Source organism: Homo sapiens, chromosome 1 (genome assembly GCF_000001405.40).
Source record: "Homo sapiens chromosome 1, GRCh38.p14 Primary Assembly".
NCBI classification, from domain to species: Eukaryota; Metazoa; Chordata; class Mammalia; order Primates; family Hominidae; genus Homo; species Homo sapiens.
Window position 1 is genome coordinate 61,676,748 of NC_000001.11, and position 60,948 is coordinate 61,737,695.

General features: G+C 40.3%; 1 protein-coding gene across 8 annotated transcripts, besides 6 other annotated features; it reads right to left on the reverse strand.

Annotated features, from left to right (window-relative positions):
* Window positions 1–4,298: 4,298 nt before the first annotated feature.
* Window positions 4,299–48,394, reverse strand: TM2D1 (TM2 domain containing 1). Of its 8 annotated transcripts, XR_007064044.1 has the most exons (9): window positions 48,173–48,394; window positions 47,541–47,682; window positions 46,966–47,025; window positions 32,582–32,690; window positions 24,187–24,278; window positions 17,950–18,023; window positions 10,045–10,174; window positions 6,670–6,799; window positions 4,299–4,603 (listed from the first exon to the last, which is right to left on the reverse strand). XR_007064044.1 is itself a non-coding variant. In XM_047431744.1 (8 exons), the coding sequence occupies exons 1-7, from the start codon at window positions 48,371–48,373 to the stop codon at window positions 6,689–6,691; spliced, it is 789 nt and encodes a 262-aa protein (XP_047287700.1). In that variant the 5' UTR covers window positions 48,374–48,394; the 3' UTR covers window positions 4,299–4,603; window positions 6,670–6,688. The 8 variants fall into 8 exon arrangements, 4 of the variants coding, with proteins under 4 accessions (XP_047287700.1, NP_114416.1, XP_047287699.1 ...); NR_135160.2 differs by lacking the exon at window positions 47,541–47,682 and having other exon boundaries at window positions 46,966–47,039; window positions 48,210–48,394; NR_135162.2 differs by lacking the exon at window positions 47,541–47,682 and having other exon boundaries at window positions 10,045–10,148.
* Window positions 34,587–34,787: a silencer, noted in NCBI's record as "peak264 fragment used in MPRA reporter construct". NCBI's record gives its function as "represses an SCP1 promoter by STARR-seq MPRAs in K562 erythroleukemia cells {active_cell/tissue: K562}" and the evidence as "EXISTENCE:reporter gene assay evidence [ECO:0000049][PMID:32103011]".
* Window positions 47,696–48,383: an enhancer, noted in NCBI's record as "H3K27ac hESC enhancer chr1:62190115-62190802 (GRCh37/hg19 assembly coordinates)". NCBI's record gives its function as "activates a minimal SCP1, AML or CMV promoter by ChIP-STARR-seq in naive H9 embryonic stem cells {active_cell/tissue: H9 hESC(naive)}" and the evidence as "EXISTENCE:reporter gene assay evidence [ECO:0000049][PMID:30033119]".
* Window positions 47,696–49,069: a biological region, named in NCBI's record as "MED14-independent group 3 enhancer GRCh37_chr1:62190259-62191458".
* Window positions 47,840–49,039: an enhancer, noted in NCBI's record as "MED14-independent group 3 enhancer chr1:62190259-62191458 (GRCh37/hg19 assembly coordinates)". NCBI's record gives its function as "activates an origin of replication core promoter dependent on BRD2, BRD4, P300/CBP and CDK7 cofactors, and independent of MED14, by STARR-seq in HCT116 cells {active_cell/tissue: HCT116}" and the evidence as "EXISTENCE:reporter gene assay evidence [ECO:0000049][PMID:35650434]".
* Window positions 48,076–48,735: an enhancer, noted in NCBI's record as "active region_1114". NCBI's record gives its function as "activates an Ori minimal core promoter by ATAC-STARR-seq in GM12878 lymphoblastoid cells {active_cell/tissue: GM12878}" and the evidence as "EXISTENCE:reporter gene assay evidence [ECO:0000049][PMID:35858748]".
* Window positions 48,384–49,069: an enhancer, noted in NCBI's record as "H3K27ac hESC enhancer chr1:62190803-62191488 (GRCh37/hg19 assembly coordinates)". NCBI's record gives its function as "activates a minimal SCP1, AML or CMV promoter by ChIP-STARR-seq in naive and primed H9 embryonic stem cells {active_cell/tissue: H9 hESC(naive and primed)}" and the evidence as "EXISTENCE:reporter gene assay evidence [ECO:0000049][PMID:30033119]".

Sequence of the window (60,948 nt, forward strand, 5' to 3'; positions counted from 1 at the left end):
GGCCAAGGCAAGTGGATCACTTGAGGTCAGGAGTTCTAGACCAGCTTGGCCAATATGGTGAAACCCCAATCTCTACTAAAAATACAAAAATTAGTCAGGCATGGTGGCATGTGCCTGTAATCCCAGCTACTTGGGAGGCTGAGATAGGAGAATTACTTGAACCCAGGAGGTGGAGGTTGCAGTGAGCCGAGACCATGCCACTGCACTCCAGCCTGGGCAACAGAGCAAGGCTCTGTCTCAAAAAAAAAAAAAAAAAAAAACACTTCAGGTAGAAATTGGTCTGGGTGCAGTGGCTCATGCCTGTAATTCCAGCACTTTGGGAGGCGGAGGCAGGAGGAATGCTTGAGGCCAAGAGTGCAAGACCAACCTGGCCAACATAGTGAAGCACTGTCTCTATGAAAAAAAAAACAAAAAGGAATCAATATGGCATATTTGAAGCATGACAGAAGCCACTGGAGAATAGGCAGAACAGTAGCATTTTCTCATTTATTTTTATCTCTTTGGCTGCTGTGTGGAGAATATAGTGTAGGAGGACAAGAGCAGAAGAGGTGCATAGTAGGTCAATAAATAGTTGAGAATTAATAAACAATAAATTTGCTTCTTTTGAATACCTTTTAAAAGGTTCAAAACACTTTTTTTGTGTGTGTGTGTGAGACGGAGTCTCACTCGGTCGCCCAGGCTGCAGTGCAGTGGCGCCGTCTCGGCTCACTGCAAGCTCCACCTCCTGGGTTCATGCCATTCTCCTGCCTCAGCCTCCCGAGTAGCTGGGACTACAGGCACCCACCACCATGCCCAGCTAATTTTTGGTATTTTTAATAGAGACGGGGTTTCACCGTGTTAGCCAGGATGGTCTCGATCTCCTGACCTCATGATCCGCCCGCCTCAGCCTCCCAAAATGCTGGGATTACAGCCGTGAGCCACCGGGCCCAGCCTTCAAAACACTTATTAAAAACAACTTTTGTTATGTCTTGAACCATTTCATTCCAATAGTTTGCCTCAGTGACAAATCACACAGAGAAGTCATGCCATTCTCCTTAATGTTTCTCATATTGCAATAATAGGTGAATTTCATAATCTATTCAGAATTAGTCGAATCTTGAGGTTTTTCTAAAAATCAAAGATAGGATCTTGAGCCTTCATAATCATACCTTCTTAAACACAAAATTAGCTCACATGATAAAAAGTTCCAAACACCACACTTGCTAGAGTATTCTGGTAAAACGTTTTTCTTTGGCATATGCAGCCCAAATAGCTCTATCCTTAATCATTTTTCAAGTTTTAATCTCCACATGCTTGGCATATTCTGATAACATTGACAGGTTAAAAGCAACACTGTTGTATGCATAGTGATTGCTTGCAATTAACCATAATTTAGGCTGAAAGTAGGCTGATCAGCTGCCTCACAGCAACATTTTAAAACTTATTAACTATCTCCAGCGAACTTTAGATGAAAAAGCAACAAAAACAAAATCTGTAACATTTCGGCTTTTTCTTACATAGAGTCTTAAAAGAGTGAAGGTGCCAATAAGACTAATTCTTCATAAAAAAAAAGACACTTTTGGCCCATATTACATCCAGTAACTACAGATACGGATAAAGATAATAAGAAAAACAGGTAAACAATGTCCAAACGAAGTGTCTTACCCTCCTTTTGTAAAAGAGACTTTTGAGCCCACTGGCATTTTATTTAAGAAATAACCATGCTATAGCCCAGTTGTGCAGAACCTCTTGCAAGTTCCAGACAGACCTCACCAGTACTTGATGCCATTATCCCATTATTTTAAAATGTGTTCAATACATAATTAGTATCTGCCACTTAATCTTTCAACATTACCTGACACGTGTCACTACCTCTATTTATATGAAGACAGAGGGATTAAGAATGGTTACGTGCTCAGTCACAAATTAAGGGATGAGAAACAGAATGCACTCAGGACTCAGAATAAGTCTATACTTTTATCATCCCATGCTGCTTGGATGCCAGACCTCTAATATGGCATCCTACCTTTTCCTTTTAAATGTATCTATCAGGTGGGGTGCGGTGGCTCATGCCTGTAATCCCAATACTTTGGGAGGCCACGGCAGGAGGATTGCTTCAGGCCAGGATTTCAAGACCAGCCTGGCCAACATGGTGAAATCCCGTCTCTACTAAAGATACAAAAACTAGTGGGGCGTGGTGGCACGTGCCTATAATCCCAGCTACTCAGGAGGCTGAGGCAGGAGAATCGTTTGAACCCGGAAAGTGGAGGTTGCAGTGAGCCAAGATTGTGCCATTGCACTCCAGCCTGGGCAACAAGAGTGAAATTCCATCTAAAAAAAAAATAAAATAACCCCCAACCAATATTTCTTTTATACTCTTGGCAGTTCCATGAACAAATGCTGGCCACAGACATAACAGAATCTTTGAAGTAAGGAATATTTCTGGGTAAATAGGTACTTCTGGAAATTATACCAATCCTTTAGGCAAAAGTAGTATCATTTGTACATCACTGCTACAAGGCACTAAACATCTCTATAGGATTGAAAGAATCCTTTCCATTCTGCCTTAAAAGGATTTAGCAGTAATAAGGAATGACTGAGCTAATGCATCTCACAATTTTGGTCACTCATATAAAAGCAGGTTTGACATATAAAACATCTGATAGAGAGGGTTTAACATATAATTCATATTCATACACACTACTAACAAATTGTCATAATAGTGCTCAGTGAAAGAAAAAAAGCTGACAAATAGAATTTAAATGCATTCACATGAGTTTATTAAAAAATCTGTTAAAGAATTACGTATTAGGCAACAGAATTAGGCAAACTAGAAGTGTTCTTGTCATGCAAATTCAGGAAACTAAAGTGAAAATAAAGTCTAAAGGCTTAATAATGTGTTGTGAAGGGACTTTGTTTCTATGCTTCATCAACAACCCTTTAAGAGTATAGCTTATTTGAACAAATACTTTTTAGCATCACCTGCTTTGAAACAGACTTACTACCTGGCCAAGTTAATGACTATAGCTATTATGCAAGGATCAAGATTACTTTCCAAAATTTGACTGCAGGTTCTTTTTTTTTTTTTTTTGAGACAGAGTCTCGCTCTGTCACCCAGGCTCGAGTGCAGTGGCACAATCTCGGCTCACTGCAACCTCCGCCTCCAGGGTTCAAGTGATTCTTCTGCTTCAGCCTCCCAAGTAGGTATTTCTTATATAGTTGAACTAACCTGACTGTGGAAACATGACTTACAATCTGGGCTTAGATGATACCGAAGTAAACTACAAAGCACTGTCTGCAACCTAAAGGAACCTCAGGGACACTAGAAAATGAGTATCTACCAACTAGTTTAACTGTGACCAAAAATATCACGGTGAAAAAGTAAGTTCCAAGAGAATATAAGCTTCTAAAGGGCAGGGATTTTGTTCACTCCTGCATCCCCCCATATAGATCAGGCCTCCCACTCAGTAGACAATCAAACTTGTTCAAACGTCTCTTTGAACAAATCAAAGAGATGTTCCTGGTGTACACTGGGGGTCAACCCAAATTCATTTCATATATTAATATTTAATAATCTCCCACCAACTTGAGAAGCTATTGAATGATTTACATGTTATGAAGCTAATTATACTATACTGTCCACTTTTGAGGAAAATGTGTGACAAAAAATTATGGTTTTTACTCTTGAGGAGTACCGACACTAGTAATTTTGAAATTGGTATGCCTGTTACTGAAGAAAAAGTGGGATAGTATTCTGGGGACATAACATTTCATGTATTTCCATCTTCTTAAAACCCCTCTAAACATGGTAAGAAAAATCAGTGCTAACATACAGGTGCTGCTTTTTTCAGACACTGGTACATCACTTAAGGCACCTGTGCCGGCATCTGCCTGGTGGTGCTCACAGATGGAAGACATTAATCATCTGTTTGGTGCTCCCACCTTGTCCATCCAGCTTCAAATATAACTGCGGTGAGCTAGATGAGTCAGCATCTGGTCTTCCAAAAGCTAGTGTAGCACTCCCAAAGCAAAAAAGGAAGAAGTTCACACCTCAGAGGCCTGAATCAATGCCAGAAGTGTACATGTTGCCTCAAAGTTTCACAGACTCCCTAATGATCTTTAGCTCCCTGGATACCAAGGCAAAGACAGATCTGAAAGCTGCAGAAAAACAGGTGGGTTGTCATACACAAGACTGAAGCCCCAGGCAATATAAATGGTATTTGTTCACACCATGGATTAACTGCTTTGAAGGATCAAAATGGGTAAGACAGCTACATTCAACATTTAAGAAGATTTTCTCAATAACAAAGCACTAAAAATGTGAATAAGTTATACTTTTATTTTTCAGAAACAAAAATGACAAGTGGCAACTTGCCTTTGTAAAAGATTAAAGAGTATCAGAGTAATAAGCTATCTCTCATAGAGACAGAAGCCCGAGAAACACTATTATACAGCTTTCAAAGGAAGTCCTATTAAATAAATCTCACAATAATATACTTTAACTCAACAAAACAAAAACCACAAAAAATTATACAGAACTCATAAAATGGTATATGAATGAAAAAGAGAAATCTTTAAATCCATACACTAGAAGTTCTCTATTAAAATCAAGGAGGCTCAAATCCTAAAACAGAAAGAAGAAATACGTTAAAACACAATATTTTTTAAGAGTCCAATGAGGTTATTGCAGATGTACATTTTAACATTTCATTTGCTCAATGTATTTTTTTCTCATTCTTGGAGCACTTCTGTATAATGTAGAGAGATTACATGAATGATAATGCAGATACTGGCCTTCTCAATGGGCCTTTCAGGTTTTAAGTTTCAAATCTGAATCTGGAATCCCACCTAAATGTTTACATAATAGGCTACCAAGAATGAGATTCCTCTTAAAATTACATTTGCTTAATTTTTACACACTATGGTTTAGAAACAATCTACTTTTGAAAGAGACACAATTTACAGTATGAATAATAAAAGTTACATGAAACTACACAATCCTTCTCATAAAATAGGAGAAACAATTTCCAAAACAAAAATGCCTAATACAAAATGATACAGTTGACTGGAGCTGGGGTAGGATGGGAGGAAGAGAACAACCATGTGACAGAATGTATGGAAGACCTAGATTCTAGTTTCAGTTTTGCACTAATTAGTTGCGTATCTTACTCTCAACTTCCTTAGGTCTTGATTTTTTTCCTGGTAAGAAGAGGTAGATGGATCTCTAAGCTTTATTCTAATTTTAAGGCTCAATGACTTACAGTTTATAAGATTTGGAAAACCTTTTGGACAATCAGTTGAATAAATTCCTTACATCTTGAGGGTGTGTCACTGTTCAATCCCATGACAATAACTACAAGGCATATCCATAATTTTACTGTTAGAAAAGAAAAAAATCCACCTAAAGGGCAAAAGTATACTTCATATCCTGTTTCTGTTCTACAAGACAGAAAACAAATGTCTATTCTCTTGCTGGCCTCTAGAAGCAGTCCTTTGAGATAGAGTTGACTGAAAACCCTAGAACAAGGATAATGGTTAAGACATCTACCCTGTCTTTCTCTCTACCTGTCTGTGTCTATGAAAGCTTCTAGACAGCTGCTAGACAGCTCAAAGTGAACTATTACATAAAAACTACCCTTCACCCTACATGATATATAGGATTTCTCTATTACAGAGAATCATTATACCAGGAAATGGTTTTCCTGATATTCTACCAAAATCCTGAGTAAAAGTTTGCATTATTGGAAGATTATTAGAATAGACTAATGTATGGTAATTGAAATTTAAAAAACCTTGTAGTAGCAGAGTCCTAGAAAACCAGAGAGTTGAACCAGGAAAAAGGATGGTATCTCTGACTTCAGCAGGTTTATCACTTATTTAAAGCTGAGGCCAGCCAGGCACAGTGGCTCACGCCTGTAATTCCAGCACTCTGGGAGGCCGAAGCAGGTGGATCACCTGAAGAGTTCAAGACTAGCCTGACTAAAATGGCGAAACCCCATCTCTACTAAAAATACAAGTTACCCGGGCATGGTGGTGTGTGCCTGTAGTCCCAGCTACTGGGGAGGCTGAGGCACGAGAATCGCTTGAACCTGGGAGGCAGACGTTGCAGTGAGCCAAGATTGAGCCACTGCACTCCAGCCTGGGCAACAGAGCAAGACTCTGTCTCAAAAAAAAAAAAAAAAAAGAAAAAGAAAAAGATAAAGCTGAGGCCAATAATTCTTACAGCCAGAGCCAAACTTTAGGTTAGAAGAAGCACTTACAGGGAATTCAGGCTTTGGACTCTTTCAGTATCTATTTTCAGTTTCAGGGAAGGAGAAGCAAAGAAGGAAGTTAAAGATTATACTGACCCTTAGAGGGATGGGCAGCAGAAATATCTGCTATATTGAGCTATTTACGGCACATACTTTCATCATAACCATCAAATAATAAATGCCTTTTTGCTTTGATGTTACTTTTTTCTTGTGAACTTTGTCCTTTAACCATATGCACTGCAAAGAGTCTGAAGTGGGAACCGAAGGAGCCATGAGCGTGGACTAAAATGCTTTTCAAAGGATTGGAGATGTTTCAGGCATAGGGGTACCTGAGAGGTTTATACGGTTTCTTAAAATTTTCTATGGTCCTAAAATTCTCATAATTTTATATGAATAATATACCACTATAAGATATTACATATATATATATATCACTTACTGTTTCTTTTAAAAAATATTTATGGATATAATTGCGTTTTTCTAAATGTTTCATTAGTAATACTCAGTCTTGTAAGTCTGGTTCCATAGTAATCTATAATGTAACTACTTCCATCTGAAGGTCCAACAATCTAGAAGAGACAAAATTTCAAAATTATTCATTTTACAAAAGATATTTCACAGCACTTTGTTTACTTTTCTCAGTTGTTAATAAAAGTATTTCAGAAGCAACAAAAATCCAGCTCTAACCTAAGCAAAAATAGGTAATTTAGTGGCTCATGTAGCTAAAAACAACTACTGGGATATACTGGGATAGCTCAAAGGATCAAAAGAAAAGCTACAGGAACCAAGGACTGAATTCTGTGCTCCCTGAGGCCCTTGGCTTCCCTGCCTCCTTGCTTAGCTCTGCTTGTCTTCATTCTGCAGAGTGGCACTCTAACTAATTGCCAACAGCTCTAGAGTCACATATTCCCAGCTCAGCAGCTCCTAATACAAAGAAAGTAAACTTTTCTTCCCCAATGTTTATATACCAATTCCAGGGAAAGACTTTTATCGATCTGCTTGGTTTTTATGCGTACTGTGGACAAACTACTATATCCATGGGAATAGATTTAATATGATTGGCCAGGCCAGGCTGCCTGTAGGAGATGAGGTTGTATCATTGACAGTCCTGCCAGAACCACCTGGAATGGAAAAGGAAGAGGTAGAAAAAAACAACACATGTTCGCTACAATCATCTTGTCCACTTAATCACATATGTGACAATCTAGTTAACATAATCTCTATAAATTACCCTCTAAGGTAGCAATCTTCAAACTGTAGCATTAAAGGTGGACAAAGATTTACCAAGGTGTATGTGGGCCCAGAGGAGAAATCAATCCTGAGAGCTTAATTCCCTAAATACTCTTTGTAAAACAAATTTGCCTGATACCATGCTACACTGGAAGCATCCTACCAGTTTCCCTTCCCACTTCTCCTCACTGTGGTCATTTCTCCCACTTGTTAACAGTAAAGCATACCTACCATCCAGGATACCCCGAGTCTTATGATGGCATATTTCCCTGAGGTGTGAAAGCCTCTGAAGTGCCAAACAAAGGGATAGCTCAAAATATTGGATTTAGGGAACTATCCTTTACTCAAAGGTCCAAAAATACATTCTACCGTATCTGTTCCAAAGATGCATTTCCAATAACATTTTACATCTTTTTGTTTAAAAATAATTTGCAACATGTTTATGCTGTTTTGATCAACTGTGTATCATTATTATAACAAGTTGATCCAAACAAAAAATCACAGAAAATTTTTAAATATTTTAATTTTAATGAATAAGATGATTCGCTAGAAGTTTTCTCTCTTTCATTTGTTTGTTTGTTTGTTTTTTGATATAGGGTCTCACTCTGTCATCCAGGCTGGAGTGCAATGGCATGATCTTGGCTCACTGCAACCTCCCCCCCGGGGCTCTAGCGATCCTCCCACCTCAGCCTCCCAAGTAGCTGGGACCACAGGTGGGCGCCATCACGCCCAGCTAATTTTGTTTTTGTATTTTTTTGTAGAGACAGGATTTCACTATGTTGAACAGGCTGGTCTCAAACTCCTAGTACTAGGATGATGGTTAAGAACATCAATTGATCTGCCTGCTTCGGCCTCCCAAAGAGCTGGAATTACAGGCGTGAGCCAATGTGCCCAGCCTAGTAGGAAGTTTTTAAACCTAAAAATATATTATATTAGGATAAAATTCTGTAGAAGAGGAATAAAAATAAAAATTCAAGGAAGAAGCAATGTAAAAATTATAATGGTTAGTGAAGAGTTCATGCACATCTTTTTTAAGTAGGTGATATTTAAAATCCTACGATATTTATATTCTGTTGGATACATTTCAAAATTGATGTAACACTTTTATTTAAATATGTAAATATTTGCAAACTAGAAGTTATATCCTTTGCAACTATTTAAACTTATGATAGAAAACTTAAATGTCAATTTAAAAATATGTGGAGAGTATGGACTTTGTTTTTGAAATTGAAGGACATTGCTATAAAGCATTCCTCATTTTAAAAATAAATTTGATCTTAAAACTATTCAACAAATACTTAATTCCTGTGATATTCCAGGTTCTATGCTAGACATTATACACTAACAGTGAATAAAATACCATCTCTGCCAACAGGGAACTTATTCCAGTGAACTACACATGTTAATATTCAAGTAGTACTTACAAAGCACATGTGTGCCACACACCATGTCAGGTGCTGTTATGCACATTGACTTACTTGTCAAAGATTAAATTGATTTGGCTTGACACTTATTTATGAGTTTACATAAAAATTAACTGTAATCCCACACTTTGGGAGGCCAAGGCAGGAAGACTGCTTGAAGCCAGAAGTTTGAGACCAGCATGGGCAAAAAAGCAAGAACTTTGCCTCTACCAAAAAAAATGAAAATAAAATATTAGCCAGGTGCCATGGTGTGCGCTTGTAGTCTCAGCTACTCGAGAGGCTGAGGTAGGAGGATTGCTTGAGCCCAGGAGTTCAAGGTTGCAGTGAGCTATGATCACACCACTGCGCTCCAGCCTGGGTGACAAAATGCAACCCTATTTAAATAACCAAATTAAGTCGGTGTGGTAAAGCACTAAACTGAAAGGAAAACTTGGAAGAGAAAGCTGTCTCTTTCTATAACTAGCTGTAGAATCAAATAATTTATTCCTTACTGGATCTCAATTTTTCTTATTGATTATAATGAAGAATAGAATAAGCTGATCTGTACAGTATTTTTAAAGTTTTAATGTCTTCTATAAGATTTAGATACAAACACCTCAGCTTAAGCCACTACAAAGTATCATCAACACACTTTTCTATGAACTATCTGGTCACAGAAGAAACTGTTTTATTTACTTTTTAAAAAAAAAAGATCAGCTATAAAGATGTCAACTATTTAGATCCACATTCCTTTGCCAAATTAAGACAGGGTGTGGTGGCTCATGCCTGTAATCCCAGCACTTTGGGAGGCCAAGGTGGGAGGATTGCTTGAGGCCAGGAGTTCGAGACCAGTCTGGCCAACATGGCAAAACCCAGTATCTACAAAAAAAAAAAATACAAGAATTAGTCAGGCACGGTGGTGCACACCTGTAATCCCAGCTACTACTAGGGAGGCTGAGGCATGAGAATTGCTTGAACCAAGGAGGCAGAGTTGCAGTGAGCTGAGATTGTACCACTCCACTCCAACCTGGGAAACAGAGTGAGGCTCTATCTCAAAGAAAAAATAAATAAATAATAAAACCTGTTTTAAGCACCCACATACACATATATAATAAATGTGCCAATTCTAACATCTGTCATTATGAGTATATGATTGTATTATTAATTATAAAATTACAAACCTTTTAAAATATCCCATACTGGATGGGAGGCTGAGGCAGGAAGATTGTTTGAACCCAGGAATTCGAGGCTGCAATGAGTTATGATCACGCCACTGCACTCCAGCCTGGGCAACAGAGCAAGACCCTGTCTCTAAAAAAAGAAAGTAAATTACCCCAATACTGGGAATTTTTTTCCTCAGTAAATATGACCATGTCCATTTGTCCATAGGCAACAGAGTATGGAACCCAAAATTATGAGTTTATTTCTCTGCTAAGAAATATCCTGAAGCTGGCTGGGCACAGTGTCTCATGTCTGTAATCCCAGCACTTAGGGAGGCCGAGGCAGGATAGCTTGAGCCCAGGAGTTTGAGACCAGCCTAGGGAACAAAGTGAGATCCTGTCTCTATTTGTAAAAACAAAAATTTAGAACAGGCAAATTAAAAAAGACAAAAAGTATATTAGAGGTTACCAGAAGGTGGGAAGAGAAGGGGAAGGAAGCTATTACTTAAGGGGTACGGTATTTTTGGAGTGATGAAAAAGTTTTAGAAATAGATAGTGGTGACAGTTGTAAAATATTCTGAACACAATTAATGCCACTAACTGTACACTTAAAGATTAAAGTGGCAATTTTTATGTTATATATATTTTACTGTACAAAAAGCTAGTATCTTATTTGCACTTAATGTTGTAGTATTAATGTTTGCAATTTATAAACTTCTGATCTTGTTAGTGTAAAATGTAATTTGTTTGTATATACTTAGGTGGTATTCTACTAAGAATAAAGGAAAAAAAATGTGGTTACCAGTAAGTACTTTATCACCCCAACTTTGGCAATTGATATGACCCCTCATTTAACAGCATTGTCAGTGAAGTCATGTTTCTTAGGTAACTCAAGTATTTTATAAATTTCAAATGTAATGAATGAAGAAGTGAAAGAAAAAAAAAAGACCATTTTATATCAATCTATGCTTTCTCTATCTAAAAGACTTCTGAGTTCCTCCATACAAAGAATGCCAACAGTAACATCAGCAAGATCAGATCATCTCCTGCAAACCTACCAATCTGGTGATAAAAGTAAAAGGATTCAGCTGTCTGCAAGTAAAGGCTAATGCAACCTGTATCCATCCCAACTCCCCCAAATAACTAATACTTTCTTAAAAGTCAGACTACATTTTTGTATCCATATTTCACTTCTGTGTGTGACTAATTTTAAGATGATGCCATTAAAACCATCTGATTAGTCACATTTTAATTAAGCATCAAAATTCCTACACAGTGCCAGAATTTATGCATTCAGAACACCTGACTTCATTTGACTTAAAGAATTCTTAGTATTAATCATAAATGACCAATATAAACACTATTCTTTAAGGAATGAATAAGAGTCACCATTTATATCCTGAGGAAAACATAGCATTGGGATTCGTCTCAGAACCAGTTTAAGATATTCTTTGTTTTGAAAATCCTCTTAAAGGCACTAAAAAAAAATCTACCCACAGGGTAAGTGAACTAAGTGAAATCTACCTAATTAAGGTCACATGACAGAGTAAAAGTTACTCAAATGATCAGTCACTTCGGTTTTCCAATTTATTTTCCCAATATATCACACCAGGGTTAAATAATGATACAGGGAGCTATCTGAAAGATTTGATGTCTATAAAATGTCCTCTGTGGCCAGACACGGTGGCTCACGCCTGTAATCTCAGCACTTTGGGAGGCTGAGGCGGGCAGGTAACGAGGTCAAGAGATCGAGACCATCCTGGCCAACATGGTGAAATCCCGTGTTTACTAAAAATACAAAAATCAGCTGGGCGCGGTGGCACATGCCTGTAGTCCCAGCTACTCAGGAGGCTGAGGCAGAAGAATCGCTTGAACCCAGGAGGCGGAGGTCACAGTGAGCCAAGATCGTGCCACTGCACTCCAGCCTGGGCAATGGAGCGAGACTCTGTCCCCCCACCGCCCCCCGCCACCCAAAAAAAAAAACTCCTCTGTGGCTGGGTGTGGTGGCTTATGCCCATAATACCAGCACTGTGGGAGGTTGAGCCAGGCAGACCAACTGAGGTCAGGAGTTTGAGACCAGCCTGGCCAACATGGTGAAACGCCATCTCTACTAAAAATTAGCTGGGCGCGGTGGCACATGCCTGTAATCCCAGCTACTCAGGAGGCTGAGGCAGGAGAATTGCTTGAACCCGGGAGGTGGAGGTTGCAGTGAGCTGAGATCGTGCCACTGCACTCCAGCCTGGGCAACAGAGCAAGACTCCATCTCAGAAATAAAAATAAAAAAATGTCTTCTGTTTGTATATATTGTTGTCCTACATCTAGCAAACTATCAAGTATACCACCTTTCCAGCATTGGTAGTAGATTTATGGCAATTATGCTTTTAGTCCTTCTTTTGATCAAAAAGGCATAGGCTATGTCTTTGACCAAACAAACTGGCTCACATAGACGTGATTCCATAGCCTTGGCCACACTTTGGTCTAAACTGAAAAGCTTAGGCTTTTAAAAATGTTCGTAAAATGCAAAGATTTTTTAAAAGATAAAAATTAAGAAAAGTGTTTATTAGGTCTACAGCCCCCAAGGAAATATTTTATTTTATTATTATTATTTTTTGAGACAGGGTCTCACTCTGTTGCTCATGCTAGAGTGTAGTACTACAATCACAGTTCACTCTGCAACCTTGATCGATCTCTCAGGCTCAAGTGATCCTCCAACCTCAGCCTCCTGAGCAGTTGGAACTACAGGCATGCACCACCACACCTGGCAAATTTTTTAAAAATTTTTTGTAGATAAGGAGTTTCACTGTGTTGCCCACGCTGGTCTCAAATTCCTGAGCTCCAGTGATCCTCCCACCTCGGCCTCCCAAAGTGCTGAAACTATAGGCACTCATCTGGAAATATTTTGTTTCTAAAAATAAATGGAATCTATTATCAGACTATTCTTGGAAAAGATAATAGGTTCCTCTAGGGCAAGGACCCCATGTTATCATACCTAAGTTGATGCTCACTAAACCGATTTCCACTGATGCCATAATGTATAGTTTATCATATCAACTTTCATTTTTATTCATTACCTCTCAAGTGACACTGTGCAATTCAGGAATTTAGCCCTATTATGTTTTGAATGTTTGTGTCCCTACAAAATTCCTATGTTGAAGTCTAACCCCAAATGTGTTGGTATTAAGAGGTAGGGCCTTTGGAAAGTTATTAAGTCATTAGGGCTCCACCATCCACTAATGGGATTAATGACCTTACCCTTTACACCATGTGGGCACATATAGAAGGCACCATCTATGAAGCAGAGAGTCCTTACCAGACACTGAACCTGCTGGTGTCTTGATACTGGACTTCCCAGCCTCCAGAACTATAAGAAGTAATTTTCCATGGTTTAGAAATAATCTAGTCTAGGCCATGCACAGTGGCTAATGCCTGTAATCCCAGCAGTTTGGGAGGCCAAGGTGGGTGGATCATTTGAGGTCAGGAGTTCAAGACCAGCCTGGCCAATATGGTGAAACCCTGTCTCTACTAAAAATACAAAAATTAGCCAGGTGTGGTGGTTGGCACCTGTAATCCTAGCTACTCAGGAGGCTGAGGGATGAGAATCGCTTGAAGCCGGGAGGCAGAGATTACAGTGAGCCGAGATTGCGCCACTGTACTCCAGCCTGAGCAATAGGGCAAGACTCAGTCTCAAAAAAAAAAAAAAAAAAAAAAAAACACAAAACAAAACAAAAAGAAATAATACAGTCTAAAGTATTTTGTTATAGCCCCAAATGGACTAAAACAGGTCCTACATAAAAACAATCACTTTTTTAAAAACTACATTTTGCATCTCATCTTGCTTGCACTAGGCACAAAGCCACACTTTGTATAAGGCATACTGCATACAGTTTCAAATCAGCAAAAATTTTTAAGGGCATACTCTGTTTAACATAACTGGTACTATAGCAGATTAATAAAAGTCATTTTTCCTCAAAAAATTTATGTGTGAAAAGTCAAATCCATTGTTTAAAAGTTAAAAACTAATACAAAGCAGTATATAACCCAGTGTTAGAGTGGTTTATAATAAATATCAAACTCATGAAACATACTTTACCAGTCTGTTAAATGTATTTATAAAATTCATAAATGTTTCAGACATTATGCTAAATTTCTGCTGCTTGTATGGTTATTAGTTCTTTAAGGAAATCCACTCTGTCATATTAATAGGAATGAAAGTAAAAGCAATTTCTTCCATGATGAACAGAATTTTTAAAAAATTGTGACAAAGAAAGAACCCAGCATACTTCCAATAACTTTCTGTATTGTAATACTTATTTCCATTTTCCCTCCACATATCCTCATCTTTCTGATTCGTGGCTGTTTGTCTCCACTTAATATAAGAGACTTTATTTTCTTTTTATTTTGCAGAATATACGTCAGTGATTTTGGTATAATTAAAAATGCCCAGGCCAGGCATGGTGGCTCACACTTGTAATCCCAGCACTTTGGAAGGCAAAGGCGGGCGGATCACCTGAGGTCAGGAGTTTGAGACCAGCCTGACCAAATTGGTGAAACCCTATCTCTACTAAAAATACAAAATTAGCCGGGCATAGTGGTGCGTGCCTGTAATCCCAGCTACTTGGGAGACTGAGGCAGAAGAATCGCTTGAACCTGGGAGGCAGAGGTTGCAGTGGGCTGAGATCACACCATTGCACTCCAGCCTGGACGACAAGAGCAAAACTCCATCTCAAAAAAAAAAAAAAAAAAAAAGTCCAGATTGTGTGAATGAGGAAAGAGGTTTAAATATAATCAAAACAATCTCATTTTTCTGATAAAAAACTCGTATTATCTAATCTATCCTTCATGACATATATAAAAATATAAGGAGGCTGGGTGCAGTGGCTTATGCCTATAATCCCAGCACTGTGGGACACCAAGGTGGGTGGATCACCTGAGGTCAGGAGTTCGACACCGGCCTGACCAACATGGAGAAACCCCGTCTCTACTAAAAATATAAAATTAGCCAGGCGTAGTGGTGTGTGCCTGTAATCCCAGCTACTCAGGAGGCTGAGGCAGGAGAAACGCTTGAATCCAGGAGGTGGAGGTTGCGGTGAGCCGAGATCAAGCCACTGCACTCCAGCCTGGGCGACGAAAACTCCATCTCAAAAAAAACTTAAAAAAAAAAAATATATATATATATATATATATATATATGTATATATATATGGCACAAAATAATGAGTGTCTTTAAATATTCAAAACTACCTTATGAATAACCATATATATATATATAGTAGTTATATATACAATAGTTACCCACAGCTGAAAGATGGTATGCTATACATGTATCACTGATTTAGATTTTCTGGACTGTATTCTATGTATTATTTCATGCCATGCATCATCATTCATATTATCTGTATATTTTTAGGAACAAAAGATAGAAAATTCCAAAGTTTAATAACAAATAGACAAACTCATAAAAGTATTTTCAGGAAACATAGCAACATGTAAAGCTTACTTTAGCAATATGGGCATTATACTTTGTATTGTTTCTGTTCAAAGACAAACTATAACTAGACTACAGTATGTTTTTATAGGTCTTGAATCCATGCCCGATACGTTTATGGGATCACAGTCCAACAGAAACACATTGCTACTCACTGGAAAATAATATTTAATGGCAAAAAAGAAAGAAAGAAAGATGGAAAGAAGGAAGGAAGGAAGAAGAGAGAAAGAAAGAAAGAAAAAGAAAGAGAAAGAGAAAAGAAAGAAGGAAAGAAAGAGAAAGAAAAGAAAAAAAAGAAAGAGAGAAAGTCATGGCAAGAATGGGGAAGGAAAGAAAAATAAACAAAAAGATGAGCCAGGGCCAGGCACAGTGACTCATGCCTGTAATCCCAACACTTTGGGAGGCTGAGATGAGAGGATCGCTTAAGCCCAGGAATTCTCCTCTAAAACTGATGATGTCAACATCAAATGTTAAATATGTTAAATGACATGAAGAATAAGGCTACCCATCTTATTTGGCTATGCTTGAAATGGATTTATTATAATCTCCCTCAATTTGAAAGCAGTCTAAACTGATCATATCTGTGAAAATGTCTTATTTAGGGGAATTTACTGCAGATGTTCACACACTCTAACTCTACACCTCAATAATTTCTTAATGTGATCGACTCCTAATCCCAGAAGATCTTTAAGTTAAACAACTAGAGGCCAGGTGCAGTTGCTCACGCCTGTAATAATAGCCCTTTGGAAGGCTGAGGTGGGCAGATTGCTTGAGCTCAGGAGACCAGCCTGGGCAACATGGGGAAACCTTGTCTCTTCAGAATATACAAAAATTAGCCAGGTATGGTGGCGCACACCTGTAGTCTCAGCTACTTGGGAGGCTGAGGTGGGAGGATCGCTTAAGCCCAGGAGGCAGAGGTTGACAGTGATCTGAGATCACACCACTGCACTCCAGCCTGTGTGACACAGTGAGACCCTGTCTCAAAAAAACTATTTATTGTAAAAAGTTCAGGTATAAATGAATCAGAAAGCAGTGACTGAATCAAATTAGCTCTATAATTTGATATAACTAAAGCTACAATTCAATAATATCACCAAAGAAAGAACCTAGCATGAAAATATTAACTAAATGGTTCAGTTTCAAAGACACTTTGAATTCTGGATATCTTAACTCAAAGAATCCCAATAATATATTAAATTCCTTGGATCCTCACTGAAAGTGAGAAGCTCATTTCTAAGCATATGTGCACAAGTACCTTAGCCTCTTCATGCCTGCTTGCCTGTCCCACAGTTAGAGAAGGCAGGATATTTGGTTAGGCATATGTTTACGAGTACAGACAGGAAAATTCCAACTTTAAAACCAAATATTTTCCTTGTTTAATTCTGGTATCTTATTGGTCCATATGCTGCCTCCTCCTCACAGTATGGTATCCAAATCTCCTAGATTGTGACTTTCTTTTAAAGCATAATGATAACATCAAGCAGACAGAATTGAAGAGTGGAAATACTATATGAGAAAGCAGAGCAAAACAGATGATGCTCTAAATGCAACTGACACACTTGCTAAAGACGTTAGGTGCTCCATAAATGCTTGTTGAAATGCTGTTTGTCAACATTTGTTGTGAAAAATTCATCTCTTTCTCTAAGAATCCTCATGAGTTAACCACAATCAGTTCTACATAATTTAACAGAAAACATCTGGTGGCACTTTTAAATGTTTAAGGACAGCATTTCACAAACTATGCCCGCCCCCAGTCCCACTGCAGCAGGAGAAAATAAGGCTATGGAGAAAAGCAAGATGAGTTATCAGGAGAGCCCTAAACATGTATATCATTTGTTTATACATATCTGTTCTACATTCTCAGATTTTCTAAAGAACGCCCTTTTTTTTTTCTTTTTAGCTTAAGCTAGCTGGATTTCAGTTTCTGTAATTTGCAAACAACACAATACTAGTATGGAGTGCCTGTCCAGTGCAAAAGAAAATCTTGTCTCTGCTTCCACAATGCCCATATGTATAACAGAATCCTATCAATGCTTTTATGGTAATTGACAAGGTGACAGTGACTATGAGGAAAAGAAACGGGTTTGAAAAATAACCACAATCCCTCTTAGAGACAACATATATTAAAAAGATTTTGAGAACTTATTCAGTAAAGAAACTTCTTTAACTCAATTGAACTCACATTTACAAATCATATTTGAGCACGGGATATTTTTTAATGAACTTCTTATGTCTTTGAGAACTACTAACTGGTAGAGCACAGTTTGAGAAATGCTAGTTGGAAACATGACCAGGATTCCTTAGATCTAGTACATGAAGAAAAATGGAAACAACCATTCTTCTCTGCTTCCTCGTATACTAAACATTTTAAATAGAACAGGAGATCACAGAACTCAATTTTGAATGTAAAAGTAGTTTACATTCTAGATTGAGAAACTTACCTGCATTGAAATAAGAATGAAATCAATTAGGCTCCCAATTCCACAAAACCCTACAGTGCAAAACTTTAACAAACCTAGAAAAGAAGGTAAAGTCATTTATAATCTGGAAGGTCTTCTAAATATTAACAAACTGCTCCATTTTCCAATAAACCATTATTATATATATATATCACACTCTTTATATCAAGAACATAAAAGTAACACTTAAAGAAATCAAATCTTCACTTGAAAATGAGAAGAGTTTAAAGGAACCCTCTACACAGAAATGCCAAAAAATAATTTAATTCCCTTAACAAATAAATATTAGTAACTGAAAAAAACCTCAATATAATCTAATAAAATTTCTAAGAGAAAAGGCCTAAGGAAATAATCCTTAAATCTCAGTACACCAGAGTTACATCTTTTAGTCCTAAAATCCTTAATTACTTATTTAGACTTCATACATTATGTGACCCAAAATTTACTATACATTTGGAGAGTTAAAATATAAAAATTGTCATGCCAAAAAAAAAATCAGGAAAAAACACTGCTCTTGTTGTAAAATTGCAAAATTTTATTAGCAATCCAATTACCTTTATCTTATATATTTCTTTTTCCTAAGGATCACCTGTTTATTAGCTCTATAGTCAAAATCAACAATTCTGTGCTGAGCACTATATACAGCTTTGTCCTTGGTCCCAACCCAAGAGCTAAGATGCTAAAATAGATGATAACAGAGTATCTAATATGGGACATCTACAATAATATAACCCAAAAACGATTGTAAGAGGCAGATTGGGGGTGGGCTGGGGGTGGGATGATTAATCTCTTATGAATTTAAACTTGAGTTTCTTACAAGACATCTCATATGAGATATAAAAATGGTATAAGACAAGACTCTTTGTGAAAATGTAGTTCCATATATCAACTACAAATAGATGCCAGCTAAAAATCCTAAGAGAGGATGAGATCACACATCTCACAGAGGATCACACAGAGGATTCTCCCACAACCTGAGAATACACAAATAAGATTGAACTATGTAAGGACATTAGATGACTTTTTCCCCCACATATAGCAGAATAATGTTGCAAGTACAGAAATAACATGGCGGCAATAAGTTAATAACTATTAAAATACAGAAATAATTAAAAATTTTGCTTTTAGTTTTCCTCAAAACATTCACTTACCTAACATTTTATCTTTGATTACTATCTGTCACACAGAAGCCCCATTAGGGCAGGGCCTTTTATCTGTTTTCTTTACTCCTGTGTCCTTAGTGCCAACAACATTGCCTGGCACATAGTAAATGCTCAATATTTGTTGCATAAATTGATAAATATTCTCGTATTTCTGCTTCCCAAACACTCCCATCATTTCATCCATTACCTTAATAAAAACTCCTTTAGTTTTTTCATTAGTTGCATGGTACTATTAGTTGCCCAAAGAAAATTGTCTGCTGAGGTTTTATCCAGCGTATTTCATATTTCCGAAATGTATTCCTCTTCACAAAGCATGTTAGTATAAACTTGAGAATGTCATAGTTTCTTTTTCTTCAATTTGTTTATAAAAAAGAATATTGGCCAGGCGCGGTGGCTCATGCCTATAATCCCAGCACTTTGGGAGGCCGAGGCAGGTGGATCACCTGAGGTCAGGAGTTAGAGACCAGCCTGGCCAACATGGCGAAACCTTGTCTCTACTAAAAATACAAAAATTATCCAGGCATGGTGGCATACGCCTGTGATCCCAGCTACTCAGGAGGCTGAGGCAGGAGAATCACTTGAACCTGGGAGACGGAGGTTGCAGTGAGCTGAGACTGTGCCACTGGACTCCAGCCGGGGCAACAAAGCCGGGGCAACCTTGTCTCAAAAAAAAAAAAAAAAGAAAGAAAGAAGAAAAAGAGAGAATATTAAGTATAGTCCCTCTAAAGTTATATCTTTAACTGCTAATCCATGAAGAATAGGTAATCACATCAGGGCTTTGGCTTTTTTTGTGCCATTTTCCAAGGATGTTCTTCCTTTTAGACCACTTCTTTAGAGAAGTCTTCCCTAACCTGCCTGTCTGAAGCAGCATGCCACCCTATCCCTGCCCCATAACCCACTATGCCTGGCTAGTTTTTAAAATTGTTTGTAGAGACAGGGTCTCACTATGTTGCCCAGGCTAGTCTTGAACTCCTGGGATAAAGTGATCTTCCTGCCTTGGCCTCCCAAAATGCTTCGATTACAGGCCATCACACCTGGCCTAAATTTTTTTTTTTTTCTCATACCTCTCAGGAATGAATGAAGTTTTTGATTATAATAACTGTAGTAGCAGAAATAGTGACAACAAAAGTAGTTGCTGGGCTAACATTTATCAAATGTATCTTATCTCGTTTAATTCTTATTGCCCTTCCTGTCTGTGTTCATGAAGTATTTTTATATTTGGAAACCTAAAACAAGTTTAAGATGGCATTATTGGAAACTTCATTACTAAAATCATCCTTTGCCTTAAATTTCTAGAAATAGATGGACCATAGTTAACATCACACGTTTGGAGTAAGATATGCTGTAAGTCACTGTAATGATTAAACCTTCAAGTTTTTTTTTTAACAGTGAACTGGTAAGTTTAAATGTGTTACTCCAGGAGTTTCTTTCTTTTCTTTTTTTCTTTCCCTCTTTTCCTTTCTCCTTCTTTCCTTCTTCCCTTCCTTCTTTCCTTTGCAGGGTCTCACTATTTCCAAGGGTCTCACTGTGTTGCCCAGGTTGGTCTTGAACTCCTGGCCTCAACTGATCCTCCTGCCTTGGCCTCCCAAAATGTTGAAATTACAAGTGTGAGTCACCACACCCAGCCTCTTGATTTTTTAAAACAGCTTTATTGAGTTATAAATGACATACATTAAAATGACATACAATGACCTAAATGACATGCAATGACATACACTGTACATATTTAAAATGTACAATTTGATAAATTTGACACTTGTAAACACCTGTGAAACAATCACTATAATAAAAAAAGAACATATCTGTCACACCCAATAGTTTCCTCATGCCCCTTTGTAATTTCTACTTCTTGTCTCTCCTTGCCCCCGTCTTTCCCCAGCAAGCACTTATCTGCTTTCTGTCACTATAAATTTGTTAGTTCCTTAAACTTTTAAATATTATCTCTGATCTGTTCTCTAGTTTCCTTAAATGTATTACTCCAGGAGTAGGTAATATTTACCAGTTCCAAACAAAGATATTATTCCCTTATCCAATATTTTATCTTAGCAGAAACCTCTCATGTTCATTTTTGTGAAGCATCCCTAAGAAAGTGTTCTGTAGCAAAGTATCTAGATTTTCTTAAATTTATCATCTTACTCTGTTATGGGTGTTATTACATTACTTTCCCAATAAACATATTTCTATGTGATTGTTTTAAATGGCTGCATAGTATTCTGTTGTGTTACGCACTGTACCTTAATTTTTTTAGACAGTTCCTCCCTACTGAACATTTAGCCTGTTTCTAGTTTTTTTTGATATTCATATGACAAATATTTATCAGAGTCTTACTGTCAGGTTCTGTTCAGGATACCAACTTGCCTAAGACAGATAAGGCCTCTGCCTTTAAGAATGTACATTCCAGGCCAGGCGCAGTGGCTCACGCCTGTAATCCCAACACTTTGGGAGGCCGAGGCAGACAGATCACCTGAGGTTAGGAGTTCGAGACCAGCCTGACCAACATGGAGAAACCCTGTCTCTACTAAAAATACAAAATTAGCTGGGCATGGTGGCGCATGCCTGTAATCCAGCTACTTGGGAGGCTGAGGCAGGAGAATCACTTGAACCCAGGAGGCAGAGGTTGCGGTGAGCCAAGATCGCACCATTGCACTCTATCCTGGGCAACAAGAGTGAAACTCCGCCTAAAAAAAAAAAAAAAAGAATGTATATTCCAGAGGAAGACTGAAATGAATGAATAAACAAATCCCCGAGGCTAACAGATTTATAATTAGCACTATGAAGGAAAAAAAAAAAGCTAATATAAGTAGGACCACTGCTTTTCATAACCATGAAGAAAGACTAAGTAAGGTTAGTTGTAAAATGGGATTTTTTTTTTTCTTTTTTGTAGAAATGGGATCTCACTATGTCACTATGTTGTCTCTGCTGGCCTCAAACTCCTGGCCTCAAGCAATCCCCCAACCTCAGCCTGTTGAGTAGCTAAGTCTATGGGCACACACCACCGCACCCAGCAAAAAATTGAATTTTAGATTTTGTCTATAACTACTTTCATTGCAGTCAACATTGTATTACGTAGTTAAGAATTTTTTTTGAGGCAGTGATCATTTAAAATAAAAATGCCTAAATTCCTTAACCTTGAATTCTTAATAGAAATTACAATTTATTTAAAATACTTAAAAATTTTAAATTGGCCAGGCACTGTGGCTCATCCCTGTAATCCCAGCACTTTGGGAGGCTGAGGTGAGAGGACAGCTTGAGCCCAGGAGTTCTAGAGCAGCCTGTGCAACACGGCAAAATCCCATCTCTACAGAAAAATACCGAAATAAGTCAGGCATGGTGGTACATGCCTGTAGTCCCAGCTGCTTGGGGCAGAGCTGAGGACGGAGCATACCTTGAGCCCAGGAGGTCGAGGTTGCAGTGAGCCGTGATCGCACCACTGCACTCCAGCCTGGGCAACAGAGTGAGACTCTGTCACACAAAAAAAAAAGAAAGAAAAAGAAAAAATATTCTATTGCTTCTGATACCTAAAAGGATAACTTTTGATATCTAAAGGACCCAACTCCATAGCAAGATACTCAAAGCATTTTATAATCGGACCATAGACTACCTCTGTAGGCAGTGTCACCTCCTGCATTGTTCTTCCTACACGATCAGCTAAATTGTCCCCTAATCTCCCAGTGTACACTATATGCTTTACACATGCTGTTCTCTGCAATGCCTTCAACCTCTGTAATCTTTTCATCCTTCAAACCCTAGCTCAAATGTCACCATATCTAAGAACTTCCTTAAGTCAACTGCATCAGTCCCTTTTCTGTACTCTCACAGCACGGTTATGGTTCTGTTACAGCGCTGTACCATAAATTGGCCTACTAACATATTTATTTTATTTTTAACCAATATACACTGTGACCTTCATCATTATTTCCATATCACTTAGTTATTTAAATGTTGAATATATGTTTAATTAACTAAACAAGTATATATAGTACTTCATGACTTTTACTTAGGAACTTACAACACTGAGTTTTAGTATAGCTGTCAGAAATATATCTACCATCAACCCCACAGTGAAGACTTCTCTTTCATCTTTTGTGGGTAGCAACATGGAAGAAATAAGGTTAGCTTTGCTAGCTAGTAGGCAGAGCATTCAAAAACTTTAAATTTGCTCAGTGAAGGGCTAATATAGAAGCAGAGTACTACAGTAAATAAAGCATGATCTCTGGAGCCAGAAAATTTGGGTTCAAATTGAGGTCACTAGCTGAGTGTCCTTGGGTAAATCTCTTAATCTCGTGACAATTTTCCTATCCATAAAACAAAGATGATAACAACAAATATGTCACAGAATAAAGGAAAGCCTCTAGACTCAGTAAATCCCTTAACCTCTCTGGTGACAGTTTCCTTACCTGTTAAAGAGGATTTAAAGAGGATGATAAACTCAGAGGGTTGTAAGTCTTCAATAAGGGCAGGCATGTGAAAGTACTGTTTAAACAAAAGCTATCATAAAATGTAAATAGTTTTCATAAGCATTAGTAACTATAGTAAATGTGATTACAGCCAGAAGGAAGATATAGAAAGGGGGGCTAAGGGTGATAGAAGTCAGGCTCCCACCCCAGCTCAAGTGGATCACCAAAGTTCCAACCCCAACTTGTTCTGAAAGAAGTGCATAGTTTCTAATCCCAGGGCAATGGTGAAAGAGATTTGGGCAGAAGGAAATATTTTTTGGAGTGGTAGAGGATGTACATTTATTCGTAAAACATTAACTAAACATCCAGTGTGTGCCCAGCACTAGCAGTGACAGTTCCAGTGTACTATCGTAAGTAAATGCCTCCACTATCTTGTGTGTGTTTTCATAAAGGTGAAAACATAGGAAAAGTCAGTATTTCTTACCTAAGCTGAACTGTTGGGCTAATTGATAGCTCTATACTCACAGAAGAACATTAACTACTCAACTCCAATTATATAGAACTTATAATAAATACACAGAGATTTAATCCATAAGAACACCTACAATGAACTAAAATATAGGTTTCATAAGGATTTTTTTTTAATGAAACATACGCACCCAAAGCAGGGTATCCAAGGTAAAATCGATCTGCTCCCAACCATCCAAGAAAAAGAGACAATGCGACTGCCACTTTGTAGGAATAGCCATTTCTGCAAAAAATTAAAATCTGAGTATCATATTTCCAATGTGAACATTTTAGAAAAAAAAATTATTAACTACTACTTGTTAATTGGTTCATTCTTTCACTCAGTTAATGTTTTTTAGATGCCTCCTGTGTGTCAGGCACTATTCTAGGCTATTGGAATATATTAATGAATAAAAGCAACAAAGATCCCTATCCCCGTGTAGCTTACAGGCTGGTGGTAACAAGCAATAAACACAAATATATTTAAAAAATAAATCATATACTATGTTAGAAAGTCATAAATGTTAACAAAAAAAAAAAAAAAAAAAAAAAAAGAAGTAGAGCAGGCTGTGTAGAATGCCGGGAGCCATTTAAATGGAGTGGTAAGAGTAGGCCTCATTAAGAAGGTGATATTTGAGCAGAGACCTGAGGGAAGTGAGTGAGATGGCCATGCCATGCTTCTGAGGAAAGAGTGTCACAGGCAAAAAAGACAGCCAGAACTATCATTTTGAAGTCAAATTTCATCAAGTAAGATCCCTGCTCATAATTCTCTTTCGTGTGTGTGTGTGTGTGTGTGTGTGTGTGTGTGTATTTTATTGCACTGCATTGCATATTTGTAGGGAGTTAGAAAAAGTAGTAAGTGGCCCAGAGATGCTGTTTATGTGTCTAACGTTATAAGGATGTCAAACTTTATGCTGAGGGCAGGAGCACCTCATCTACAATGGAATAGGGCACCAAACTAGAAGCAGAAAAATAATTTAGAAGGCAATGCAAAAACTAATGCTGAAATCTAATGGGCAGTAACAGTGGGAGAAAGAAGTGAACAAAATTGGGAAATACTAACAAGGCAGAAGCAAACAGGCTACATGTGGGGAATGAGGGAAAAGGAGAAGTCAAGAATGACTCCAAGACGGGCGCGGTGGCACACGCCTGTAATCCTAGCACTTTGGGAGGCCGAGGCAGGTGGATCACTGAGGTCAGGAGTTCGAGAACAGCCTGGCCAACAGAGTGAAACACAGTCTCTACTAAAAATACAAAAATTAGCTGGACGTGGTGGCAGGCACCTGTAATCCCAGCTACTCGGGAGGCTGAGGCAGGAGAATCACTTGAACCCAGGAGGTGGAGGTTGCAGTAAGCCAAGATTGCACCACTGCACTCCAGCCTGGGTGACAGAGTGAGACTCTGTCTCAAAAAAATAATAAAAAATAAGTAATGAATCCAAAGTTTCTGCTTAAGAAACTGGGTAGAACTGGTGCCATTCAATGAGACAAAGGAGGAAAGGATTTGAAGAAAAAGAAACAAATGCAATTTTAGACCTTATATATATAATATATATAAAGATGGTAATATATTGATGTTCAATTCAATTTTATTTCTTTTTTTTTTGAGATGGAATCTCACTCTGTTGCCCAGGCTGGAGTGCAGTGGCGTGATCTCGGCTCACTGCAACCTCTGCCTCCCAGGTTCAAGCGATTCTTCCACCTCAGCCCCCCAAGTACCTGGGAGTACAGGCGCACACCACCACAGCTGGCTAATTTTTGTATTTTTGTAGAAAAGGGGTTTCACCATGTTAGCCAGGCTGGTATCAAACTCCTGGCCTCAAGTGACCCACCCGCCTTGGCCTCCCAAAGTGCTAGGATTACAGGAATGAGCCACCATGCCTGGTCCAATTCAATTTTAGACCTTACCTATATAATATATATAAAGATAGTTAATATATTGATATTCAATTCAATTCAATTTTAGGCCTTATATATATATATATGTAACATATATAAAGATGGTAATATATTTTAGATATTAGAGAGCTTAAGAAACAATGGGGCCAGCTGTGGTAGCTCACGCCTGTAATCCCAGCACTTTGGGAGGCTGAGGCGGTTGGATCACATGAGGCCAGGAGTTTGAGACCAGCCTGGCCAACACGGTAAAACCCCACTTCTACTAAAAATACAAAAATTAGCCGGGCGTGGTGGTATATGCCTGTAGTCCCAGCTACTTGGGAGGCTGAGGCATGAGAATCGCTTGAACCTGGGAAGCGGAGGTTGCAGTGAGCCAAGATCACGCCATTGCACTCCTGCCTGGGTGACAGAGCAAGACTGTCTCCAAAAAACAGAAAAAAGAACAAAAGAGAAAAAACAAAGGGAGAGCTGGACACACTGGCATGTGACTACAGGCACATGTCACTGTGCAAAGCTCTCCCATTGTTGTGCCTAATGAATATTACCATATTTATATATATTATATATGATCTAAAATATATAATTATATTTTATATATTATATATGAAGATGGTAATATGTTTTACATTAAATATTATTATATTTAATATAAGATGGTAATGTTATATATGACATATTACTATATATAATATACTAGTATATATTATATATACATATATATATGTTTCACATAATTTTTTTTTTTTTTTTTGAGACAGAGTCTCACTCTGTTGCCCAGGATGGAATGCAATGGCACGATCTCGGCTTATTGCAACCTCCACCTTCCGGGTTCAAGCAATTCTCCTGCTTCAGCCTCCCAAGTAGCTGGGATTACAGGCATGTGCCACCACACCCAGCTAATTTTTGTATTTTTAGTAGAGACAAAATTTCACCATGTTGGCCAGGCTGGTCTCAAATTCCTGACCTCAAGTTATCTGTGGGCCTTGGCCTCCCAAAGTGTTGGGACTACAGGTATGAGCCACTGCACCTAGCCAATCTTTATATATATATATATATATATATATATATATATATATGCATTTTTTTTTTTTTTTGAGATGGAGTTTCGCTCTTGTCACCCAGACTGGAGTGCAATGGCACAATCTCGGCTTACTACAACCTCCACCTCCCGGATTCAAGCGATTCTCCTGCCTCAGCTTCCTGAGTAGCTGGGATTACAGGCACCCACCACCACACCCGGCTAATTTTTGTATTTTTAGTAAGACGGGGTTTCACCATGTTGTCCAGGCTGGTCTCGAACTCCTGACCTCAGGTGATCCACCCACCTTGGCCTCCTCAACTGCTGGGATTACAGGCACCAGCCACCACATCCAGCTAATTTTTGTATTTTTAGTAAGACGGGTTTTCACCATGTTGTCCAGGCTGGTCTCGAACTCCTGACCTCAGGTGATCTGCCCGCCTTGGCCTCCTCAAGTGCTGGGATTACAGGCATAAGCCACTGCGCCTGGCTATTTATATATATTAAGGTCTAAAACTGAATAGAATATAAAACGTATCACCAACTTTTTATATGGCACATATATATATACAAAGATGATGAGAGAAGCCAAAGGGATGGATGAATGAAAAAAGGAAAAAGGACCAAGCATATCAAGACTTAAGGAAGAAGCAAAGAAATAGGAATGAAGGGACACAGAAGAGTGTTTTACACTATAAGCCAAAAAAAGAAAGTTTTTTTGGTTTTTTGTTTTGTTTTGTTTTGTTTTTTTGAGATTTAGTTTCAATCTTGTCACCCAGGCTGGAGCGCAATGGCACAATGTCGGCTTACTGCAACCTCCACCTCCTGGGTTCAAGTGATTCTCCTGCCTCAGCCTCCCGCGTAGCTAGGATTACAGGTGCCCACCACCACTCCCGGCTAATGTTTGTATTTTCAGTAGAGACAGGGTTTCACCTTGTTGGCCAGGCTGGTCTCAAACTTCTGGCCTCAGGTGATCCACCCACCTCAGTCTCCCAAAGTGTTGGGATTACAGGCTGAGCCACTGGGCCTAGCCAATAAAGCATTTTAAGAAAGCCAAGAAAGTATTTTAAGAAAGGAAACAGCCAGGCTGGGCACAGTGGCTCTCACCTGTAATCCCAGCACTTTAGGAGGCTGAGGTGGGAGGATCACTTCAGGCCATGAATTTGAGACAGAAAAGCCTGGTCAACATAGTGACACCCTGTCTCTATATTAAAAAGAGAGAGAGAAAGAAGGGAATAGCCAAATGCTGCAGAAAGATTAAGATATGAACTGTAAACACTCCTTTGATATATTGACAAAGACTGCTGGTGAATATCAGCATGGCCAAAAGCCATACTGCATTAGACAGAAAATCTTGTAACAGATAAGTATTATCAGAACAAGTTTCAAAAAGCTTGGCTGGGAAGGGAAATGAAATTAGAAAAGCAATTATCTATGTAAGTAAATCACCCTAAAGAATAATCTGAAAACTGGTAGTATAGCAGAGATTAGTTATTCACCGAGCCATTTCTCTTTCTCTGTTGCCCAGGCTGGAGTGCAGTGGCACAATCTTGATCTCGGCTCACTGAAACCTCCACCTTCCAGGTTCAAGCGATTCTCATGCCTCAGCTCCTGAGTAGCTGGGATTACAGGCACGCACCACCATGCCCAGCTAATTTTTATATTTTTAGTAGAAACGGGGTTTTACCATATTGGCCAGGCTGGTCTTGAACTCCTGACCTCAAGCGATCTGCCCGCCTCAGCCTCCCAAAGTGCTGGGATTACAGGAGTGAGCCACCACACCTGGCTCATTTCTCTTTTTCTTATGAATATACAGCTAACCTACATTTCCTAGTTCACCTTGCAGTTAAGTGCAGCCATAACTGAGTTTTGGCCAATGGAAGGAAGATGTAAGTGTACACCATTTCCAAGTCTGGCCCATAAAATACTCCTACAAAGGTTTCCCTCTCCTCTTTCCCATCTGCTGCCTTAGTGGAAAGGACTCTAAGGACTACAGAAAGCAAAGCCAAAAGACGAAAGGAGCAAGGCCCATTCATGACTACATGGAACAACTATGGCCTCACCACCACCACCCAGACCTCCAAGTTAACCCAAATGAAGCAATGATGTAATACTAACATAGATGGCCAGTGTAAATAGGTGGGTGGCTTGGTCATCAATCAGACATGGTTACCAGACTTCAGTTTCTGGAGAATACATTATAGAATATTTGCAATACTAAGATGAAATTTTAATCAAGTATTAAACTATTATATATAGTTTGAAAAACAATATGCTAACAGGAGTACAAAGAAAATATGAAACTGGAAAAGGGACACCTAATGAGTAAGAATGTATCGCTGAGTCTTTATTCAGTAGCTGCACAGCAGCTGGCCTTTTGGTAGGCACATACCTAATATCTCGATAAAGCAAAATTATTTATCCAGTTATCTTAGCTTTGCCACTCTTACCATCAAAATTACCCATCAGTCTAACTCCCATTGTTCTGTTGAGCAATGCTCATTCTTTTTCTTTTATTTGTTTGAGACTGGATCTGGTTCTGTCACCAATGCTGTAGTGCAGTAGCCATGATTTCGACTCACTGCAACCTCTGCCTCTCAGGCTCAAACCATCATCCCACCTCAGCCTCTCGAGTAGCTGGGACTACAGACATGCACCACCAGCTAACTTTTGTATTTTTTGGTAGAGATGGGGTTTCACCATGTTGCCCAGCTGGTCTCAAACTCCTGAGCTCAAGCAATCCGCCTGCCTTGGCCTCCCAAAGTGCTGGGATTACAGGTGTGAGCCACCACGCCGAGCCACAAATTCTGTCTTGAAATTGTTAACTTAGACCAGGCGCGGTGGCTCACAGCTGTAATCCCAGCACTTTGGGAGGCCAAAGCAGGTGGATCACCTGAGGTCAGGAGTTCGAGACCAGCCTGACAAACATGGAGAAACCCCGTCTCTACTAAGAATACAAAATTAGCCAGGCATGGTGGCACATGCCTGTAATCCCAGCTACTTGGGAGGCTGAGGCAGGAGATCGCTTGAACCCGGGAAGGTTCAGTGATGGCGGAGGTTGGTGGAGGTTGCAGTGAGCCAAGATCACACCATTGCACTCCAGCCTGGGAAACAAGGACAAAACTCTGTCTTAAAAAAAAGAAAGAAAGAAAGAAAGAAAGAAAGAAATAGTAAACTTTATTGTAAGAAGGGAATAAGCTGGCCAGTAGCCTTGGAATATCTGGTTTCCCTGATGGTTATATTTCTTATCATAATTGATATCAATATCTTATAAGGGCCAGGCATGGTGGCTCATGCCTGTGATCCCAGCACCTTGAGAGCCCGAGGCGGGCTGATCGCTTGAGCCCAGAAGTTTGAGACCAGCCTGGGCAACATGGTGAAACCCCATCTCTACTAAAAATACAAAAATTAGCCGAGCTTTGGGGCATGCACCTCTAGTCCCAGCTACTTGGGAGGCTGAGATGAGAGGATGGCTTGAACCAGGAAGGTTGAGGCTGCAATGAGACATGATTGTGACGCTGCACTCCAGCCTGGGCTACAGAGGAAGACTCTGTCTCAAAAAATATAAAATAAAAAATGCTTATGAGTATGATTAGTGTAGCTCAGTTGTATGCAGCCTAATCCATTTTGAGACACTGAAAGAAAAATCAGCATTAACTTGGAAATTAAGTAACAGACCATTCTGGTGTTAGCATTACAGATAATATAAACCTGTAAGTTCCAGCCTGAGTGGTTAGCTGTTCTCAACAGATGATTTTCTTACTGTAACCTATATCTTGGACCAGCATTTAATGTATTAGTTGTTTAGAATGTTTAAGGTAGAAATATCTATAAATTTAGGTATTGACTAAACCCTATTTTTTAAACTTACCCCTGTAATGGAAAAAAAAAGAAATCATATCTAAGTACATTGCAAACTATTCTTTTTTAATAATTTTTACTTGACTAATGCAAAATCTTGGAACCCAAGAAGATCAGTGGTAGGCTTAGGATTATACAGCAAGATAGAATCAAAAGCCCCTCATTAACTCAATGAGGTAGGGTCAAAAGAAAAGAAAGAACGCTAAGAGTTCTTGCTAAGAATTCCAACAACTTGTAGCAATAGTCTAACAGTGGTTTATTTCTTTTTTTTCTTTTTCCTTTTTAAGGTTCAATGCATCTGTACAGTGGCTTATTTCTTGAAACAACCAAAACTAAGTGCCATCAAATAGAATGTAACAATATACAGTTTTAGGCTGAAAATATAATGCCAACAATTAAAAATAGATAACACTAAATCATGTTTTTAGTACAAAGCAGGAACATAAGAATGAATAATAAGCTTTAGCAGAAAGAGAAATCAAACTTAAAAGTCCTTTTTAAAAAATGTTTAATTTTAAGTTTTTTAGAGACAGGGTCTCTACTCTGTTACTGTGATCATAGCTCACTACAACCTCAAACTCCTGGGCCCAAGTAATTCTCCCACCCCAGCCTCCCAGTGGCTAGGACCACAGGCAAGCACCACCTCACTGGGCTAATTTTTGTATTTTTTTGTAGAGACAGGGTCTCCCTACTTTGCCCAGGTTGGTCCCCAACTCCTGGCCTCAAGTGATTCTCCTGCAATTGGCCTCCCAAAGTGCTGGGATTACAAGTGTAAGCCACCACTCTAGGCCTAAAAGTCCTTTAAATAGAGAAATTCCTAACAAAAGAAAGCCATTTGTCTTACTATCCCAAACTGATCATTTTTGCTGTTGTTTTTATAAAAGACAGTGTCTCACTATGCTGCCCAGGCTAAACGTGAACTTCCGGGCTCCTCTGGCCTCAGCCTCCTGGGTAGCTAGGACTATAGGCATATACTACTGTGTCTGGCTAGCCAAACTGATAACTTTTGAATTCTGTTTAACATTACCATTCATCATCCATATTTATCACAAAGAATAAAACCAAGTTTAAAATGCCCTTTATGTGCAAAAAATTAATTAGCATTTTTCTGATACAATAGGTACACAATTGCTGTTTGTACTCTAGAAATCTCCCACATTTTGAAGACAATTTTTTCATAACTCAATTAGTGGCATAAACTAACTGACCTGAATTAACATGGCACGAGGCCATTTATAGTCTTTATTTGTCCCACATACTGGACTACTCAGCTCTACTTGATTGGTGAATTGCATTTATAAAAAAAAAAAAAAATACACACTTGGCTGGGTGTGGTGGCTCATGCCTGTAAATCCCAGCACTTTGAGAGGCCGAGATGGGAGAATCATGTCAGGCCAGGAGTTCGAGACCAGCGCTGGGAAACATAGAGAGATCTCATCTCTACAAAATAATTAAAAGTTAGCCAGGCATGGTGGCACAAACCTGTACTCCAGCTACTTACAGGACTGAGGTGGGAGGATTGCTTGAGCCTGGGAGGCAGAGGCTGAAGTGAGCCGTGATCATGCCACTGCACTCCAGCCTGAGTGACTAAGCAAGACCTTATCTCAAAAACCAAAAAACAAACACTTAAAATAAAGGTTTTCTGACACAAGCAAAAAGATAAAAGATACATTTTCAGGATAGTCCCCATAAATTATCTCCTCTCTTCATGCAATGAAGATATAATATAGGCAAGTAATCTGAAAATTTAAGTTTCAGTAATGTACTTACACATTTCGGCAAGATATGGGCTTGAAAAAACCAACTTCGTTCCCAGTAAAATGTGTTTCATTGCCACTGGAATCCTTACAAGTTATGTTGGGTGCTGGAAAACAGGAAACTGAAGGCAGAAAAAGTCAAGAAACTGTTATTTTTTTTTTCTGGAGAAACAGTATGTAATTGTTCTAAGACTAGCAAATATGTTATAACAAACTACCTCCCAATATAACATGACACAAGCCTTTAATTTTAGGTGGGAAAAGTGACACTACGTATGTACTTACATGCAAGATAAACATAAAATTGTATAGTAGTCTCTTAACACAAAAATATAAGAGTTGCCACACTGGACTAGATGCATGGCCAATCTATAATTCAATCTCCTGCCTCTGATAAAGGTACCAAGGGAAGAATTGCACAACATTACTGCCCTTTACTTCATCTCCAGAATTAAGAATACCTCTCAAATTTTTGTTGGTAATATGTTGGGCAATTTATCTATTAAATTATTTTAACATAATCTGAGTTTGTATTTTTAGCATATACCAACGCTTATAGATAATTGTTGCCATAAATTATTTTCATTGATTCTAAATGTATTTGTTTCTTGATTCCCTCTGGGGTTTGATATAGATTATTTCAGAATTTAAGCAATCTTGATCCTTCCTCATAACCAGATGACATAAGAAGAAGAAGTAACACTTACAGACCCAGACAAGCACTGCCTTAACAGCTTTATAACCTCATAGTGTAAAGAACAAGACCTTTGGAATGAGAACAACTTATTTGGACATTGCTCCTTTCAGAACCTTCGATTCTTTGTAGGTAAAAATAGTACCAAAGGGCCAAGTGCAGTGGCTCATGCCTATAATCCCAGCACTTTGGGAGGCTGAGATGGGCAGATTCAAGACCAGCATGGGCAACATGGCGACACCCCATCTCTACAAAACAATACAAAAATTTGCCAGGCATGGTGGCTTGTGCCTGTGATCCCAGATACTTGGGAGGCTGAGGTGAGAGGATCACTTGGGCCTGAGAGGCAGACATAGCAGGGAGCCAAGATTGTGCCACTGCCCTCCAGCCTGGGTGACAGAGCAAGACCCTGTCCCAAAAAAAAAAAAAAAAAAAAATGTATATATATATATACATATATATATATACACACACACACACACATATACACACATACACACACACACACACACACACACACATATACGACTACCCACCTCATAGCACCATTGTAAGAATATATAAAAGTACCTGGCAGAAGGCACAGTATATTGCAGGTATTCAATAAATCAACATTTTAGACTGAAAAGTACTAATACTTTTAGATTAGTTTCAGAAAAAGCTTACCTCTATGTTTAGCATCAAGAATTACATATTTTTTTAAAATAAAACTGTGTATAATAAAGTAAAAACAGAGAACCTAGAGTTTGATTAGGAAAGAAAGATAGTATTTTCTATCATTTATAATTATCCTAAGATTTCCAACAAATCATTGTCCTCTTTTAGGCAAGAATAGTACACTGAGAAAACGATGGTTAAAAAAACAAACAAACCCTATAATGACTTCTACACCTATTTGTCAGGTTACTGATAGTTCTAACTACATTACCCCATAAATTGTATTTATTTAATGCATGGAAATTTCTAAAACAAGGTGGTGTTTATAATAAAACGCACAGATTCAATAAAACTGAGAACCATTTTAATAAAACAAAGGGCGGTCGGGCGCGGTGGCTCAATGGCTCAAGCCTGTGATCCCAGCACTTTGAGAGGCCGAGGCAGATGGATCACTTGAGGTTTGGAGTGCGACACCAGCCTGGGCAACATGGCGAAAACCCATCTCTACAAAAAATTAGCCAGGCATGGTGGCGGGCACCTGTAATCCCAGCTACATGAGAGGCTGGGGCAGGAAAATCACTTGAACCTGGGAGATGGAGGTTGCAGTGAGCCGAGATCGCACCATTGCATTCCAGCCTGGGTGAAAGAGTGAAACTCCACCTCAAAAAAAAAAAAAAGAAAAAAAAATATACAAAGAGATGTGGACAGAAGAGTGACTCACGCCTGTAATCCCAGCACTTTGGGATATAGAGGAGGGAGGACTGCTTGAGCCCAGTAGTCTGAGACCAGCCTGGGCAACATGGAGAGATCCCCATCTCTACAAAAAATAAAATAATTGGTCAGGCATGGTGGTGCTCACCTGTTGTCAGGAGGCTGAGGCAGGACTGGGAGGTCAAGGCTGCAGTGAGCTGTGATCATGCCACTGCACTCCAGCCTGGGCAACAGAGTGAGACCGTCTCAAAAAAAAAAAAAATACAAAGAGATGTGGCAGAACTTAACAGGCAATTGGTATGTAGCTATTTGGCTACCTGCCTTGGCACAGGGATAAAATTTATTGACTTTTGCCAATGAATTAATGTGACATCCTTTAGATTATATCTCTTGAAAATCTTCCATCTTGGATCATGCTTTTGATTAGTTATATAGTAGACAACTCAAAGTTGAGGTCAGCAAAAGTCTGAAATGTTGATATAAATTCTATGTCACTGAAAGGAGATCAACATGGTTTTAGATCACTAATTCTTTTTTTTTTTTAAGAGATGAGGTTTTGATGTTGGCCAGGCTGGAACTCCTGGCCTCAGGAGATCCTCCTGCCTCAGCCACTCAAAGTACTGGGATTACAGGTGTGAGCCACCATGATGTAACTAGCCCTAACTCAGTAAAATCAGTAATTCTTAACTGGGGCATTTTTACTCCCCAGAGGACATTTGGCAAGGTCTGGAAACATTTTCAGTTGTCACTGGGGAGCTGCTAGGGGCATATAGTGAGTACAGACCAGGGATACTCATAAACATCCTACAGTGCACAAGATAGCCTCCCCACAACAATGAATTACCCAGTCCAAAAAATCAATAGCACTGAGGTTGAGAAACCCTGCTATAGATTAGTCATCTTCAAAAAAATTCTGCACATATACCTGCTATAAATTAAATTTTTATAAACTATATATGCCCTCACACATTTAAACAGACATCTAAAATTTTTCAACATGAATTTAAATGGTTGGAAAAAATGTCATTTCCAGTTTGTTCATTTATTTATTGAAACCGAGTCTCACTCTATTGCACAGGCTGGAGTGCCCTGGTGCGATCTCAGCTCACTGCAACCTCCGTCTCCTGGGTTCAAGCAATTCTCATGTCTCAGCCTCTCCAGTAGCTGGGATTATAGGCACCTGCTACCATGTCCAATTAATTTTTGTATTTTTAGTAGAGATGGGGTTTCACCATGTTGGCTAGGCTAGTCTCGAACTCCTGGCCTCAAGTAATTCACCCGCCTCAGTCTCCCAAAGTGCTGGGATTACAGGTGTGAGCCACCGTACCCAGCCTCCAGTATATTTAATACTATCATGAAAATTAACATGTTATAGCACTCTTCAAAGTGGACTCTAAACACCACAGCAATTTCACAGCCATCATGATCCACTGGAGAACAGATATGAAAGAACTACTCTCTAAAATTCCACAATTTTACATCAATTTTAGGAAAGAGTGCACACTTAAAAGCTGAGAATTGGCTGGGCACAGTGACTCATGCCTGTAATCCCAGCACTCTGGGAGGCCAAGGCAGGAGGATCACTTGAGGTCAGGTCACCTGACCAACATGGTGAAACCCTGTCTCTACTAAAAAGACAAAAATCAGTGGGGTGTGGTGGCACACACCTGAAATCCCAGCTACTTGGGAGGCTGAGGCAGGAGGATCGCTTGAACCCAGGAGGCAGAGGTTGTAGTGAGTTGAGATTGCGCCACTGCACTTCAGCCAGGGAGATAGAATGAGACTCCACCTCAAAAAAAAAAAAAAGCTGAGAATCTAGGCCGGGTGCAGCGGCTCATGCCTGTAATCCCAGCACTTTGGGAGGCCGAGGCAGGTGAATTGCTTGCAGCCAGGAGTTCAAGACCAGTCTGGCCAACATGGTGAAACCCATCTCTATCAAAAATACAAAAAATTAGCCAGGCGTGGTGACATGTGCCTGTGGTCCCAGCTACTCAGGAGGCTGAGGCAGGAGAATTGCTTGAGCCTGGGAGACATAGGTTGCAGTAAGCCACAATCATGCCACTTACACTCCAGCCTGGGTAAGAGGACAAGACCCCCCGCAACTCAAAAACAAAAAAAAAAAAAAAAAAAAAGGAGGGGTCTGCAAAAGTATCTATAAACACAGGTTTTTTTTCTCAAAAAGCAGCTTTAAATCTTTTCATATCCTCAAGCCAGTAAGTAGATTAAGTGTGCCAGAAAGCACAGTATTACTAGATTGTAGATCATTTTTCTCTACAAGTATCTACCTTGCACTTGCTTAGTCTGAAGCTGTCACTTTCTTGTCATACAGCCTTGTGAGATCTTCCTGCAGATTATCTAAAATCAGGTCTTAAAGAGACAGTTGCAATACAAGACACTTATTATGATACCAGCTGGGGATATTTTCCAATATACCTTGCCTAACAGAAATGCACTGTTTTTTTGAGATGACAGGTTTCTGTACAAAACTTTTAAAAACCAAATATTTCTTTTTTTTTTTTTTTTTTTTTTGAGACGGAGTCTCGCTCTGTCGCCCAGGCCGGACTGCGGACTGCAGTGGCGCAATCTCGGCTCACTGCAAGCTCCGCTTCCCGGGTTCACGCCATTCTCCTGCCTCAGCCTCCCGAGTAGCTGGGACTACAGGCGCCCGCCACCGCGCCCGGCTAATTTTTTGTATTTTTAGTAGAGACGGGGTTTCACCTTGTTAGCCAGGATGGTCTCGATCTCCTGACCTCATGATCCACCCGCCTCGGCCTCCCAAAGTGCTGGGATTACAGGCCTGAGCCACCGCGCCCGGCCAAAAACCAAATATTTCTAGGTGAGTTGAAAATGCCTGGTAAAAAATATTAAAAACTAAAGAGCCCTGGATGGGCGCAGTGGCTCACACCTGTAATCCCAGCACTTTGGGAGGCCGAGGTGGGTGGATCACCAGGTCAGGAGTTCAAGACCAGCCTGGCCAACATGGTAAAACACCGTCTCTACTAAAAATAGAAAAATCAGCCGGGCATGCTGGCCTGTGCCAGTAATCCCAGCTAGTCAGGAGGCTGAGGCAGGAAAATTGCTTGGACCCGGGAAGCGGAGGTTTCAGTGAGCTGAGGTCGCGCCACTGCACTCCAGCCTGGGTGACACAGCAAGACTCTGTCCAAAAAAAACTAAAGAGCCCTTTCTTTCGCTTTATTTTTGTGGCAGGGTCTTGTCACCCAGGCTAGAGTGCAATGGCACGATTACGGCTCACTGCAGCCTCAACCCCCTGGGCTTAAGAGACCCTCCCGCCTCAGTCTCCCAAGTAGGTGGTACTATAGGTGTGTGCCACCAAGCCTGGCTAATTTTTGTATTTTTTTGTAGAGACAGGTTTTCACCACGTTGCCCAAGCTGGTCTCAAACTCCTGGGCTCAAGCAATCCACCCATTTCGGCCTCCCAAAGGTGTGAGCCACCATGCCCAGCCAACAGTATCTATTTTTCAACTAGATAGTACCAATTGTCCAAAATCTCATATTTTGAGAGTTTTAGTTTTCAATATTTAATCATTTCTAATAGCTGCTTTGTATACAACATAAAAAAGATGAAAGAGAGAAAAAAGCCCAACACTCCAGGATTAGATACTCAGGAAAGACACCATAGTGGAAAGAGGTACCATCGTGACGGGAAAACCACATTGCAATGATTCAAGAATTTTGACATACATTTGAGCTACTTATTTCAAGGGATGAAAATTATATACTTGAGTGAAAAGAGGATGAACTGTTGCTCCAAATAAGTAGACAGAAGACATGAGAAAATAATGAGAGAAACTCAGAATGATTTATTTGAAAAGATCGAGAACTCCAAAGAGCAGGACTTTAGAACTAGACAGATTTGGATTTAAGTCCTGTCACTTAACTAGCATGTTCCTTCAAGAAAAATAAAACCTCTCTGAATCGTGTTTCCAATCTGTGACATGGGACATATCTTTTATACTCCTGTTATATACATTTAAAAAGCATACAGGCTGGGCATGGTAGCTCACGTCTCTAATCCCAGCACTTTGGATCACTTGAGTCCAGGAATTCGAGACCAGCCTGGCCAACATGGTAAAACCCCGTCTCTACTAAAAATACACAAATTAGCCAGGCATGGTGACCTGCATCCGTAGTCCCAGCTACTGAAGAGGCTGAGGCACAAGAATTGCTTGAACCCGAGAGGCAGTGGTTGCAGTGAGCCGAGATGGCACCACTGAACTAAAGCCTGGGTGACAGAGCAAGACTGTCTCAAAAAAAAAAAAAAAAAAAAAAAAAAAAAACAAGAAAGAAGGAAAAAAAAGCAAAGAAAAGAAAAAGAAAAAGCATATGTTGTGTAAAGCATGGTGCTTGGTTAGAAAAGGTATTCAAAAAGTGTTTAGGGGCTTGAGCCCAGGAGGTTTTTTTGTTTATTTTTTTGTTTTTTTGAGACGGAGTCTGGCTCTGTCACCCAGGCTGGAGTACAGTGGCGCGATCTCGGCTCACTGCAAGCTCCACCTCCCAGGTTCACGCCATTCTCCTGCCTCAGCCTCCCGAGTAGCTGGGACTACAGGTGCCCACCACCATGCCCAGCTAATTTTTTTTTTGTATTTTTAGTAGAGACGGGGTTTCACCATGTTAGCCAGGATGGTCTCGATCTCCTGACCTCGTGATCCACCCGCCTCGGCCTCCCAAAGTGCTGGGATTACAGGCATGAGCCACCACGCCCAGCCGAGCCCAGGAATTTAAGACAAGCCTGGGCAACATAGTGAGACTCTGTCTCTAAAGAAAAAAAAAATTAGCCAGGCATGGTGGCATGTGCCTGTAGTCCTAGCTACTCGGGAAGCTGAGGCAGGAAGATCTCTTGAGCCTAGGAGATCCAGGCTGCAGTAAGCTACGATCCTGCCATTGCACTACAGCCTGGGCGACAGAGTAAGGCCTCTCTCTACTCTCCGCCAACCCCCCAACAAATATTATATACATATTTAATTTTATATATAATTATATAATTTTATATATAATTACATATATAATTTTATATATGTATATAATTATATATAAGTGTATAATTATATATAATTTTATATACATATATAATTATATATAATTTTATATACGTATATAATTATATATAATTTTATATATGTATATAATTATATATGTGTATAATTTTATATATGTATATAATTTTATATATGTATATAATTTTATATATATATATACACACACACACACAAAAAGAGAGTTAGATTCCCCACTCTAGGAAATCAGAGAAATTCAACACTTCGAAGACTAAAAAAGAAATGAATATAACATTGTGAGTGGCTATAAAAATAACGTAAGATTTTATGATATGAAATTAATCAATTCAAAAGAAGCCTACAACCCTAGAGTTTATTTGTTTAGACATACTTTATAATGATTTCATTTCATCCTTGTAAGAAAGAAGAACTTGTTAAGTAAGCAAATTCACAATATTTCTTTTTCTTTCCTTTCACAAACAGGAAAACTGAGGTTCTAAGAAATTAAATGAGTTGACTAAAAAGCAAATAATACTCTCTAAATCCTAGACTAAAACTCATTACCCTTAATCAATACTCTTTCCATTATATCATAATTATCCCATGCTAACACTGATTTCAGCAATAAGCAAAAATAAACAAATCAATATGACAAGATCAAACAAGCCAGTTATGGCCGGGTGCAGTGGCTCACGCCTGGAATCCCAGCACTTTGGGAGGCCGAGGCCAGCGGATCATGAGGTCAGGAGATCGAGACCATCCTGGCTAACACGGTGAAACCCCTTCTCTACTAAAAATACAAAACAAAACAAAAAAAAAAAAACAATTAGCCGGGCGTGGTGGCGGGCACCTCTAGTCCCAGCTACTTGGGAGGCTGAGGCTGGATAATGGCGTGAACCTGGGAGGCAGAGCTTGCAGTGAGCCGAGATAGTGCCACTGCACTCCAGCCTGGGAAACAGAGCAAGACTCCGCCTCAAAAAAAAAAAAAGAAGCCAGTTATCAGTAAATGTTACCTAGTAGACAAAATTAAGCAACATGCTATAAGCCTGAAAACTATTCAATTTGCAGTTTTCTTGCAAAAAGGTTTGGTTCTGACCAATGTCTAGGATTTAGATAATATCAATTCCAGCCAATAACTACACAGTATTCATTATAAAAAGCAACAGTGTGGTTTTTTTTGTTTGACTGGTTTCTTTTTAGAGACAGGGTTTCACTCCGTTGCCCAAGATGGAGTGAAGTGGCATGATCACAGCTCACTGTAGCCTCGAAGTCCTGCGCTCAAGACATCCTCCAGCCTCAGACTACCAAATAGCCAGGATTACAGGCACACACCACCACCACACCTGGTATAGAAACCAGTGATGTTTTTCAAATACACAAATGTTAAACCAGAAATAATGTAATCAGACAATGAAGTTTCATAACAATAAAAAAAAAAGGACTAAATTTAGCCTGGGCAACTCTGCAAAAAATACTTAGGGACTGGTGGCGCATGTCTGTAATCCCAGCTACTTGGGTGGCTGAGGCAGGAGGATCGCTTGAGTCCTGAAGATGGAGGCTGCAGTGAGCCGTGATCGCACCACTGCACTTCAGCCTGGGCTACAAAGCAGCGAGACCATGTCTCCAAAAACAACAACAAAAAACGCCAGGTGTGGTGGCTCACAACTGTAATTCCAACACTTTCGGAGGCCGAGGCAAGTGGATTGCTTGAGCTCAGGAGTTAGAAACCAGCTTGGGCAACACCGTAAAACCCCATCTCTACAAAAAAATGCAAAAATTAGCTGGGCGTGGTGAGGCTAAGGTGGGAGGATCACTTGAGCCTGGGAGGTGGAGGTTAGAGTGAGCAGAGATCCTGCGACCAAACTCCAGCCTGAGTGACAGAGTGAGACCCCATCTCCAAAAAAAAAAAAGAGAGAGAAAAATAAAGTTGGCAAGAGCCAATCCCATCTCCATATTTTTGGCATTAAAAGAGTTCTCCTCTGAGAGTGCTAGGTTTGGAAAATAATCATTTTGCAACTATCAGAATAAAGAATAGTTGCAGGAACACTTTTTCCATTTTATGGAATGAGGTGTTGACCAGTCTATAAAAAAAGAATAGTTCAGGCCAGAATCATTAATGGGATGTAAATCTAGGGGTGGTAGGGGGATATCTGCATGGCCTTAATGAGCATCCCTTTAGATTATTTATAGTTGCAAAGAAAAAAATACTAACTATACAGTAGAAAAAGCTAAGTGATAAACAATTAACATCACCAAGGAGAAAGAGATAGTTATCATATGCCCCCAGATGTGAGATGTTGGGAAGGACACTCCATCAATTATGTTACTTTACAGCGTGGAATGTATATCCTAAGTCTAATCATAAGGAAATATCAGACAGTCCCAATGAGGAACATTCTATTAAAATAAAGGGAGGCTGTAGTCATCAAACATGTAAGTCAATGCCATAAAAGACAAAGAAAGTTGTGGAAATGCACCAATTTAAAGAAAACTAAATGTAAAATCTGATTTTAGGATCCTGTACTGGGAGAAAATGCTAAAAAGGCATTATTTGGGTCATTTGATAAAATAAGAATATGGATTAAAGCATGTGTATTAATAAATTAAATTTACTAAAGTTGGTAACTGAACTGCATGTTAAGAAAATATTTCTATTTTCATTTTTTTGTTTTATTTTTTATTTATTTATTTTTTGGAGACAGGGTCTTGCTCTGTCGCCCAGGCTAGAGTGCACTGACACAATCAGGGCTCACTGCAGCCTCACCTCTCTGACTCAGTTATCAGCCTCCCAAGTAGCTGGGACTACACATGTGCGTCACCATGCCTGGCTAGTTTTTTGTAGAGACGGGGTTTCACCACATAGCCCAGGCTGGTCTAGAACTCCTGGGTTCAAGTGATCTGCCCACCTAAGCCTCCCAAAGTGCTGGGATTACAGGCATGGGCCACCACATCTGACCTGGAACATCTCTACAGAAAAACACAAAAGTATTTCTAGTGGCAGAAAAAAGTATATACACAGAGAGAGAGAGAGAGAGAGAGAGTATGTTAACAATTGGTCAATCTGGGTAAAGGGTATATGGATGGAGTTTTGTGGGTTTTTTTGTTTTTGTTTGTTTTGAGACGGAGTTTCACTCTTGTTGCCCAGGCTAGAGTGCAGTGGCGCAATCTTGGCTCACTGCAACCTCCACCTCCCGGGTTCAAGCAATTCTCCTGCTTCAGCCTCCCAAGTAGCTGGGATTACAGGCATGCGTCAGCACGCCCAGCTAATTTTGTATTTTTTTTAGTAGAGACGGGGTTTCTCCATGTTGGTGGGGCTGGTCTTGAACTCCTGACCTCAGGTGACCCACCTGCCTCGGCCTCCCCAAGTGCTGAGATTACAGGCATGAGCCACCACGCTCAGCCTAGGGTGGAGTGCTTTATACTACTCTTATTCTTCTAACTTTTCGGTAGGTTTGAAACTATCGCCAAATAAAAAGATAAAAAATAATATACTGTTTGCAACACTAATTTACAGTCAGAAGTTAGAATAAATAGTGGTTACCCACTGAGGCAGAGTAGTGACTATAAAAGACTATGAAGAGGGCTTCTGCCATGTTGATAATGTTGTTTCTTGATCTGGAAGCATTCACAGGTGTGTCGTTTGTGAAAATCATCTGAATTATACTTAGATGCACTTTTCTGTAAACATACTATACTTTAATACAAACTTAAGAAAATAAAGAAGACTTCTGTCAAAAGACCATAGCAAAATTTTCTGGAAGTGAAATCTAAATATTTTTTGTATTTCAGTGATAGAAAAATTGAAAATACTTGCTGATATATGTGTATGTAACCCAGACAGGACACTTCTTTTTTTTTTTCTTTTTTTAGACAGAGTCTGGCTCTGTCGCCCAGGCTGGAGTGCAGTGGCGTGACCTCGGCTCACTGCAACCTCCGCCTCCCAGGTTCAAGCAAGTCTCCTGCCTCAGCCTCCCAAGTTGCTGGGACTACAGGCATGTGCCACTACGCCTGGCTAATTTTTCTATTTTTAGTAGAGACAGGGTTTCGCCATGTTTGCCAGACTGGTCTCAAACTCCTGACCTCACATGATCCGCACACCTCAGCCTCCCAAAGTGATGGGATTATAGGTGTGAGCCACCTCACCCGGGCTGACAGAACACTTCTTGAGGGCAGGGATTATGTCTTCTTTTGTATATCACCTATACCACCAAGCAGATGCCTGCCACGTAATAATTTCTTAATAAATAAATATAAATAAATGAACAAATTCTCAATCAATAACAATATTTTGTAATATAAATTGTCTTAATAAAGTAAATTTAGTTTTAAATTATTCATTACCAATAAATACTTTCTCAATAAACAAATGCACTTATTGAATGATACTGAGCTAACCAAGAACCATTTTAAGATCACATCAATTTATTGTCATAGATGAATTTCCTTTGCCTTTTGTCCCAATTCCTACTCACTAGCCCCAAACTCCCCTCTGTAAAACACTGCTCACGTTCATCCCTACCCAAACATTAGTTTATGAAAATTGAACAGCCAGGTGTGGTGGCTCATGTCTGTAATCCCAGCACTTTGGAAAGCCAAGCAGGTGGATCGCTTGAGCCCAGGAGTTCCAGACCAGCCTAGGCAACATGGTACATCCCATCGCTACTCACCCCTCCAAAAAAATACAAAAAATTAGCCAGGTGTAGTGGCATGTACCTGTAGTCCCAGCTACTCAAGAGGCTGAGGTGGGAGGATCTCCTGAGCCTGGGAGGTGGAGGTTGCAGTGAGCTAAGACGGTGCCACTGCAGTCTAGCCTGGGTGACAGAGTGAGATCCTGTCTTAAAAAAAAGAAAAAGAAAGAAGAAAATTAGGCTGGGCTCAGTGGCTCACACCTATAATCCCAGCACTTTGGGAGGACGAGGCAGGTGGATCACCTGAGGTCAGGACTTCAAGACCAACCTGGCCAATACGGCGAAACCCTGCCTCTACTAAAAATACAAAGATTAGCTGGGCATGGTGGTGCACGCCTATAATCCCAGCTACTTGGGAGGCTGAGGCAGGAGAATCACTTGAATCCGGGAGGCAGAGGTTGCAATGAGCTGAGATTGCGCCACTGCACTCCAGCCTGAGCGACAGAGTGAGACTCTGTCTCAAAAAAAAAAAAAAAGAAAAAAGAAAAAGAAAAGTAAACATAGTTTGAGAATTTCACAATAGTTCTTCATATACTCAGTGAAAAAAACAAAGGAAAAATAATTTTGGCTGGAAGAATGAGAGAGATCACTTAACTCACACTTTTCACAACTCTTAATATTTTTCTCCTATGTTAGAACCAAAAAGCATGTTTCATGAGCTATTTTGATATCTGTCTCTGATCAGGAGTTAGAATTGATTCACCATAGTTAGTCCATGAGCTTTTGTGTGTTTTAAAAAAGGCAATTAGCCAGGCACAGTGGCTCATGCCTGTCATCCCACCACTTTAGGAGACCAAAGCAAGAGAACTGCTTGAGCCTATGAGTTCAAGACGAGGCTGGACAATATAGGGAGACCCTCATCTCTACAGCTAAAAAAAAAAAAAAAAAAAAAAAAAAAGTCAGGGAGCCAGTCCTGGTGGTTCATGCCTGTAAACCCAGCACTTTTTTTGGGAGGCCCAGGCAGGCAGATTGCTTGAACCCAAGAGTTTGAGACCAGCCTGGGCAACATGACGAAACCTTGTCTCTACCAAAAATACAAAAATAAAATAAAATAAATTAGCTGGGCGTGGTGACGCACACCTGTAGTCCCAGCTACTCCAGAGGCCGAGGTGGGAGGATCACTTGATCCTGGGAGGTGGAGGTTGCAGTGAACTGAGATGGCACCACTGCACTCCAGCCTGGGTGACATAATGAGACACCCAGAAAGAAAAGTAATAATATATGCCTTATAGAGGAGATATTGCTTAGTATGTATACATTTATTTTATTTAGATATATTACGCTTAAAGAAACTTTTTCCGCCCCAGAGACAGAGTCTTGCTCTGTCACCCAGGCCAGAGTGCAATGGCGCGATCTCGGCTCACTGTAACCTCTGCCTCCCAGGTTCAAGCAATTATCCTGCCTCAGCCTCCCGAGTAGCTGGGATTACAGGTGCCCATCACTGCACCTGGCTAATTTTTCTACTTTTAGTAGAGACGGGGTTTCACCATGTTGGCCAGGCTGGTGTTGAACTCCTGACCTCGTGATCCACCCGCCTTGGCCTCCCAAAGTGCTCGGATTACAGGTGTGAGCCACCATGCCTGGCCATTTAAAGGAACTTTGTAAGTAATCCTTTCCTTTGTAGTTAACTTATAAATATCCTTTGATTTGCCTGTTTTACACTTTGAAGTTGTTTATATCATAGTTTTCAGAATACAGAATAGAGTTACACATAAAGAAGAGTTAGTTCTCAAATAGTTGTTTCAATCATTCATATGAAAGATGCTAGAAATCTGTGAATACTAGTGTAACTCAAGCATCTCACTTCATACTGGGAAGCTGGCAGCCAGCTGTCTCAAAAATAAAAATAAAAAAAGTATTTTTCTCGCCTAGAGGGTTGTTTTGTATATATGGAGATTTCAAAGGAAATGACACAACTAAAAAGAATTTCTATCCCAAAAGAAGTCTGCCCTCCTGCCCTCCAGTTAGGTGTCCTCTGGAATAAAATGTTGAATCCACTTAAGAATTATTGATAAATAAATTCATAAACATGTAAAAAATCATTTTGGTGCCAACTGAATGTTAAATACACACACATAAACACATACCCCAAATCAAATAAATATAATCAAATATAAACCAAAGTAATATAATCAAAGTAATAGAAATGACATTTATCAAAGTGACATAAACGATAGTGATGAAGTTGCTGGGAAGCAGAAAGGACTTGTAGGTATTATGGCACTAGCCAAGAACTATCAGGTAAGTATTCATAGATGATATAAGTGGAGAGCTAAAGGAAAATAAAAGGAAGACTTTCCATGTGAGGGAATGATATGCTTATTAATTTGGGGAAAATAAAGTATATAAAATATAAGTACACTTGCCTAACTGAATCTGGGAACATCCACGTCCAGCCCTATTATTGTTTATATGGTGAAATTTCACCATTTCAGAACAAGTAAGATTCTTTTTTAAATTAAATACTGACAACCTCTAGGTAGTTCTCCAGTTTTAAGTTACTCTGGAAACTGAATAATAATGTTATCATTTAGAAAAAATGCATTTATTAATTGCCTTTAGTGATCATACATTGACCTATGAAATAATGTTTTTAAAATTATTTTTAAAGACATGTTTCTTGAAGTCTTACCATGAGCTGTGTAGTTTGTACAGTTAACTGGTTCTTGCGTAGCGTCATTTATTTTTGGATCTTTACAAATATATGTAAAAAAAAAAGTTAAGGAAATACGGACTACATTCCAACACAACACATTATCATGCCTTTACTATTCATATTATATACTCATGTTGATATTCACATGTAAATAGAGGCTGCTAGTTTGTCCAAGTCAATAAGCATATGTACAAATATACTTTTAGTATTGCTAAGTAATACTTGAGGCAGGAGGATCACTGGAGCCCAGGAGTTTGGGAAGAACAGCCTGGGCAACATAACGAGAAGTCTGTCTCTACAAATAATATAATAATACATAAACATTACAATAAACCTTTAAATTTGCCCCATAATTATCCACGTTTTTACTCATGAGAAAACAGAGTTCAAATAGGTCACCCAAGGTTGCAAAGTGCAACAGAAATTTATCCACTGAGTCCCCACGCGGTGGTTCATGGTGAGGGGGATGCGGATCGCTTGAGACCAGGAGTTCAAGACCAGCCTGGCCAACATGGCGTAAACCCCGTCTCTACTAAAAATACAAAAATTACCCGGGTGTGGTGGCGCATGCCTGTAGTCCCAGCTACTCAGGAGGCTGAGGCAGGAGAATTGACTGAACCCGGGAGGCGGAGGCTGCAGTGAGCTGAGATCGTGCCACTGTACTCCAGCCAGGGCGACAGAGTAAGACCCTGTCTCAAAAAAAGAAAACAGAAAGAAATTTGTCTGGCAGTCTACCATCTCATGAAGTTTGAAGATGACATGAGGTAATATGCATAATATACATAAAGTTAATGATAAATGGGCAACACATTGGCTAGATCGTTATTACTTGTCTTCCCCCTAGGAAGAGTTGGCAAACATTTCCAGGGTAAGAGACTATCCATCTTTGTATTACTAGTGTCTAGAACGGGGCCTGGCATACTTCAGGATCTACATGTTTTACTGAACAAGTAAGCACACTGATAAAAAAGAAAAAAAAAGTGGATCAGAAGAGGAAGCGCCAATGACTAGTAAAATCATAAGGAAATCACAAAGGGTGGCCTCTGGCCCTCCCATCTCCACAACTCTGTTCACCTTCAGGGATCCTTCAGTCATTAGAAGCCACAGATCAGATTATCGTTTTCACTCAGTACAGCCCTAGCCAGTCCTGACGGCAGCGACCCACCTGCGACCCCAACTCTACCTCGCCTCCATGGGGGGGTGTTCTCCACAGAGGATATTGTCCCACTTTGAGGTCCTCGCACTTAAGCGACTCCTCGCCCCCGGCGGAGGTGGCAACAGCCCCCCAGGGTCCTGTAGTGACTGAGACGAACCACAGGACACCAACGAGTCTGGCCGTCACGGCCTCCGGAGCAGACGGACCAGACGGCCAGGCGGCCGCCATCTTGGAGACCGACACTTTCTCGCCACTTCCGCTTCCGCCTCCGCCCAGGAGCGGGAGGGAGAAGGGCAACAGGGCGAGGTTCTTAAAGGGACCTCGCATAGGATAGAGGCCAGTTCCGTCTCTTCGCGTGTTCTTCTGCCCGTGAGCCCGTGGAATCACATTGGGAGACCCTTTTAAAATATGCATGTACCCAGTCCCTCGAGGCGAATTTTCCCCCACGAACCCTTGGAAGGAGCTAAGGTTAATCTTTGAGTGCTGGAGGAAGGAAACGAGTGGTTTAGGCAATCAGGTGCTTCACCCGCTTCTCATTCCCGCGCCCTTAGCTGAGGCTTCTCGGTCCTCTGAAAGTGCCAGCGGCGTCAGAGGTTGGAATCAATGCTTTCCTGACATCATCGCAGTTAGCCCTGATAGGTTTTGGGTTTACAGATAAGGAACAAGGCTCAAAGACGCTGAAACACACTGACCTTAATCACTAAGTGACTCAGTCGGAATGAAATTGATGTTTGCCAGATTTCAGATCTATGCTCTTACTAATTGACATAATGTCCTCCTGTAACTTTAGAGAAGGATTTTGGAAGGCTGCCACGAACAGAACTTAAAAACTGTGAGAGACATTACGCCTTTTAAAAAAAAAAAGTGACAATTTAGGTGGGGGATAATTTGGGGGGTGGAAACTGTAACAAGAGGAAACCAAATAGTTTATGATTAAGTGAAAAGTTGAAGATTTTTTTTCCTCCATCTGTTGTTTTTAAATTTCTATATGTTCTAAAAGTTCTGTGGTGGGGAACTTTAACAGTGAGGAAAAAATGTTTTCGTAAAGTTAAGTTTAATCTTTTTTTTGTCTAACAATATAAAAATTTGAACTTGAGTGGTGCTTCTTCATCCATACTTTAGCACTAACTTTGGTGGTTCTCAAACTTTGAATAGCATCTGAATCACCTGTAGTAGTTATTAAAACAGAATGATAGAACCGGCACTCAGAGTTTCTGATACAAAAGATGTAGGGAGGGACTGGATAATTTCCATTTCTAGGAGATCCCAAGGGATGTGGGTGTTGCTAGTCCAGGGACCCCCACTTTGAGAACACTGGTATAATGTTTTACGAGAAGTAAATTTTTTTTTTTAAGATGGAATCTCTCTCTGCCACCCAGGCTGGAGTACAGTGGCAGAATCTCAGCTCACTGCAACCTCTGCCTTCTGGTTCAAGTGATTCGCCTGCCTCAACCTCCTGAGTAGCTGGGACTGCACGCGTGCGCCACCACGCTCAGCTAATTTTTGTATTTTTAGTAAAGACAGGGTTTCACCATTTTGGCCAGGCTGGTCTCGAACTCCTGGCCTAAGTGATCTGCCCGCCTCTGCCTCCTAAAGTGCTGGGATTTCAGGTGTGAGGCCACACTGTGCCTGGCCTCATTTTGGAATATATATTCTGGAAGACATACAACTATTTGAAGTAATATTTAAACATAAACTACGTTTTTAAATTTTCTTTTTTTGAGGTGGAGTTTCACTGTTGTTGCCCAGGCTGGACTGCAATGGCATGATCTCGGCTCACTGCAACCTCCGCCTCCCAGGTTCAAGCTATTCTCCTGTCTCAGCATCCGGAAAGGCTGGGATTACGGCGCCCACTACCAGCCCAGCTAATTTTTGTATTTTTAGTAGAGACGAGGTTTCACCATGTTGAGCAGGCTGGTCTCGAACTCATGACTTAAGGTGATCCACCCGCCTCTGCCTCCCAAAGTGCTGGGATTACAGGCGCGAGCCACGGCGCCTGGCCCTAAAATTTTCATAATAAAACAACTTTGTAGCATTACTATGCTTTATTCATTCATTCATTTAGAGACAGAAATGGAGTTGAGACGGGAGTTTTGCTCTTGTTGCCCAGGCTGGAGTGCAATGGCACGATTCTCGCTTACTGCAAACTCCACTTCCCAGGTTCAAGCTATTCTCCTACCTCAGCCTCCTGAGTAGCTGGAATTACAGCCATGAGTCACCACGCCTGGCTAATTTTGTATTTTTAGTAGAGACGGGGTTTCTCCATGTTGATCAGGCTAGTCTCCAACTTCCGACCTCAGGTGATCCACCCGTCTGAGCCTCCCAAAGGTCTGGGATTACAGGCATGAACCACCACGCCCCGCTGCTATTTTTTGAGATGGAGTCTCGCTCTGTCATCCAGGCTGGAGTGCAGTGGCACGATCTTGGCTCACTGCAACCTCTGCCTCCCGGGGTCAAGCAATTCTCCTGCCTCAGCCTCCTGAGTAGCTGGGATTACAGGCGCACGCCACCACGCGCAGCTAATTTTTGTATTTTTTAGTAGAGACAGGATTTCACCATGTTGGTCAGGCTAGTCTCGAACTCCTGACCTCGTGATCCGCCCGCCTTGGCTTCCCAAAGTGCTGGAATACAGGCGTGAGCCACCGCGCCCCGCCGCTATTTTTAATTTAAGACATTTATACATAATATTTATGCTTTAAATCAGGTTTAAATGATTTAAGTGAAAAATTTAGTAGTTCAGTTATAAACTTCCTATTCTAAATGGACTTCTTCCTTCTCTCTTTTTTCTTCCTTCGTTTTTCCTTTCTTTCCTTTTTTTCCGTCCTCCCTCTCCCTCCAAAAAGGAAAAAAAAATTGTTTTTAATTGAGCATTTACTATGTACTCAGCATGAAGCTAGACCCTAGACTCAAAAATTTAGACAAAAACCCTGCAGGTAAGCACTTCCTGTTTGGTAAGGGAAAATACAAACAGTTAAATACTATTTGATAAGTGTTTGATAATTGTTACATTAGAAGCACATACTAGCTACTGTAGTAGGACAATGGGTTTGCTTAAGATATTCCTCCTGTGCCTGGCGTGGTGGCTCAAGCCTGTAATCCTAGCACTTTGGAAGGCCAAGGAAGGCAGATGGCTTGAACAAAAAAAAGAAAAGAAAAAGAAACATTTAAAAAAGATTCTCCCAAAATAGTAGTTGAAACGCTATATTTTTGTAGGATACATGACTGCTTAAAAAGGTATAGCCTAGGGCTGGGCGCAGTGGCTCACACTTGTATTCCCAGCACTTTGGGAAACCAAGGTGGGCGGATCGTGATGTCAGGAGATCAAGACCATCCTGGCTAACACGGTGAAACCCTGACTCTGCTAAAAATACAAACAATTAGCCCGGCGTGGTGGGACGCGCCTATAGTCCCAGCTACTCCAGAGGCTGAGGTAGGAGAATCACTTGAACCCGGGAGGCGGAGGTTGCAGTGTATAGCCTAGAAAACGAACCTTTAAACTTTTACTTAGGCCAGGCGTGGTCACTCAGCCTGTAATCCCAGCACTTTGGGAGGCCGAGGCAGGCAGATAACCTGAGGTCAGGAGATCAAGACCATCCTGGCTAACGTGGTGAAACTCTGTCTCTACTAAAACAAAAATTAGCCCTGCGTGGAGAGGGCGCCTGTAGTCCCAGCTACTCTGGAGGCTGAGGCAGGAGAATCGCTTGAACCCGGGAGGCAGAGGTTGCTGTGAACCCAGGTCTGCCATTGCACTCCAGCCTGGGTAACGAGCTAAATTCCGTCTCAAAAAAACAGATAAAAAAACAAAAAAACCTTGAATTTAAAAAACAAAAACCGGCCGGGTGCAGTGGCTCATGTCTGTAATCCTAGCACTTTGGGAGGCCGAGGTGAGTGGATCACAACGTCAGGAGTTCGAGACCAGCCTGGCCAATATGGTGAAACCCCGTCTGGAGTAAAAAAAAAAAAAAGTGCAAAAATTAGCTGGGCATGGTGGTGGGCGCCTGTAGTCCCAGCTACTCGGGACGCTGAGGCAGGAGAATCGCTTGAACCCAGGAGGCAGAGGTTGCAGTGAGCCGAGATCATGCCACTGCACTCCAGCCTGGGCGACGGAGCGAGACTCCGTCTCAAAAACAAGCAAACAACAACAAAGACAAAAAAAAAAAAACACAAAAACCAAACAGAAAAGCTAATCAAATGTACAATATACAGCTCAACACCATCCCTCAGCCCTATTCTGAGATGAAATTTATGACATGGTTACGAGGCAAGGATTAGGTAAAATCTGGCCAGGCACGGTATCTCACGCCTGTAATCCCAGCACTTTGGGAGGCTGAGGCAGGCGGATCACCTGAGGCCAGGAGATAGAGACCAGCCTGAGCAACATGGAGAAACCCCGTCTCTACTAAAAATTCAAAAATTAGCCAGGCATGATGGAGCGTGCCTGTAGCCCCGGCTACTCAGGAGGCTGCGGCAGGAGAATTGTTGAACCCGGTAGGTGGAGGTTGCGGTGAGCCAAGATCACACCATTGCACTCCAGCCTGGGCAACAAGAGCAAAACTCTTCTCAAAAAAAAAAAAAAAAATCTGTCAAAGGCAAAATTACAACAAATTCAGTTATATATCTAATTAACTTTTAGTCACAATTCAAGGAGTGGGGCAGCCTTCATTCTATACACTAGAAAGAAAACTCCCGCTGGGCAATAATAAAACACTGGGTTTTGTAAGGTGGGAACAAAGAAACAGCAACAGAAAAATTCGCGGTTGGAGGCTGGGCATGGTGGCTCCCCAACACTTCGGGAGCCCAATGTGGAAGGATCACTTGAGTCCAGGAGTTTGAGTTCTAAGACCAGCCTGGACAGCATAGACTCCATCTCTACAAAAAGCAAAAAATTGCCTGGGCATGCCTCTAGTCCTAGCTACTAAAGAGGCTGAGCCTGGAGAATCAGGTGAGCCCAGGAGTTCAAGGCTGCAGTGAGCCATGATTGTGCCACTGCACTCCAGGCTGGGCAATAGCACAAGTCCCTGTCTCCAAAAAAAAAGTGGGGAGGAGGAGGGAGAGGAGGAGGAGAAAAAAGAAAAAGAAGGGGTTTGTAGGGTTTTTTGTAAGGGTTAAAGCAGAGGGGACTTCCTTGTTATGGAGACTCAAGTAGACTGGAATCTCCTGCTTTCAGGAAAAATTGGTCTGTTTGGGGATCTATCTGCTTCCTTAAACCTTCAGTTGAGCATGTGGCTTTTAGCATGAGTGAATCCATTTTGGTTTGATCTGGTATTTGGGGGCCTAGTGCAGGAGCTCAGTTTGAAACAATGGCCTCCCATAATTTTTGTTTAAGAAATCCAAGACTAAGGATCAGAATATCTGTTACACATATTACCTGGTAATAAAAGACAGTAACTTTGCATTTTGACTACCATTTTGATGCTTTTAGAATGTTCTGGTTTGGAATCTATAAAGAACTTAAACAAATTTACAAGAAAAAAAACAACTCCATCAAAAAGTGGGCCAAGAGTATGAACAGACATTTCTTAAAAGAAGATATTTATGTGGCCAACAAACATATGAAAAAAAGCTCATCATCACCGGTCATTAGAGAAATGCAAATCAAAACCACAGTGAAATACCATCTCACGCCAGTTAGAATGGCGATCATTAAAAAGTCCGGAAACAAAAGATGCTGGAGAGGATGTGGAGAAATAGGAGTGCTTTTACACTGTTGGTGGGAGTGTAAATTAGTTCAACCATTGTGGAAGACAGAGTGGCGATTCCTCAAAGATCTAGAAACAGAAATACTATTTGACCCAGCAATCCCGTTACTGGGTATATACCCAAAGCATTATAAATCATTCTACTGTAAAGACACATGCACACATATGTTTATTGTGGCACTTTTCACAATAGCAAAGACTTGGAACCAACCCAAATGCCCATCAATGATAGACTAGATGAAGAAAATGTGACACATATACACCATGGAATACTATGCAGCCTTAAAAAAGGATGAGTTCATGTCATTTGCAGGGACATAGGTGAAGCTGGAAACCATCATTCTCAGCAAACTAACACTGGAACAGAAAACCAAACACTGCATGTTCTCACTCACAAGTGGGAGTTGAACAATGAGAACACATGGACACAGGGAGGGGAACATTACACACTGGGGCTGTCAGGGGGTGGGGGGCTAGGGGAGGGAGCGCATTAGGAGAAATACTTAATGTAGATGACAGGTTGATGGGTGCAGCAAACCACCATGGCACGTGTATACCTATGTAACAAACCTGCACGTTCTGCACATATATCCCAGAACTTAAAGTACAATAATTTTTAAAAATGTGATTGGCGCTTGAACCCGGGAGGTGGAGGTTGCAGTGAGCAGAGATTGTGCCACTGCACTCTGGCCTGGGTGACAGAGCGAGCCTCCGTCTCAAAAACAAACAAATGAACAAACAAAAATGTGATTGATAACATAGTGAGTGCTCTTTAAATATTTGTTGACTACATAAAATTTGCTATGTGATACTTACAAAAGGCATATCCAGTAAAAAATGACACAAAGTATAAAAATGAAGAGATGAATTCATTTACCAGTTAGTAAATGATAATAAAAATAAACGCATGCAATGAAATTGTAAGATGAAAAAAAAAAGAATGTTCTGGTTTGTAGAGCCTAGAATTCTGGAGAAAAAAATTAAATTATTTAAAGTTTTTAAAAATTAAAATATTCTGGTTTGATTTTTTTTTTTTAATTTGAGGCAAGGTCTCACTCTATCATCCAGGCTGGAGTGTGGTGGTACCATCATAGCTCACTGCAGCCTTGATATCCCAGGCTCAAGCCACCCTCCGCCTAAGCCTCCTGAGTAGCTGGGACTAGAGGCCTGTGTCACCACGCTTGGCTAATTTTTCACTTTTTGTAGAGATGAGGTCTCTCTATGTTGTCCAGGTTGGTCTCAACTTCCTGGGCTCAAGCAATCCTCCTGCCTCAGCGTCTCAAAGTACTAGGATTACAGGCATGAGCCACCATGCCCAGCAGTGATTTTAAAAGTACAATCTAATAAAGAAAGTTGGGGTTAAAGGATACAACTTTCTAGTTTGAGTTTATTGATATTATGACAAAATTAGATGTTTTTCTGCTGACTGCAAGAATATTGCTGATCTTTGTATTTGTCATTTTCCACATAGATTTTGATTTAACTCTTTGAAAATGCTTACTCTGCTGGTTTGTTGTTGTTGTTGTTGTTTTGACGGAGTTTCACTCTTGTCACCCAGGCTGGAGTGCAATGGTGTGATCTCGGCTCACTGCAACCTCCGCCTCCCGGGTTCAAGTGATTCTCCTGCCTCAGCCTCTCGAGTAGCTGGGATTACAGGCACCCACCACCACTCCCAGCTAATTTTTGTGTTTTGGGTTCTCCATGTTGGCCAGGCTGCTCTCCAACTCCTGACCTCAGGCGATCCACTCGCCTTGGCCTCCCAAAGTGCTGGCACTGTGCCCAGCCCTCTTTACTGATTAATCCCATTATATATGATTATATTTATACTCTTCTACAGTATGTAAAACTAAAAAGAACAAGAATGTTTCCCCATGAAAGTAAAGAAACGACACAAAATTTTTGACTCTTGAACTGATGATATGTTGAAAAAAAACAAAAAAACACAAAAAAACTGTCGCTTCTTACTGCCCCTTAATCTATTTTCTCATGGCTCAGTAAAATATATTACTTTATTTCTTTGCAAACACAGTCTCTGATCACATGATCAATGCATCTTCTAAATTTAGTAAGAACTTAAATCTCAATCTTTACAATGCCTAATTTCTTTGTCACATAAAAATTCTATAGAATTGTATAGAAAGCAAAGGACATAAATAGTACAAACCAAGGTGGAAATTGTTGTGCAGAAACATAAGGAAAAAGGATTACAAGTGAAGCCTGAAACGTAGCTTCCTGTGGGATTCAAGGCCTCTTACCTTGGATCTTTATACATTGGATCTTCTCATTCTTAAGGTTTTCACATGCAACTGATTACATTAACAGATAGTTCTGCACTGTAGCAAAACTTTCTGAGGGAACCAACCTAACTTCTGTTTTCACAGTTAGGACAGAAACGTTAAGTAAAAGATTCTTCCTCTCAAATTTTTTTTTTTTTTTTTTTGAGACAGAGTCTTACTCTGTCACCCAGGCTGGAGTGCAGTGGTGCGATATGGGCTCACTGCAACCTCCACCTGCCAGGTTCAAGCAATTCTCCCTGCCTCAGCCTCCCAAGTAGCTAGGATTACAGGCACCTGCCACCGCACCCAGCTAATTTTTTTTTTTTGTTTGTTTGTTTGTTTTTTTGAGACAGAGTCTCACTCTGTCGCCCAGGCTGGAGTGCAGTGTCATGGTCTCGGCTCACTGCAACCTCCGCCCTCCGAGTTTAAGTGATTCTCCTGCCTCAGCCTCCTGAGTAGCTGGGATTACAGGTGCCTGCCACCGCGCCTGGCTAATTTTTTTTTTTTTTTTTTTTTTTTACCATCTTGGCCAGGCTGGTCTTGAACTCCTGACCTCGTGATCCACCCGCCTTGGCCTCCCAAAGTGCTGGGATTACAGGTGTGAGCCACCATGCCTGGCCAAACCTTTCTTTTTTATTTGACTGTGATGTGCTTGATGTGCTGTGGCTGTGATCTTTTTCTCTGGTGATAAATTTGTAAGTTTAGGGCTCTGCTAGATCTTTATTATACCCTTCTGCACAACATTTGAAATTTGACTCCCCAGTATTTGTGATTGTGTCCTCCCTCCGGTGCGCTAATCTAACTTAACTGCCTACCATCAAAAATTAAATTAACTTTGATTCATCACTTAATAAGGCCTTTATATGCCAAGTACATTTTATCTTGAATGTCAAATGGAGGACCTAAAACTGACTTATCAAAGTCCTGCTTCTCAAAAAAAAAAAAAAAAAAAGGACAAAACAAAATAAATTGGCTTTTCTCAATTTCACAACCAATGTCCCTTTTATCAGATTCAAAACTTGGAATCATATTTACCCTTCAGTTTTCCCCTTGTTCTCCTTTAATACCTTTAATCAGTAAACAACTGATATCTGTAAGTGTTCCTTCTTTTATTTAATCACACGTTTTTCACTCTATTTCAGGCATTCATCATTTCCTGTATACCTTGCTATAGTGACCTCTTAGTTCCTCTATTTTATTCTAGGCCCTTTCCCCAACTTTGTCAATCCATTTTGCACACTTCTTCCAGATGAATATTTTATTTTTTAAAATAACCTGTACCTTTTTAATATTTTAAAATTTTTCTTGAGACAGTGTGTTGCTCTCTCACCCAGGCTGAAGTACAGTGATGCCAATGCAGCTCACTGTAGCCTTGTCCTCCTGGGCTCAAGTAATCCTCCTGCCTCAGCCTTCTGAGTAGCTGAAACTCCTATACCATCTTCAAAATTGTATTCAAAATCCTATTCAAAAAATTTTGGTGGTTCTTTAATTTCTTAGAGATGAAAGATAAACTCTTATAACCTAAGGTTCTTTGTGGTGTTTTCAAGTCCTCCGTCTGCTGTGGCCTCACTTTATTTACTACTAGTTTTGGCTTTCTCCTTGAGGTCACCAGTATCTGTCATACTTGTTCCCATGTATGTGCTGCTTCATTTATTGAGTACTTTCTTTTCTTTCTTTCTTTCTTTTTTTTTTTTGAGTCGGAGTTTTGCTCTCATCACCCTGGCTGGAGTGCAATGGTGTGATCACCTCCGTCTCCCAGGTTGAAGCGATTCTCCTGCCCCAGCCTCCTAAATAGCTGGGATTACAGGCGCCCTCCACCACACCCAGCTAATTTTTGTATTTTTAGTAGGGACAGGGTTACACCATGTTGGCCAGGCTGGTCTCAAACTCCTGACCTCAGGTGATCCACCCATCTTGGCCTCCCAAAGTTCTGGGATTACAGGCGTAAGCCACTGCACCCGGCCTTATTGAGTACTTTCTATGTGCCTGGTATGTGTAATACATGTATTCCTTCATTTAACCTTCAAAACTACCACATTAAGTGAGCACTGCAGTTTCACTAATGAGAATTAGAAAGGTTAAGTAACTTGGCAAGGTTTTATTTTAGGAAATGGAGGAGTCAAGAGTCAAGCTCATATCTTCTGGTTTCAGAGAATAAAAAATATCAGTATCAAGATGAGGTTATCAGCCGGGTGCGGTGGCACATGCCTGGAGAATCACTTGAGCCCAGGAAGCAGAGGTTGCAGTGAGCCAACATCACGCCATTGCACTCCAGCCTGAGCTATGGGAGTAAAACCCTGTCAAAAAATATATATATATTACAAAGAAAGACTCTCTCTGTGGCCCTTTTATATGCCTGTAACAAGAACTTCTGCCAAGGGCTACATGAGGCATAAGGACAGTTAGCCAGAAATATAACACTTGCCCCATACACTGTTTCTCCTAAAGAAGTGGCTTAAGGCCGGCACAGTGGCTCTTGTCTATAATCCTAGCACTCTGGGAGGCCAAGGTGGGTGGATCACCTGAGGTCAGGAGTTTGAGACCAGCCTGGCCGACATGGCGAAACCCTGTCTCTACTAAAAATACAAAAATTAGCTGGGCTTGCTTTTGGGTGCCTGTAACCCAGCTACTCGGGAGGCTGAGGCAGGAGAATCGCTGGAACCCGGGGGGCAGAGGTTGCAGTGAGCCGAGATCACTCCACTGCACCCCAGCCTGGGTGACAGAGAGAGACTCTGTCTCAAACAAACAAACAAACAAACAAAAGAAGTGATTTGAAATAAGCCTGTGTAACCAATGTTGCCTTTGTTTCAAAACAACTTACTTGTACTTCTGTACTTCTTTTGCCTTTAAAAGCTTCCCCCTACCTCAACCTCCCCAAATGTGCCCATTGTTGCCATGGCACACACATTTCCCATTGCAATGTTTCTACTTATTCCCAAATAACTTTGTGAGACCAAGTAGCAAATGTAAGAAGTCATTGTTGCTTATTTCTGCTTGCCAGCATAATTTCACAAAGCAAAATTTCATAATTTCTGATTCTGTGATGACTACAGCTCTTTGGAAAAGTGCTTTGAAGACAAAACAGGATAGAGCACACGGCCCGCCACATCTCTTGCCTGAGTCACTATATTCCTTAAAAGATAAATGACCCACAGGGCATGGTGGCTCGTGCCTGTAATCCCACCAATTTGGGATGCTGAGGCGGGTGGATCATTTGAGGTCAGGAGTTCAAGACCAGCCTGGCCAACATGGTGAAACCCCGTCTCTACTGAAAATACAAAAAAAATTAGCTGGGCATTTTGGCATGTGCCTGTAATCCCAGCTACTCAGGAGGCTGAGGCAGGAGAATTGCTTGAACCCGGGAGGCAGAGGTTACAGTGAGCCAAGATCGCATCACTGCACTCCAGCCGGGGTGACAGAGCAAGATTCCATCTCAAAAAAAAAAAAAAGATAAATGACCCTTGTCTTTCTTACACATAAGACCACATCTGATGGGGTTAGCGATTATGCCTCTGTAATCTATAACTAGATGTACTTTTATATTCAAACCTTGGTGTGATTCTGCTTTAATGTAACTTCTGAGCAACTTTGATGTGGTTTTGCATGTACTGAACCTCCTACACCTGTATATAAGCAGTGGGCTATAATACTGTGTCAGACCAGTCTGACAGCACCTTTCAGAGGAACTGTTCCTGGTCTTCTGTAGGCCTCTGTCTACAGTCCTCAATATAACTGTTTTTCTTTGTTGTTGTTGTTTTTTTTTTTTTTTTTTTTTTTTTTTTTTTTTTGAGACAGAGTCTGTATCACCCAGGCTGGAGTACAGTGGCATGATCTCAGCTCACTGCAACCCTCCTCCCAGGTTCAAGCAATTCTCTTGCCTCAGCTTCCTGAGTAGCTGGGATTATAGGCACCTGCCAACACTTCTGACTAATTTTTGTATTTTTTTTTTTTTTTTTTTTTTAGTAGGGACAGGGTTTCGCCATGTTGGCCAGGCTGATTTTGAACACCTGACCTCAGTTGATCCACCTGCCTCAGCCTCCCAAAGTGCTAGGATTACAGGTGTGAGCCACCGCGCCTGGCCATAACTTTATAACTTTTTAGTTTTTAAAAGACAAGTAGAGATAGGGTCTCACTCTGTCCCCCAGGCTGTGGTGTGTAGTGGCAACCATAGCTTGCTGCAGCCTGCAAATCCTAGGCTCAAGGGATCCTCCTGAGTAGCTGGAACTATAAGCATAAACCACCAAACTGGGCTTTTCTTTTTTTTTTCCATTTTTTGTAGAGACAGGGTCTCGATATGTTGCCCAGGCTGATCTCAAACTCCTGGCCTCAAGCAGTCCTCCTGCCTTGACCTCCCAAAGGGCTCGGATTTCAGGCATGAGCCAGTGTGTCCCACTCCCCAAGACTTCTGAATAAAACGAACTTTAATTCTTTAAAAGCTTGATTTTTTTTTTTTAGTTGACAAATTCTTTGTCTTTGGATTATCTCTCTCTGTTGTAGTTTTAGGTTGACAAGAGCTTATACTTTTAAAAATTCATCTTTCTTCATCATTCTGTGAACAAGACAATCTTGGGCTGGGCATGGTGGCTCATGCCTATAATCTCAGCACTTTGGGAGGCTGAGGTTGGAGGATCACTTGAGCCCAGCAGTTCAAGTCCAGCCTGGATAACATAGTGAGACCTCATCTCTATTTTTTTTTTAAAGACATTCTTTGTTTTTTGTTGTTATTGTTGTTTGTTTTGTTTTGTTTTGTTTTTTTGAGACGCAGTCTCGCTGTGTCACCCAGGCTAGAGTGCAGTGGTATGATCTCGGGTCACTGCAATCTCCGACT

Bases quoted from the DNA above. Each gene is read 5' to 3' on its own strand.
- TM2D1 (XM_047431743.1), bottom strand. From the start codon at position 48,373: ATGGCGGCCGCCTGGCCGTCTGGTCCGTCTGCTCCGGAGGCCGTGACG. The intron at 18,024-24,186 runs GTGCGTATGTTT...CTTCTTTTCTAG, and splicing joins CCTTGGATACCCTGCTTTGG to GTTTGTTAAAGTTTTGCACT. The intron at 10,175-17,949 runs GTAAGTTTCTCA...TTCTTTTTTTAG, and splicing joins TCATTCTTATTTCAATGCAG to AGACAGGGTCTTGCTCTGTT.